This window comes from Dromaius novaehollandiae, chromosome 13 (genome assembly GCF_036370855.1).
Source record: "Dromaius novaehollandiae isolate bDroNov1 chromosome 13, bDroNov1.hap1, whole genome shotgun sequence".
Classification (NCBI taxonomy): Eukaryota; Metazoa; Chordata; class Aves; order Casuariiformes; family Dromaiidae; genus Dromaius; species Dromaius novaehollandiae.
In genome coordinates, this window is record NC_088110.1 from 8,154,123 (window position 1) to 8,226,211 (window position 72,089).

The window sequence follows — 72,089 nt, forward strand, 5'->3', positions numbered from 1 at the left end:
ATAAACCTACAGTGACTCATCAGGGTGATGTTGTGGCTTTTTCCTTTGCACTTACGGAGTAGGGTATTGATTAGGCTGTGAAATAATACAACTGAAGCTCAGGTAGCAAATAGGTGTTGAATTGGTCTCCCTTTACTAAGCCTGCTGTATCCCCACATTGTTTATAGCTGAAGGATTGACTTTGGAAAATAACTTTGATAAATACCACCTTGTAGCACCTGTTTAACTAATGGGGAAGAAAGAATTTCCTAGTTTGTTAACTTTAAGTATTGGGAGTAGAAGTGATGTGCACATAATAATATTATGATTCATACAAACCACTTTTCAGCCAATTCAATACATTTCATTACCTCCTTTCCAGCAGAAGTATTGATTTTTGTTTTGCGGTTTTATAACACAATTTCAGGGCTGTTGTAGTTTAATGAGGCATGTTCTTATGATGTTTAAAAAGATTTGAAGCAGTTGTTGAAATAAATATTATGGATTGCCCATCTCCTGTCACCTCTTTTCTCTTACCCATATAAACCCAGTATAAGAATGAGGAGGGCACCCAGCTATGCAGCTTTTTGTGTTTGAGATCAAAGTGCTACTGGAGAACAATAGCAGGCCACACTTCTGTGTTCATGACCACACACAGCAGCACCTGCAGAGCAGTAAAATGTCATTGTTGTTTCTGCAGTTTGAGCACAGAGGAAGCACTACTGAGGTGGCAGAGGTGGCAGATGATTCTAATAATACTTGATGTGAATTGATGGGGAAGGAGGACCATAACACAGAGGGCTTTTTATTATAAGCCCTGACTTACCAAGCTGTGAACAACAGAATACTGCACCTGTGGACTTTCTTCAAATCAACCATTATGGAAAGTGACAGATTTTATTAACTTAAGGAAGAACTTTTCAACATGGAGAGATTTGTAGTTTATTTTGAGTCATATGAAGAAAAAAGAAAAGATATATTTACATATTTCCTGCTGCTCATATTTTTCTATTTGAATCTTTTGGTTCTGCTTTTTGGACTGTGTTCAAATGATAGAATTGCAGGAGCATTATTAGAAAGACTTTTATCTTAAAAAAAAAGAACTAAAAACACTTTGGAATATTTTTCTGACTATTCTTATCCACTGTTTCATGTCTTACATTAGATGGTTGATGAAGCTTGGAAAGGGACTGAAATTAGAAAGGGAATAAACATATTGCTTGAAGAGAGACATCAGATATTTTTTAATAGATATTCAGGAATCTGAGGCTTGAAAAAAGCTGCTGGAGAAGATTCTTAAATGGCCCCAAATGAAACTCATTTATACTAGGCACTGTCTTCGTGCCGTCAGCTCCTCCCTTGTTTGTCCGTCTTTGGGATGGTTCTGGGAGGGTAGGGAATGGACGTAATGGATGTTGGACACTTATTACTGAAGGCACGTGCAGGTACAAAGGAGCTAAGATGCCTCTGATTTGGACAATACATAGTTTACTTTCTACTCCAAACAGCTTGGTTTATCCACTTTATTTACAACAGTAAAACATCACTGCTTGAAGACAACCTTTGATATTTCTGTTCTGGGATTGTCACAGCACTGGACTGGTTTCTGGAATGAATTAGAAGACACTCAGTACTTCTTTGTTCAGATGCCTATCCTGTGCCCCCTGTAGTGGCAGTAGCACAGAGCTATTGCAAAAATTGGGAAGATGCTCCAATATTAGAGCAATTCCTACCTAGAGCAGAAATGAACAGAGCACAGGATCTGATTTATCTTGAGTTTTTCAGTTGTCTCTATTTAACAAAATATTTGGCCGTATCCTGACTTTATTATGAATAAACCTAGAATGGTTTTGCTAGGTGCAGAGACAGGCCCCTGGAGCCCATACGAATCCAAGCACATCAAAACCTTTCTGCAAGTGCCATTGAAATACCCAGATGATAATACATTTGAGGTTGCCTTAAAAACACAATCATACATAAAAAGAGAACTCTGGATAAAAGCGCTTTCTTCTCTTACTATGTGTATATATATCTATGTACAGCTTTTACGGTCAGTTTTGAAGGAAACATGAAAGTTGTCATTCATGTAATATTAATAGCTAAGAATTGACAAATCAAGCATAAAGTCAACTGGGTCATGATTATTAGCTAAAAGCATACTGCTTTCTGGTGATTCTTTTTGTTCTGAAAATAAGCTCTGAATGAACTGGAAATCATTTTACAGGAAACCCTGAAGTAAAGAGGTCATGCAGAGTAGTTGGTGGAATATTACACTTTTCATTTGCACAAACAGATGGTAAGCTTGGCCTCAGGTTTAATCACGAGATGACAGACAGGTAGCACTTTTGTATATTTCAGATGGAGACTTTCTTTTTAGAGAGCTGGAAACTACTTAATATTCAATAGCCTCTATACCAGTAGAGAGAAATATTTGCCAGATATTTATGTTAGTGTTGCTTTAACTTAGAATTAATTCATACAAGAAAACTGCTGGTTCATTTAGTTAACTGAAAAACTTTGGTTTGATGTATTTTCTCCTCCTCCTCTTTTTCCATTTTGGCAATGTATGCAGCAATCCAGAACACACAGAAATGTGCCTGTGAATAAACTTGTGAGCAAATACCTGCCTTAACGATTCAGGATTCATGAATATCTGACCATATTCTTTTTAGCTAGTCTTTTAGATAAGATTTTGATATCAGTTGTTTCTCTTTCCCCTCCCAAAGCATAATACCTGGTAACCTAACCACATACAATCTGTTTCAGGAGAGAGATTCAGGCAAGTGCAGCCACTGGTTTGTTTTAATGTCACTGCAGAGATTATATTACCTTCCTAGAAACAAAATCTTTTTTCTCCCCTTCAAATGGAAGTCCCCTGATACCCCTCTCAGAGACCATTTGTTATGCAGAGTTTTGTGAAGCAATCAAAATTAATTCAGAGTGATCTTTTCACCCAGAACCCCCAGCTTCAAATAATGGGCTTTCTCAACAGGTGCTCATTGTGGCAGTTTGACTGCAACTTGCCAGACTAAAGATTTTATTCTTTAGCCATATTTAAGAAAAATAAAATCCTCAACTTGTAATTTACTAATCTTTAGCAGCTGCCCAGGAAGGCACACCTGCCTAAAAGAATGATGTCTTGTATCTTTGAAATATAAAACCTAAAAATGTTTCCATATTTGTTTATTTCTCTACTTAATAAAATCTCATTTACAACTCATTGGGAAACCTGTCCAAAAACAATGCCATGCAATGTTGCAGTCCTATGAAGAATCTAATTGTGCAGTTTCTTTTTAGAGGGGAGAAAACTACTTCTGAAGGCAAAAAAAAGTGTTTTGATTTTTCCTGGGTTAGGCTTTATAGCAGGTTTCATTGTGAAATGAAACAGAAGTACAATAAAATAACAAGTGTTTTAAGGGTAGAACGAGTAAGCTATGCTCATTTTGACTGTGGAGTATTTGACAAATGTTTGGTCATGTCTTGCATATCTTTCATATGAACTTCTTTCATTTTCTCTAAAATATCTTTCATATGACCTTTAAAAGTAAAATTGAAAACCAGACAAAACCATACAGGTTGTTACATTGAACATCATTGGTGGGACAATAGTGTTTAAAAAAAAAAAAAGATAATTTGGTTCAGTAAAAGTACTACAGGTTGCGGCATCTCAAATACTTACACTGCTGCTGATACCTGTATACCACAGTATTCTCAGTCGTTTAATTACCTGGCAATGTACAGTTAATGAAGTTTACTACCAGTAGAAAGGTATTCCTGTGGTGGGTAGAAGATGACATACCAGTCAAAGTGCCTTTACACTGCTGTAATTACAGTAGGAGATATTATTGTCATAGTTATTAAGGTAAAAAGTAGTTTAAAAAGCTATAACCGTGTTCAAAATATTGTACCTATACAAAACAACATGTAGAACTAGCCTCACCATTTTGGATTTATCTCAGGGTGAGAACTTCTGGGAACATCTGTAAAATATCAGAAACTAGGAAGTGTCTATGAAGGAGAAAAAAATGAAATTAAAACAATTGCTAAAAATGTATTTCTGGACTGTATGATTGCCACTTATATAGTATTTAAGGAAGGAAATCCTTGTCTGAATGTGTTTTGCTTTGTATGCCACCTTTTAGATTAGACTTACTTAAGAATAGCCAGGAGATGTTTGCTTTTGTGTAACTATTGTTAGTCATTGACTGTATTGATGATAATACTTCTGTGGGTTGAATCTGGGGCCCTTGACGTTGTTGTCCATTTTAGAAAGCTGGTAAGAAGTCGTTAACACCCTTTATTGAACCAGGTATCTGAAACAGTGGGGGCCTCCAACAACCACATACTGGTGACACTGCCCAAAACAAAGACACACGTGAGGCCTCTCAGACAGTTGCAGAGAGAGAGGCTTTACTGGGCATTGCTTTAGCATAACTCTTTGAGGGAGAGAAGAAAAAGTTTGTAAGGAGAAAGAAGAAGCAGTAAAAAAGCATCAGCCAGAACTACATGAACACTGGTAGCGTTTACTTGAGAAAACTAACGCCAGAGCTTTTTGAGTTAAGTACTGGGGGAAAAAAAGCTTAGAAATAAAAGTAAAGAAACTGTCTCCAGCTGTTTAATTCCTTTTATGTTCAGGGAAACGAGACTTTTTTTGTCTTAAAGAAGGAGCTGAAGTTATCCTCAATTTCTCCTAATAAAAACAGAGTACCCTACCTTTTGGCTTGCTGTTCAACTCAAAAGGGGGGTGACATTACTTTTTATTTCAATAGCACCATTTATTCAAGACTCTCAAAATATTCTATAAATGTAGATATTAGGCAACATCAGTTGTACAGTGGGCAGGTATCATTTTACCTCTCTAACAAAGTAGCTGAAGTAAGGAGTAGTCAAGCAGTTTGCCCAAATCAAGCAGTGACTTGGTCATAAAGCTAGGAAGAAAATCCAGGGACCTGATTCCCTTTTTATTTATGTTGGTGTAAACAAGATGTAAGAAGAACAACTGTGTCTCAGTAACTGTGACACCTGGTTCCTACTATAATTATGAATGTAATCGGATTCCCTGTGGAGCTGAGGGAAGTACAGAAGTCCTGATGCTAGGTCCCTTGCTCTCAATACAGTCTCACAGTGTTGATCCTTAGTACATACTTATTTGTATGAAAGCTAGAATATGCTGCCTTTTGTATGTTCTACTACAATATTTCTATAGCTCTACAGAAAACAAGGTAAAAATCTTGGCCCGTTATCATTAACGTTGTTAAGGGCCATAAGGAGTATGCTATTGGCATCTAGTTGCCACCTTGTTGCTTACTTACTTTCTAATGATAGTAATATATATCTCATTGTTGTACAAAAAACAGTGTTAATTAATAACATTATGAAAATGAGGTTTCAACCATTCCAGATTCACTGTTTGCACAGATTGAGGGGTGGGGGAGGCAGAGGGTCCTGGGTGATGATGCGACTTGTGTGGAGTCATCTGGCAGAAGGGAACTTGCACCTCCTGAGTCCTAGTGTAGTATATGTTTCAGAAGAGCATCCAATATAGAGAATTGAGAGAGCTGTAAGTTATAAAGACTTTCCTCTTTAATACTGGTTAATGTTCATAGATGGTTTGGTATACATTTTAAAGCTCTGCTTGAAATGTATCCAGAATATTTATAAAATGTCACACACTAGCATTTCTCTTTACAAAGAAAAAAATTATAGGCCAAAACTGAGATCTAAGAAGCTAGTTTACCCATGAAAACCTCTCACAATTACTGTATACTTAATTTTAAAATTTTGTTCTCTAGAGAGCAGTTCTATTTTTTCTTCTAAAAATCAAACAAATCAGCCCTAATGTTAACTGTTTTATTTTAGTGACTGTTTTAGTTTCATGCTGTATCAGAAGTAAAATTTTCTCAAAATTGAATATGACTATTAAATTATGTCTGAAACAGTCTTTTTAAAAGAACAACATCACATCAAAAATGCAGGGTACAGAGTTATTGCAAATGTGAACTCTGATCTACAATGGACCTTATGTGGTATCATCAAGACAAAGCTATTTGCTACTTCACTCTTTAGAATTCAGCACGCTTCAGCTTGCTGTGCTTTTGCAACATCAAACTCTTGTGCATTCTGTAAAGTATGTAACTGATTAGCCACCAGTGTTTCCTAGTACTTTATATATGGGTAATTTAATTCAGCTTGTTTAATGAGTTCTTGCAGAATTTTTCAAAGGAGGAAGGGATTGTTTAGCCTACCAAACTAAACGCCAAAACATTTTAGCGTTTATACTTTTGTCCACATGAGGAAAATATTACTAATCTGTAAACCGCATGAAACAATCCTACAGAATTTGATAAAGCATTTTCACCAATGGAGAATGATTAATTTATATTCAGATTCTCAACCAAATTAGGACTAGGATTTTTCATATGTTTAGCCTAAAAGCATACCAACTAAATTCTGGAAACATGAAGGTGGGTGAGCAAAATGAAATACTAGATAAATGCTTATAGATAGCTTACAGAAGCGCAGAAAACTATGCTATAGCAGCATATCCATGTGCAGATAGAATGGCATTTTGAAACTGGATAAGCTTTGTATAATCTCTTATCTTCACATTAAAAAAATCATATTGCTAAAGACTTAAAAAATAAGCTCAAAATCTAAACAAACAATGCAATGATTTCCTTCATAATCTGCTAGCAGTATGACTTACCAGCTGTTAGATGTATGTTATTTGCTCCAATGGAATATTTAACTTGAATATAGCTGAGTGGTTTACTGTTTGTTGTTGTTGATGGTGTAACTGATTACTTTGTTACTATTCATTTTGATAATGCACTTATCTATTATTCTTATCCATTTTGAGGCTGGGGTAATGAAGATGCTAACTGCTGTCAAGCACTGCTGAGCTACAAGTGAAAAATATAACTCTTCCTGCTTCCAGAATTAGTCACTTACTGTTCTTCCTCTTCCCTCTGCTCTTGCGCAAGACTATACTATCACCTGACTTCAAAACAAAATATATTTCCCACAAACTGTGCCACCTTAGGTGCCATCCTTCTCCATTCTTCTAAATTCCTACCTTTCTCCCTTTCTTTCTTGCTACAGCTTCTGTAGAGCAGCTTCTTTTACCACAGAGAAAACGTCAATTCATATAAGCAGCATAGGGGATATTGTGTTTTTTAGATGGTATGGGGAGAACTGAGGAAGAGATGGACAGCATCCATTGGGTCAGTCCCCCTGAGACTTATGGTTAATTTCTGGCTCCTGAAGTGTAGGGGGGTTTTGTTCATTGGCGTCAAGATTGCATCTGCAGGGGAAGTGAGCATACATTTGATTTCAACCGCAGTGTGGTATTTTCGTGATACTTGACGTAAGGAACGTTTTAGGAACTTTAATGGCTGTGTGGCTTTTTCTGAGACAGTAATTTGGATATCTCATGAACCTGCTGCTAGATACATCCTCATCTGAAGACAGAGATGACTCTAGCCACCACATCAAGTTGTGCGAGAAGTGTGTTACTTCTCTGGCGGCCCTGACTCCCCCTCCTTAGCCATGGCCTTGTGGCTGGACAAAGCCCAGCCTGACTGGAGCAGACAGTATGCAAGAAGACTCGTGGTGCAGTGTGGAGAGTGTAAGCAATCCCTTTGCAGGGGCAGCGGATAGGGGGTGAAGGCAGGAAGCTGGGCTGGTCTCAGCACATGTGCCTTCAGAGTCTGGGTGTGAGGATCTCTTCTTCCACATGCGTCTTTTCATGACCCTACACATAGAAAACCTGTCATGTCACTGGCTGCTAGCAACATAACCACTCACTGTAGAACATTATTCAACATCTGAGTTCACGTCTCCTGTTTTATGAATATATATATACACACACACACACACACACACACACACACACACAAAATGATAACTATAAAAATGTGATCTATCTCATGAAGACTACCCAGTAAGTCAATTATGGTGCATTAAATTAAACACAATTGTGTTGATATAGCTCTGTTTCATTTCTTGAACAAAATGTAGTGGGTAGGTTATTCTGTCAAACTGCTTGGATACTATGGGCTGAGTTGGCAAGTTTTAAGTATTTACCAGGTACCAAGTCATTCTGTTAAGATAACATTCCCATTAAGGTCTCTGGCATGCCTTCTCATAAATATGCTTAGTGTTTGTGATGTCAGGGTGTGTGAACTCTTTGCAAATAAGACAGCAGTTTAGATCTGAATTGCTTTTATGTAGCTTGTTTGTTATTTGAGGCTTATGTTTCTATTTTCTGTTATTTTTTAGTACCAGTTCTGATGATTGAAAATAGAAATACTGCTCTTTCTTTTGATAATAATTTAGATTATTTACTTTACAACTCTGAGTATTCCAGGACAAAGACATTACAATACAAATAAAATAACAAAAAAACCCTGAATTTATTGATTGGGAATATATGTATGATTCTGAAATTCCAAGATACTGAATTAAGTGAATTCACTTCCTCATCTACTACCACCCAGAATATATGAGGTAGAAATATGTTGTACTGGTTTATACTTTGGTGAGGTCACTCCACCCAGAACTTCAGATCTGCAGATCCCAGCCACATCAACGGAGATGCATTCAAATTCTCTGCTTCAATTTTCCATTTCTGTAAAATTCTGGCAGTACCTTCCTGCTGAGGGAATTGTACAATTACTTGTACAAAAGGCCAAAGGTGCAGTAAAATGTAAATTAGGACAGCTTCACTGAAGTCTAATGTAGTAGGGAGCCTGGACCAGTCTTATGTTATCAATAAATAAATATATATATGGGATCCTTTGCAGGCCTTCATTTGAGCAGGTGGTCTAACTGAAATTTCTCTATGATTTGAAGTATATGGATAGAAGCAATGCTAAACATATACAAGATAATTACAACATGAATGTTTCAGGAATTAGGCTATTTAAGGTCAGGAAAAAAGAAGTGTCTAGGCAAGCTGGTTTGTTTTGCTTTTGAATTTTGTGCAAAGTACAGCAACGCAGCCTGAAGTAATAGGTTATAAAGTGTCTTATAAAAATCTGACGGCAGTACAGGGCCCTTTGAGATGGCAGAGGAAGGAGGAAAAAGAACAACGGCCCTTGTCTGGGCACATTACAATAGGACAGTCAATAACATTGTAATTTCTAGGAATTTTTTCTTCAAATGATGCAAATAACTGTGATTGTCTAGTAAGAAAACAACTCTTCTGTTTCTTAACAGAGCAGCTATGTTCCTTTCCTTCCTTTCTGTTACGGCTATTTAATCCCTTCTTTCAGTGAGTATACGATGTACAAGCCTGATGGGGTGCAGGCAGAGGAGCTAGGCTTCTGCAAAGGCAGATGGGATGGTGCCGACACATCTGAGGGATGTGTCAGGATTACAGTGCAAAGGACGTAAATTTCATGGTGTGTATTTTTAAGACAGAAGTGTCATGTCCTAATGAGTGCAGAGATCGTGGCTGATCAACAGGAACCACTTTTATTCTCTAATTGTAGAGACTGGTTCATTAGCTCAAGCTCTTGAAAGTCACTTATTGAAAGTCAGCTGTAAAATGGCAGCTGAAATTGCTGGAGAAGACTCAGATTTTGTTATTTCTGCTACCTACTTTTACATCCCACTATCTGTAGGTTTCTGTTTTAGCTATTGTCCCTTCAGATGAGCCTTCCTGTCTGTCCAGTTTTCTGAAATAGTTTAACTACCTTTCCTGTGCATTGAAGGTAATATTGTAGATGGAGCGGCTGCTGTAATGTAGTAACTTCCATTTACCACTGGATGGTGTTTGAGCCAGTCTTCAGTTCTGGATTAAGTCTCTATGCCAAGACAATAAATAGCTTGTTGTGCAACTAAAAGCAAGAATCCCAAGGCCATTTTAGCGATCCAAGGTGAGACTTTCTGTTCTTCTTTATTAAAGATTGTCAAGAATTAGAAATGTTTAGAAATAATAAACTCAAAAAATGTTAAAACACAATCATTCAGGGATGGTAAATGGAAGGTTTCCCATACCTATGTTAGTTCAGCCTTACCATTATTGCCTAAGGCAAACTTCGATTCCATTCTTGGGGTTTTTTTCTTCTTTTTTTTTTTTCATTAAAATGGGTGGATTACTCTGGAATGGATTCTCCTAATTTTCTACTGAGCAATACTTCACGCTGTTGGTGGTCACTGAAACATAAGTAGGGCCAGATTTACTGAGTTATTGCTTGGTAACACAGGGCCAGATTCTGCTACTTTTTCCTGTGTATAATGGAGTTATACGCTTATTGTAAGTCAATGATGTTCCAGAACTGGAATATCATATTCAGATACTTATTCTGAAGTTAAGAAGATTCACATCCACACCAGGATCCAAATTTTGTACCCCAATTACCTCTCTACATAAAACAGATGCATTATTTAATTTGTCTAAATCAGCTCTTGGAATCTTGTCCTCTGGGTTTTTATGAGAGTGAGTTGTGTAATCTTCCAAGATTCGTAAACCGTCTTTTCCAATTAATTTTAATTGTGTAAAAGATATGCCCTGGGTGTTAGTGGTGGCTGTGTGTCATTATGTTGTTAAAGGATTGCAGAACAAGTCTGATATTATGTTCTATGTCTCTCTCTTAACTGCTAGTTGAAAACTTTGAATGATAAAGTTTAGTCTGACAGTCAAAAGTTAAAAAAAAAAAAAAAAAAAAAAGTGTTGCACCCTTTAATACCACCTAATTATTCCTTGAATAATCTTTGGCCTCATTCTCCTTTGTGTTATAATTTCTTTAGCATGTTTTGAAAAGTTACCCCCACAACTAAGGTGATGTAACTTACTGTGTAAGTACTGCTATCCCCATGGCAAAGAGGAATAAAATAAATAACTCATTTGATCTCTTTCTCCGTTATGAGTTATCCTTTTTACTCCATATAGCAAAGAACTGGAAAACATCTTAAAGTGTACTAACTTTGCTAAATAAAGCCATTTTAAAATGTCTTATATTCTTAGAGTTATTACACTTCATGAAAAGACTCACATACAATCTCAGATAACATGGAGAATTTGCAGTCATAGTTAAGTTCATATCTACAACTCTGGTTTCACCCACCTAGACTTCAGGGTTGATGTTTGTTTGTTTGTTTTACCAACATAACTGCAGTTAGATGACCATTCTTGTAGGTCCGCTGTTTGGTTGACCAATGTCTTTGGGGCAATGTACAGCTATCAAAAGAAAGCTTCCAGAATAATAGCATAAGGTCAGTTGCTGCCAACCTTAATAACACCAAGGGCCCATACTTGTTTCCTCTCTTGTCCTACTTCATTCACTATTGAATGAACTGGGAAAAAAGATCAGGAAATGGATTTGGCTAGGCGTGCTAAGAAATTTTTATAAGAGTACAAGATGAGGCAGGAATTTTTGCAATATCTTTTCCTCTCCAGCTCAAAGAAAAGTTCTTTCCTTTTTAGAGACAAAGAAAGGTAGAAATTTACACTCGGCAACCAAGGCTAAAGGAGTAAAGTCTGAAAGACTAATTGTGAGATCTGACTCTGTACGAGCTTTGCTGAGTAGGCTCTGACTTGGAATTGCTGTCTTACTAGGACTTGATAAAAAGGACATAGAAGTCAATGGAAACAAACCTGTTGACTCTCCTGGGCTTTGTATCTCACCCAGAAAGTGTATCACAGAATGATTTTAAGAGTAGTGAACAGCGCAAAGTCACCTTGGATCCTGAGCTGTTCCAAAAGCTTTCAGCCAACATGATTTTCCAGCTGTGTCACTCTCCCTAACTGTTGGTGTCACAAAGCATTACACCAAAGGTGTCAGCTGTAATTCATTTTCTTAAATATCTAACTGTAAAATGTGTGTCAGGCAATTTGTATTATCTGTCAAACAACTGTCAGAGAAGGCCAAGAGGGGAACACCTGAGAGCAGTGTGGTGCTGAAGGATCTGTGCGTGGGAGTGCTGTGTCCAGTATGAACAGCTACTTGAGGAGCCCTGGGAAACCCATTCGCACCACAGTTCTAGTCTGCGCAGATGCAGGAAGTTTTGACGATCTTGGATCAGATTCTCTGGCTGCTGGATGGTCTCTGGTGACCTTGGATAGTTGGCTACTGCTTACAACAGCTTTAGACTTGCCTTAAAGGGGCTCATAACACTTTACATCAGGAGCTGGAGTGTTAATCCTGACATTTTGGCCAAATTCTAATTATAGTTTATCTATCAGGAATTCTTTCAGAGTTTCAATTAATTATTCTTTGTAGAACAGTCCTCTGACTTTCTAAATAGAAGCTTTAAACCAGTATTCCTTTTGCTGTTAGTTCTCTACTACAGTGCATGAGGAGATACTCTCTCTAAAAAAAAACTGAGCTGCTTTGAAATCTGCCTTAATTGTATAGGAGTTTTTCTATAGGGTGTGATGAGAATTTTTCTTTGCCTCCTTTCCTAAATTTTTGTGTGGCTTTTCTCCACTCTTGAAGAGTAGCCACATTTCATTCAAGTATCAGATGTGTTTCATTAATGTCAGTATTAAGTCCCTGGAAATAATTGTGATTGTATAATGAATTCTGTAGTGGCACGGAGGGGTGGAGCCTTTCTAGGATTAGGATTTCAATTTGAAGATTATAGGAGTTTAAATCTAGTATATAAAATATTTAGGGATTTGTTTGTTAAAAGATAGTATATACTTCTTCTACAATGATTTTCTGGATTGCTTAATTGTGACTTGTAATAAACTCAGTCCTTATCAGTGCTGTTAGCTGTTGTTAAAATGAGTTAGGCCATATGCAGTAGTGTAGAAAATCATCTTTTAAGTATTTGTTCTAAAAATTATGGGCTTCTGTCATGGCATGAAAAGCTATGGAGGCATTAATTGTCTCTTCTGTTACTTTGCTAAACGAATCCATATAAAAAGAGCAGATTAAATTGACTGACCCTCATATATTTAATGATTGCTGCTATTCGACTAAGAAACATTTCTCAGGAAGCCGCTTGTCACAGGCTATCAATATTCTTTTAATCCCATGTTAGTTATTGGTGCACTTTGTTACTCTCCAAGATGGCCTGCCTCAAGTGGTTCTTCAGCTTCCACAGCAAGAAAATGGGATGCTAAATGGTTGCACAAAGAATTTGATTATAGTGTTTTAATTCCTGCCCCATGGATTTCCAAGATCGCTGATCCTTTTTCTTCTTTAGATATTATTATTGTCTTTCTCACTGATTTTTTTTTTTTGACAGAAATATTTTATTTCTTTTTGTCAAATTGTATTTTGGTCTGATTTACCTTCCTTCAGGAATATTGGGCTTCTACACAGTTTTGCTTTAATAACTATTCATGTCAGAATATTACTATCTGCGTTATTATTTACTTATTGTTCACAGTTAGCATTATGATCTTCAGACATCTGAGAATACACAGAGAAGGATATAAGATATTTCAGGCTTTTTTCACGGTTTGTATCAGCTGGAAAATGGAATTTCATATAGGGCATGAATGTGGAGAACGAGATGACGACTTTGTCAAGGTGCCTATCTTTAATATGGTGGTTATTGGCTGTTTCTAGGGTCTTGTTTTATTTTTAAGCAATGCAGATTCCTGTGTTATTAGTCTGATAAGTGTCCCCTTGAGTCTGTAAAAAGAGCATAGTAACCTTTGTTTACTTACTTAGACCGTGTATTTATTCCACTCTGGTCACCTTAGTAAACACAGTTAAGGACTGATCTTGCAAAATACTGAACACTCTGGCCCAGATCCAGAAAATAATTTAAGTGAATGCACAGTCATTTAGTAATCAAAAGAGTATGCACTTGCTAAAAATTAAGCAAATGCTTATTTGTTTTATTGGAGTTTGGGATTGAGTTTGCTGTGACATAAACTACTGTAGTGGCTTCAGATAGAATGGGATTAGTCCCTGCAACTGTCATTTGTTTCTTTTTGCTCCAAGAAGAACTATGTTTTGGTTGTTCAGTTTCATTTATTTTTACCCATATAATTTCTTCTATTATGTAGGGAATTGTTTTTCTTTTTATCAAGAATAGGAGAAAAGTCTTATGAACTTGTTGTAATTTAAATGCAGTTAGCCTTTAAAGATAATTAAGAATTGAGCATGATAGTGAATGACCATGTTTGAGCACGAAATACTCTGCAGAAAGCAGTTTTGAGTTTTAAATCCTGTCACAAAAATGCAAAAATATTACACAGAACTTCTGTTCCAAGATGTACCCATTCAAACATCAAAAATTTAAAATAGTGAGGCAAAATTATTTTCAAAAATACTTGCTTGAAACTGTTAAAGCTCTGGAGTGTTGTGTGTGTACACCCAAGGAGAGAAAAGGGAATCCCAAGTTACTTTTAGGAAAAAGTTAGATGGGAAATATTAAGCAAACAGTGTCTTTCATACCATTGCATGTTTAAGGAGCCAGGCAAGTTTTTAATTCAGTCAGCCCATAGTTTGTAAAAATGTAACTTTGGTGTTGATGTCTCTGATAGGATGAAGTTTACTTAGGTATTTTCTGTTTTTAAAGCTTCATTCCTGCTACATTACAATCCATCATTTCTTTGTTTCTCTCATGTACCTTCTTGTTGTAAGCGCTCGATCATTCTTTCTATAAGAAACGTATAGAAATGCCAAGTTTACTGGAAAAAAGATCTTAGATTTGGCTAGATGTCATCCAAAAGCAAGAAATGCATGCAGGCCTTGTGTTGTGACTCCAGTGTACAAAATGCTTAAGAAGAAGGCTCTCCTGAGACTAAATCTTAAATAAGCATGGTTTGGAACATTATGAATCAAGCTACTCTTTCAACTGTAGACATGTCATGGAAATTCTTTGGTTTCTCTTTTTATTTAGACTTCAAAATCTCAAACCTACAATTAACTTGTTTAGAAAGGAAAAAAACCCAACAGCTCTAATTTGATTTAAGCTCTTGAAAGCATGGGAGTTCACAGGCACAATCCTATTCTGGGTCAGCGAGGCCTTGCTGCAGTGTGCTGCTGCTGTCGGCGCATTCTGTCCACAGATGCTTGTCATTTTAAAACTAGTTTAAAACTATTGTTTAAAACTATTTTGTCAAAGAAACAGATTGGAGGGAGCTACTTGATGTAACAGTCTACAGTGCTGTGTAAATACGCTGTAGCCGAATGTTGAAAAATACTGTCAGCTTTGCAGAACAGCAGAGGCCCAGACTGTGGAGCAAGGCTCATTAATAATGCTGGAGTGCCTATATAGTGCTTTGAAAATGAGAATTTTGCCCTCTTTTTCTAGGAGTAAATTGGGTCAGAGTGTTCCCAGAATTTACATTTCAATTAAAAATCCCAATAATAACACATTGTGCTTATAGTGAATGATTCCTACTCAGCGAAAGATGATATCTCCTGTTACTTTGTTAAAGAAAAGCCCCTTCATTCCAAAAGCCCATACATCAGTGGCAAGAACTCTTCTTCCTTGTTTTTCGTCTTCAGATAACTTAAACCTGTGTAAAGGTAATGCACTGTAATCAGACCTCAGACTTTCATTGTCTATGTTAGATATGTTTAAGTCTGTATGTTTTGGTCTTTAGAAGTTTTTGGAAATAAAAAAGAAAACAAAACTTTTCTTGTTTTCTTTTAAACTTACCCACACCTGAAAAATTAGACAAATGATCCTTTTTCCTTTAAGGGAATTGCTCTTTTTGTGTGGGGAAGAATTGCTCTAAATTATGCTATACAGAACAGCTCATGCTTACAGTTTCCTTTTTTTTTCACAAAGGTTTGCAAATTCTTAATTAAAATGCTATTATCTCTGGACCACCAAAACCTCTTTTCCTGTCAACCCCAAAAGAAGAATAATGTCAATCACAGATTTTATTAGTTACACTTCTTTTCGTGTACACTGTTTTATTTGCAGAATGGTCACATTCACCATATGGGGTCATTTCTCTTAGTTAAAGTGCAGTAATTTTTTTAACAAACTTTTCAGAATAAGTATAGAGATTCAAACAGTAGCTCTCTACATGTTTAAGTAGCATCTGTGAGGCTGAACATTAATGTATAGAAATCAAATTAGATTAAGCTGACCATTGTCATCTCAAATTGTGGTGAAACACAGTGGTAGTTATTCTGTTGTTGAGATATCCAAGTGAAAGGTAAAATAGGTAAAGGAAGCAGAGGTAGGCTGCTATGACAAGTCGTAAGTCTGTTCATACCCATAATGGACAAGGAAATAAACATTCCTCTATTTATTGCAGCAAACAGGCTTGAGATTCTAGATTTATTCTGGTATTCTGATTTTTTTTTTTTTTAAGGCAATGCCATATTAATACTTGCAAATATTCCTTGGTGATCAGTAAAGGCAGACCTCAAGCAATATTATTTCTTGTTGGTATTTTTTGATTTGGTTGTGTATGAAGAGATGGCAAAAACTGGAGAGGGAATGGCTTTTAATAAGTCCTCAGAATCCCCTTTGTGCGAACAACCACCCCGTTCTCAACTTTCTGAAATGAAGCAAGAATTCCCCCCTTGGACTAATGCAAGGACTCTCCTAACAGTTAAGTTGTATGCTTTCCCTCCCTGGCAGGAACCATTCTGCCTTGCAGTATGTGTGAAAGCTCAGTGCAGATTTCAAGGAAAAACTTTTCTGTCCCTCTGGAGGTCTGCACTTTGGTAATTCCAGTTCTGTATGGCTGAGTTCTTCCACTGGTCAGAGTTAATCGACTAAGTGTTGTACTCTGTACTGCATAAAACTGTACCAGAAAATGTTCAGAAGTAGATGCTTGATTACAGCTTTCTCGTTTCCTCTCTTCCTCTGTTTTCCATCACACTGTGTCAGAACCCTGTGAAATTGCAGACCCAGGCACACCTCTCTGCCGCACTGCAAATGTGTGTGCATCCCTTCACTGATTGTAAAGGGATGCCAAATTCTGGTGGATCCTGCTGTCTCATCTCACCTACATATTAATATTAATGGATATTGTACATTGCAAATTTTAGCAACAAGATCTTGATATGCCAAAACGTTTGAGTGGTATGCCAGTTTATTTTTTTTTTAATTTGTCTCTGGCTTACTAATAGCCACCTTGATTTATAAAGTCAGAGCTTCAAACCAGCGACAGTTGCTAAGTGTGTGGTACTTCTGAAAGTAAAGCCAGGCATCTCAGCTCTAGCTATAGGCAACCAAATTTAGGATCTTGAGCAAAAATTTTTATTGCAGAAATAATTATTAATTTATCAGGAAATGACAAAAGGCATGTTTTTATAAGCAAAGAAACATAAATGTAACATAAATGTTGCCACATGGGTAATCAGCTTCATATTTCTTGCAAGTGTCTTTAGTCGTATTTATGATAGTATTCAGATTGATTTAAAAAATTTTATTGAACGATTTTGCAATATCCACTTATTAATCCAAAATAAAATTCAAAGTTAAGGCTTTTTGTAGAGTTTTAAAATATTTTAAAATACTAAATTTCCTAGCCTTTTTTTAGCTTCCTGCCATTTAGTGGGAATTGTTTATCATGCTACATTGTCAAAGATAAGTGACTTCATTAAAAACATCCATATGCTGTTTGCATTTCCACCACAGAGAGAAAAACCCATAGGCAGAGCTGGCTATTTGAATGCCGTTTGAAAAAGACATCAAAATATCATCTGGTGATCCATTCTACTTTTACCTTTGTGCAAAGGATCCTACATACTGTCATAAGGTATTACTCAGTATGACTGTCCTGGTTCCAGCAAGTAGTTGGATTAAATTCTGTGGGATCCATTCTATAAGAAGAATAAGAATATGGCTGCCAGTGAGTGTATTTTAGCCTAGTCTTGTTTAAATTCAGGCATGTAACATTATGCATGCTCATGATGATTTTGCTGTATTACATTGATTCTTTTTCATTTTTAGAATTACGTTGTTAAGTAGCCTGCTCATTATATATGAACTGGGAAACATAATTACTCTGGAAATTGAATTTATATTATTGTTCTTTTGGGTTTCTTTTAGTACATAAATGATTCAATGGGAATATATCTTCAATCTTTATATGAAGGGTTTCACTATTTGCTTAGCTTTCTCTCCTGGCTGGTGTTAGTCCTTGTTGTAGCTTCTGTCTGGGTAATTTCTTCTATCTGTCCTCATTAGGTTAAATCAATCAGACTTTGAGGTAATAGGAAGTTAGAGGAGAATTATGTTAGCATTTACGATCAGCGCTATAAATAATGCTAAAGTATGTTTATTACCTTGTGTTAAGAAAATTCAGCATTCCTGATAATGTTGCCTCAGAGTTCAGTACTTTGAGCAAGACAACATGTGAGGTAGTCTTCTTTTTAGTGCAAGTAGTAACACAAGAGTATACCTCATGAGTCTTCTGATTAAAACAATAAAATCAATTTTTTTCTCCCAGCATTCAGGGACAAAGAGTCTTTGACACATGCTTACATGCAGTACCATATGCACAGTCAATGCTGGAATATTTTCTATTCTTTGTGTAAAGTGATGAATACATCTAAAAAATCTGAGTTTGTATTTGGATAGAGTAATCATTTCATTTTCAGGTGCATGCATGAACCATTAGGTCAGGAAAAAAAAATCAAGCTATGTATGTGCTAGAATACAAAGAAAGAATATAAGAAAATGTATCTGAATTAGATATTATCAATGGAGTGTTTGGTTCAGGTCAAGTCCCTCAAAAAATTTGGTGTAGCATTCTTTCCCAACCTTCCTTTTTTTTCCTTCCTTTCAAAGTTGCCTCTGGCTGTGAATTTCTTAAGCTTCTGGCTGAAGAGATTCCACATTTCAGAAGAAAACCAACTGATACAACTTAATCCTGTCCATCTACCTGTCCTACTGCTTCTACCTCTGGAAGATTCTGGTTCAGACTTGTATAGTCTGATTGTTCATTTTGTTTCTTGGGCAGGTCGATGAAGTACAGAAATACGTAAAGATACTGATGTTTTAAAGGATCACTTTCAGCAGCAGCTCTTAAAGAATAAACATGTTCTTGGCAGGCTCAAACATCTCTGAGTCTGGAGAGCAGCTGGCACGTCTTTCTCCACTTCTCCCTACCCTTTCTCCCCTGGTTCTGCTGGGACTTCCAGTGCACTATCGTGGCTAAAATACCTGGAGGTCATCTTAATTTGTTTCCATCTGTGGTATAGTTTTTTGGGTAAAATCTTGGCTTCACTGAAGTTGAATGACTTCACTTAGGCCAAGACTTCAAGGAGGTTATTTGTTTAGCCATCACTGCATCTACCGATGTCCTTTTTTGTTTTGGGTTTTTTTTACCAGGTTTACTTTTCTTTTTTCTATGTTTTCAGTCCTTCCCACTGAATCACACTTCTGACTCGCTGTATTGTTTAGGGAATTTTCAATTTGGATGTTAGCATCTGAGATTTAAGGTATCTTCTAATAGCATTCATCTCTTATACACTAACTTGTAAGTTTCTTGAGCACCTTTAAAAATATTGCCATTTTTTTCATTCTTTGTAAGGATTAGGAGGAAAAATCTACTTTGAATAGCTTTTCATGTGACAACGCGTAATCATTTATGCATGTAAATGGGTCAACAGTTGGATAACATGTTCAATGTTGCAAAGCACTTAAGTCCAGTTCCTTGAGTCAGTTGTATATGCAACATGTAATATATGCGTGCAAGTGTGTGTGTGCGCATATGTGTGTATACGATTTATGATTAGATAGATAAAAGGGCTAAGAACCCATGAATGTCACCAGCACCCATAAATCCTCTTCATGGACAGGCTCATGTGAAACAAAACATAAGTGAAAAGTGTACAGAGACTGTGTGGATCGCAGTGGGAGCATGTCTGCCTTCTTCATTTAGAATAAGTAATAAATGTTTCTCTAAAATATTGCTCCCTTGTTGTTCATGTAATTCAGTCTGGCTCCAGGTTTCAGACTCTTCTCTGATGGTCTAATGTATGACAAGAAAGTTGTAGTGCCTCATCAGAAGGTCATAGCCATTGTGACTTATTGCACATCTAGGTCCTAAGCAGTAGATTATAAGAAGAGATGGCTCTGGGGACAGTTGTGGATGGATTCAGGAGCGAAAGTTATTTCATGGTTTCATGCAAGGTAGACTACATAGAAGGCCTAGAAGGCCTACAAAACCCAAGTTGTGTAGGAGGGGTGAGTGGAAGGAGGATGATCTTCTATGAAATTTTTTTTTTTTTTTTCTATTGGAGTTTTGAAATAATGGTACAGACTGCAAACTATTGGGAGAATTCAGGCAAATGTCTTTGCCTTCTGATTAAAACAAATCTAGAGCTGGTTAAAAAAAAATTCTGTTTTTAAAGTGTTCTATTAAAACTGCATTTGGTTCATATTCCAGATTCATGCTCAGCCCACTTTAATAAATGGGAGAAAAACAGATCTGGTTTTAAAAGAAAAATAAAATATTCCATTTTCTATTTTTTAAGATAAGATTCTTAATGAATGATATATCCAAGATTTCAACCCTCAAGAATATCTGTTATTTGGACAGAGTTTAGCTTTTCAACAAAATACATTTATTTCTCAGAATTAATCAGATTTGTGCATTGGTCTTTGAAAGAATTAGTAGGCAGTTTATTCTGAACTTAAGTTGGAACTATGATCTTTGTAACTCATTGTCAGTGTGTCTATTCCAGCTGCCTTACTGAGCTATGGAGTGCGGTATTTTACCACCAATATGGTATCATTCCTATACAGCAGTGGTTTATTTTATGTTCAACTTTACTGGAAATGACAGGACTGCAAACCTTAAGGAAGATATAGAGTGGCAATTTCCATAGCAGCAGTTTCCGAGCTATTGTTGCTGGGAGACCTGTAAGTCCATACCCGTAGGAGGCAGTACAATCAAGTGCACAAGTGTAGAAAACTACAGAGCTGGCCCCCGTATGGGTATACAACTCCCTGGCCTTTCTGGAAAGAGGCAGTTTCCTAAATATTCCATAATAAAAGATCTTTTTCATATCAATAGGGGAGAAGCAGAGGTAGAAAGGAATAGAGCAAAGTAAGTGCAGAGCTGAGTGACTGGGACTTTGGGGAAATTATCCAGTATGCAAAGTAAGGTCATATGCAACTCTTTGCCATCTTGTATGTAAACAATTCACCGGAATTGCCACATGCTCTTCATTCTCTCTGTAGGTCCACAGCATTACTCAAAGGAGAATGACAATTGTAATTATAAGGAGATAGTTATACTCTTACAGGTGTGTTGTCCTTCAGTCAGGGTGGATACAGAGTGGAAGTTTCAAAACAGTGAGTTCTGGGGAGTTTTGCGTGTGTCGCTTAGTTGGGAATTTTTTATCTTTGGTGAATTTTTCATGTTTGGAGCTGAAAAGAACCCCTTATCTCCTCATGAGTCTTTTATCTTTAAGAAGAGTTGTGTGCAAACCTGTGATCCTACAGTGTTCAAATTTTTCATGGCTAGTTAGTAGCCAAGAGCTGGAATTCTTAGACTACCACAAGAAAAATTATTGCAGTATTTCTAGTTGTGATCATCTACAGAATCTCCAAAAGCTCATGCTTATATCAGTTTTGTACATTTGAGGAATCTGAGAAGTTTGCATGAAAATATTGCAGTGCTCATCTTGACCTCTGAAATATATTAAATTTTTCTGCTGTATCTCAAAGTTGTCTGCATATAAAAATCAACTTAATTTTACCAATTTTTTTTACTGTGAGGCAATACACAAACTTATCAAAACCCTGTAAACTACACAGTATTTCCTAAAAGACATTTCTGATGTCTTATGTGCAATAGAATTGTAATCACCTGTATTTAAAACTAATAGATTTGAAATAACCTACAGGCTTCCAGTTTAATGAGAGCTAGATTAATGAAAAAAGACCTTTTACCTCAGATTGCATGACAACATTTTCAAATTACATTCCTGAAACAGAGAATTCACTTATTCCGAGTAATTGGATGCTGACTAGGGTTAATATGTACAATGTCCTTAAATGAAAATGTTCTATTGTAAGTGGGACTGTATGATACCTGAGGCATTCTCAATAGATTTGGTTGGGCTCTGAGTTAATTATACTGCTTGCTATTTTTTGAATGAATTCAAGCATGAATTCTACACAGTAAAGATTGGGATAATTATATTCAATTCTGCTTGGTGCCCCGCTGAATGAATTGACCTTTTAGATAAAACTAGTCTCTTGAGCAGGAAACCTGAAGAAAGCCTGCACAAAGCAGCCAGATGCAGCTGGGGGTTGGGGGGCTGGGGAGAAGCTTTAAATAAATTTTAAAAAATGCTGAAGGAGTAGGAGCATCAGAAAGATTGATTTTTAGTCATGGAAAAAGTATTCCTGTTTTGGCAGTGGTTTTGTATATGCAGTACATAACGTTATAATTTAAAGACATTGATTTTTCTAAGCCGTTTTCTCATCAGCAATATGACTAAAAAGAAGCAGTGGTAAAGCACTAGAAAAGTTCAGTGTACACAGGTGTCCCACACTTCAGCAAGGTACCGTAATCACAAGCTGTGACCACAGACATGGTGCCAATAATGCTGACAGCACGACTGGCTGTCTCATTGCACATGCAAGACTAAAAGAGGACTCTTAGGAAAGACAGTATTTTCAAAGGGATTGCTTCAAAAGAAAAAGAGGGGGAGGACTCCCAAGGACCAACAGAGCAGTTGTTGTGAATGCAAACCTGCAGAGTGCCCTTTGAGGGCAGAGTGCTGTATTAACTTGTCACCTGTTGCATTCCCATGCATTCTGGAGGGATCCAAAATTAACATGAAACACACTTCCCCCCCGCCCCCCCTTCTGCAAAACTGATTTTGCTTATTATAAAGCGACCATGACAAAAATAGCTAAAGCCCTCTTTTGTTTAGACAGCTTATTTTCTGTCATGGTGAGAAGTCCTACAGAAGTGCATAGAATGGCAGTCTTCTGTGTTTACAATGGGTGATGGGTAGGAGACAAATTTTTGAGAATTTTTGTAGTCTACGCATTTTCCTCTGAGGATGTCTACAGCCAGCATGAAGTACTTCTGTAACTGCAATGTGTACGTTTTTTAAAAAACTTTCACTGTGGAACTGAGGATGACAGTGAAGTTTATAGCATAGTGTAGGGTTTTTTATGCAAAACCAAAAATATATTTGTTTATTTATATTATTTAGGCAAAAATAACCCAGAAGGTTAGTCTCACAAAACTTCATGCATGTAAATAATTCTTCCTCTCATACATAGTTTCTTGTTGGTGAGATGTCAGTAAGGCAGCAGGATTTAGTCCATGATGTTAGCTGGATTTATGATAAGGGCAAGCATTTGTAACAATGTTTTTGATGGGGTTCCAGTCTCTTAACTGTGTACATTATCTGCTACTGATACATCATTTATGTAGAGAATACAGTTGTCACTCACTTCATTTAATTAGATTATGGATGCTAAATTATCTACGAACATAAAATGTGCTTTTATACTGCAGATTACAAAGGTTTAAAGAAGTTTAATATGCCACTTTTTAATTGGTGAACAGTACCCTAAAGGATTCATCTTTTTTTTTTTAACTGCAGTAGCATGCAAACACACCATAATATTACTAAAGATGGTTAGTTGAAAATGGGATTTGGGTCAGTGAAGCTGACTATGATTTATTTTGTATAAAAAAAGATCTAGGAGGTATAAAATGGTAAATATAGTAATCAAAGGCTTATATTTTGGCAGTGAGATCACTGAGTTGAAAACTGAATATCTTCTGGTCTTTACACTTCAGTTAGCTACAGTCATTTAGGTAGACGAACAGTGTATTTATTGCATATGGTTCCAAGTTTGTAATGACTATTAATGTGGAATAGCCTATTTTCTGCTCTGTCTTCCAACCCATTACATGTATAATCTTCTATGTGTAGGGTACTGCCACACCTTACTGCATAAATTCTTTGCCTTATTTATGTCTGCACTTAGTTGTACAGCTGGTAAGTCATTTGTTCAGAAGAAGTTAATGGTTGGTTTTGATCCTTAGACTGTGAAACAGGGATTCACAAAATGGTTATGGTCCCAATAAATTACTCTGAAATATTGGGAACAACTTCAAGGATCTGATTTGAGCATCTAAATTAATGCTAAATACTTGTTTTTTTCTAGTCTTGGTAGTATTTTATTGTTGAAAGCTAAAGAGCTTTAGAAAGGTTTAGCTATTTATAAGAATGCCTGGGAACACCTTTCTCCCCTCACATTGGCCTCTCCTCTTGTTACAAGGCTACACAAGCAAATTTGTTACTTAACTAAGACTCCTAAAAACACCATTTGAATATCCTGTATTCTCACAGTTCTTCTCCCAGATCCATTGAGAGTTCACCTAAGACACTTTAATTGCAAAATCTGCAGATGCTTATGCTGTTCATAGGATTACTCCTGTATAAATGAGCTATGTCGGCCCTTCTAATTATCTATCATGCATAAAATACCTGCTAGATGATTCCTAGCAGGTGTAAGGCCAGATCCTGAGATGTGATTCAGACAACTGCTTGCACTGAAATCAGCAACACTAGTTAATTACTACCCATTGGAGCAAGAGCTGCAGTTCTGGATGCAGTTTGCAGATGGGCTTCCAGCACTGCTAAATGTGTTTTCCAAAATAATGATTCCCTCATCATTCCTTAAATCAGTGGGAGATGAGTGGTTTGCTCTCACTGAATTGGGTTCCGTTTAAGCCAGGCCCTTGTGAACAATGTAGACCTATATTGATAGCTGATGGGGTGAATGGGATAGTTTTCAAACAGCAGCTAGCAGAAGAACATACGAGAAGGGGACTGGCAGTGAAGAAAAACAAAACCACTTAACGTCCTTCTAAGAGAAGTACTGAAGTTTCAGACTGATGAGAGCTCTTGTTCTCCTCTTCCTGTTTCCTTCCATTCCCTTGTAGCACTGACTTTGATTATAATTATTTGTATGTCTGCCTAAGCCTATGGCATCTTCTAGCATAAAGACTGAGTTTAATTCTGTTTAAAAGCTGTTGATAGACAAGAGATAAAATGAAATGCTTTCTGCTCCCATGAATGAAAGTATAATGCCAAAGATTAACAATGATTTCTGCCCTTGTCTAGTAGCTTTACTGTATGTACTGAGCTAGGTAACATAGGCTATATAGAAGAGAAGCATTAAGATCTGGGAAAGAAGCAATCAATCTTTTTACGCTTTAAGACATCAATAATGCCAATGGGTGCCATATTTTTGGCTTTTTACTTGGCAAGTTGTGACCAATGAGCTAAATGGCTGTTGACTGATCAGTCCTACCTATTCCTTCTTTCACCTTTTATGTCATAGCAATAGATATTGTAGTGCATATGCAGTAGTCCTTCATTATGTACATTTAGCTGATAAATTTCTATTGTAATCCTATGTTGTATGTCAGGTGTCAAATTAAGTGTTGGTGATCTGGACTGATCTTGCTTACTCAATATTGGATATTGATTCCACAGAATGATCTCAGGGAGAAATGCAGATCACCTATTCCAGCTTTTATTTGAAGCTCAACGCCCGTTTTCCTCAGGGGTGTACTAACCTCCAGAGGTAATCATTAGGTGGGTCGTGACAGAAAGGCAGGATTAGATGCAGTATAGGTATGCATGTAGCCTGGTCAATACGTCTGGTGTGCTAGAAAGCTGCAGTCTGTTGCTGTTGTGGAAGGAAATAGGACTTTTTTCTCCTACTTTTCACTGTCCAATTAGACTGCTTTACTCCTTCAGCAGCTTTCAGATATTTTTGGTAACAAATTACAGCTTTCTGTGCCCTATCCTGTTCTTCACACCATTGTACTGTGATTTCTAGTACTGCGATCTCTGTTCTCGCTACCTAAATAGTTTCTTCCAAAGCCTGTCTAAACAGTATTTGGCAGAGTATATCCATACGGATAATTCAGTCCATTCATCTTCTGTAAAATCATCCAAAGGAATCCTCCCCTAACCAAAGAGCTGCTATTCTATAGAAATCCACAGTGACCCTTGAGGAACACACATCACTTAAATTGCATGGGGAATGGTGTGACACAAATAGAGCAGCTACCTGCATGCTCCTGAAAACTGGGAAAATAACTTGTTTTGATCTATATTTTGCGTTGCCTGAAATTAGATTTGGGGGCAAATCCCTGGAGGGATTGGCAGTTCAACATCTTCCTGTTTGAAGGAAATACAGCTAATGCAGAGAGGAGTGCATGTGTTATTGCAGAACAGGATGGGGTAGGATTGTGAAGTTCATGGGAGAGGCTCTTACATGCCTATTGCTATGGGAATGCTGACTTTTGCCCCTCTTTTAGCCCACAACTGCTGTCAGCTGCCTGGCTTTCAGCAGATGAGGTAAATTTGACCCCACACATGCTGTTCTATTCAGCTGTCATTGACAGTATTCTGTTGTACATAGGATGAAAAATTACCAAGAAACATCACTAATTGGAAAGGGAAAAAAGTCAGAAGCATGTGCCATTCTGCTATTAGTACTTCTCCAAACAGATTCTAAGTAGATACCTGAAAAGGACCCTGGGAAAAAAACAGCAGGACATCTAAAAGGTACAGTCAGCATTCAATTTCTCACTAATCAAACCCAAATAAGCATCTCAACCGATCTAAGAAAGCTCTTTTAGGCAATGTTAGAAATACAATTTCCCTCATCTCCAAATCTATTAATTTGTTGCCTCCTGGTCATTTATTGCTTAAACTTATCATGAAAAGAAATGGACCTTTGTGTATCACCAAGAGGAGGCAATCACAATACTAAGACATGGTACAAGGCTACCAGCCCATAGGTTGAGCAAATATATACAACATAATGAAGAGGTTCTTTTGAAAGAGAAGAAATAGAAATATGACACAGTTTGGAACAGCATAAATGAAAACATTGGAAGAACAAAATGATATGATCTCAAAGAAAGCATTGATCCCTTTATTAAAACAGCAGTTTCATTAACAGTCTTGTATTTTATGCATATGTTATAGGTGATACTTTGATTTTAATGATGTATTGTACAATGTATAATGTTGGCCTAACAAACTCATCAGTCTAGAGATAAAATGCAGAATCTTTATGTCCTCTGTAGCCTCTAGGCCCAAGTCGGTGGTGAGTGATATGCCCATTTAGGATACTACTAGCTGCTCTCCATTAAGAAAGTTGTTCTTTCTTAAAATGTGGATAAAAATCTTCAGTGTGAACCACAGCTACATGGGATATTTGTTAGCTGGCAAAGAACTGAACAAATAGGGCAAGTTGAATAGATAGCAACAGTCAGCCAGGCTGGTGTGGGGAAACTTGCACTGTTAACTGTAATCATAGTTTGTACTCTTAACCGTGATCTATCTGATCTGCACATCTCTCAGGATATCAGTCTGGCACCAGTAATGAATGTTTAATTCTACTGTTAGTTACAGAATTGCATATAGAATGCAATGAAATGCAAAATTTTTCATTAGCCAGCAGAATACTGATGTGGCAAACTAAGGGTGTCCAGGCAATAAGATATTTCTAAAACAGTGTACTACCTCTCTTTTCCACTGTTATACCAAGGGAATACAACCTCACAGAGACTGTGAGGATAAGGGATAACAAGGATATTAACCTTCTATGACACAAAGCCTATTCTCATATTAGAGCAGGTTGCTGTGTGCTGGGATCTTTCAGAGTAAAGAAGGATCTTAACCGTCATGTTGGGGCTGAGAAAACTTCCAGCCTCTCTGGGTCTTGCAGAAAGGTGGAGTTGGAAGGCAGCAGTCTCTAACTGCTTCTTGGGTCCATTATCCCTGGAGGGGGAGATTAGTAGAAAACCCTATGAGATCCACCTTGAAGAGTTTCTTGGTTCTTGTACCCTCTTGAGGGTTTTCTGTGAGAAAGGCCTTTATTCTCTGAGAGCACAGACCTTTTGTGCCAAAAGAACTTTCAATTAAATTAAAATACAAAAAAAAAAAGAGATCCACTTACAAAAGAGTCAGGGAAGCATTGTGTTTATACTGAGAAAACGCATTCTGCCCTTTTTATTATTATTTTAAATCACAAAGAACACAAATGCATTCATGCAGAAATAGACAGAATAATTTTATATGGCTATTAAACATTCTGAAACAATGAAAAAGTTTAAGTAAGCACTGGAGAGTACTGTGCAACTAGCAGGGAATCAGTTTCATTACCAAATAAAATGCAGCCTGGAAATTGCACTTTATGCTATATATATCTCAATATGTGTGTGTGCGCGCCTATATGTATGAATACACACGTGTATATATACACACATAATATATTTGTATTGGCCCTTAATGTACTTTACCTTGTTGCTCTAACTTTGGAAGGATGCTTTTGCATTTGAACTAATTGTCAGCTGAACTGAATCCATAAGAAGTTTTTTAAACCAAAATCAGATGAAATCTGCACATTACAAAAGTGTTCTTGGGACTTTAAAAGGTTATAGACTGCTGACTGCAGGGATTGCAGCTGATGTTCAATAACATTTGAAGCTTGGAAGCTAGGTTTTTAATTTATTTTTTCTCTTTATCCCTTAGAAGCTGCTCACTGTTCAGCTGCTAATGCATTTCCAACTGAAATTTTGTAAATTATATTGGGCAACATTCTCAGTGAGACTAGATTGTGTAAGTAACAGTAATGGCTTCCTCCTGCTGCTTCTGGCAGTATGGATATTCCCCCTCCCCCCTTATTTAAATTTCTTGGGCCAAAGAACTCTTCAGGGTTCAAAACATTAGTTACTCAGCTACTCAGTTTCACAAATAGTAATCTGTGAAACAGAACTGATGAGAGGGTTTTTGAAATAATCGGCTATTGCATCTCACAGATTTTCATTTCTGACAAGAAAGGTCTTATGTAAAACCAACTCTTTCATATTGGATTTTTGGCACCGTGTTCTTTATCCTGAATCTTTATTAGAATTCCTTTTTCCCTCCACTAAAATCTGGAAAACATAAGTTTCTTACTTTTTGGGTAAAGAAACAACCTGCTGTGGCCAATATTATCATTCCTGATTTTAATGTTTCAGTGAGCGCACCTTTCTTCTTACCTTTTCGATGGCGCCTTGTGCCAGCTCTGAGCTGAGGACAGGAATCTGTAAGAAGGAAACATTGCATTCTCACCAGTCTCACTGAGAGCAGATTGGTGTAACAGAGTGTGGTTTGCACTTGACCACAAGAGAAAGTTTTTGCAGTATGCCACTCAGTTTGAATTTAACTAGTTAAAAAGCCTGAGACTTAAGCTCAGAAAAATCAAAGTGGTTTAACTATCAATATGGAAATAAAAAAGGGAAAATATAAGTTTTTCCTTCATGAGAACAGTATGGAGCTCTCTGAATCAACTCTGCTTTGTATTGATGTTAACTCTATTACTGAGGCATGAAAACGAATTTTTTTTTTTACCTCTTGATTCATTTAACATAAAGTTCAGATGTTTACTACCATGTATCTGTTTCTGTTTGTAGGCTTTGTTTAAGTGCGGTTCTATAAAATATATGCATTCAGAAGGCTATGACTTCAGTTTGGTTCACATTTTTTCTTTTAAAAAATGGAATCTAGAAACTTGTAAAAAATGTAACATCAGGTCCTACATTTAAAGGACATTTTTTTTGTCTTTGCATGTTGGCTTTTACAAATTTCAAGGTGATCTGAAGTCTGTTTTAAACTACCACTGGATACTTTGGGTTTTACTGAGGTTAAGTTGTGAGGAGAATACAGCAATAGACTATTGCTATGTTATTTGGGACTTTCAGCAAGAACACCACAAATCCCTACAGTTGTTTTCTGTTGTTCTTCAGTCAGTGTTATAACATGAGATCATCTTTGGTGGTACAGGGAAAAATAATAGTGGTAGGCATTATATTCCTTCTCAAGCTTAGAAACTTTGGTTTCCTTTTTTGTTTTTTTTCTATACATGTATATGAACATATACATGCATATACATATACAGTACATATATATGTACTGTTGAACTGACAGCTCTTGATAACTGAAATGATATTTAACACGTCTAGGTGTAGATCAGCCCTCGGTCTGGGTTTTGGAAAAGGAATCCCTATGGTAGAAGCTGGAGAAGTTGATTTAGACACAGAAAACAGCTTTCCCTGGATTCTGTGGTAAGTGCTCCACTGGGACACATGGGAACAGAGCTAAGAACTGGAACAAAAGTGATTCTTTGCCAAATGTTTAGTTTTTATAACTTCCTCTCACAAAATGGGGCCAAAATATATTTTTTTATATATTTCTGTACAGCAGTCTTATCAGTGTCTGCTTTTTAATATCATGTAAAGCTTTGCTTCGTATTTGTATGTGTGTTTAATTTCAGTGAATGTTACAGGGATTTACACACAATCATCAAGAGAAATGGAACTCATCTAAACTTTGACTGTTTTGATGGGGAATAAAATCATATAACTAGAGAGTCCAAAGCTTTAGTATCAGCATAGTTTATATATTTATACAAATAGATTCTCTGTTTTGCTTTTATGCTTCTTCATCTGTGCTAGTCTGACTGCTGCATGTGTGTCTTTTTGTAAAGTAAAACTGAGTTATTTCAAAATGATACTGCAATGTATTTACAGGTGTAGACCTGTAATAATAGTAAGCGCAAACTGTATTAAGCAAATGTCATTGTGAAAGCCATAAAGAAGGTGTGATAAATCGTTAATTTAAGAAAGTAACTCTCTTACAGTTTCCTGGAAAAAATGATACGTGAGTTATTGATACATGTAAATTAAACAATGGTTTTCAAATCTGGGGGGATTTAAAGTTGGTGCTTTTTTCCTACTATATGAACTAATATTTTACCATAGCTATTTTTTGAAGAAAAGAGGTCTTCTTTGTACATGCCTTGAAGTACAGTTGCTTTCATTGTAACAAAATCAATGTATGAAATTCCAAAAGGATAAGGGCTGTGGACAGCTGAGTTTTAAAATGTATCCACTATTCTTTATTTATGGCAGCTTAAGGTGCCAGATGTTTGCTTAGCACAGAGGAACAAACGGCCCCTGCTCCCAATATAAATTGGATCTTACATCTCAATCAGGAGATGCATATTTACCCATTAAAAAAAAGAAAAGTAATTTTCAAGAAAAAGACATAGTAATTTCCAAAAGCATTTTCATGTTAAAATTACAAGATGTATACAGTTGAATCCTGCCAGTTGCTGACTGTTCTGGCTCTCAGGCATTAGCACAGTATTTCTGGCTTTGGCTTGACTTTGTACGTGTGAGCAGTCCCTGTGACCAATTTTTCCCTTTTACAAACCTGATGGCTCATATGAGGCACTGGGTGCTCCCATGTAGTTAGCAAGTTGAAAGGTATTGCTTGGAACAGGGTAAGGTATTTTTCTCCCTAGGCACATAGTACTCATGTTGATAACAGTTTTGCTGACAGTATGGGGCTGTCAGGGTGTCTTTCTTTAGGCAGAGTATACCTCCTTATCTAAGATATTGAATAGTTGCTTCATACTGTTGTGGACTTGCTGAGTTACAACTTTTAAGGGAAGGCCGTAGGTTAAGATGAAGTCTGTACAATACTCGATCCTCAGAGCTATTTGGCCTGTGGTACTGTGCCTGAATCCTAGGATACGTAGCTGGGTGATGGAGGGCTACAGCAGCTGACAGTTGTTGGGAAGATGGAGAGGGTAGTTTTTATCATATATGCTTATTAATTAGTTATAATTCATTAAAGTTAATAAGTGCTGGCACTCACCTGAATTTTAAAAAAAAAGTCTGTATGTTCCAAGGAATATACGTTTTTTTAATTTGGCGGAACCTAGGGATTCCAGTCTTCAGAAGAAAACATGAAAACTATGTGAATGTTGTATCTTTGCATGAGCACGTGAGTGCAGTTTCTTTCAACTGCACATAAGTAAAGAATCTATGCTTCTAGCTGGCAGTGCCTTAAACATCTGTTGCATTACCTGAGAAGCAGTTTATGTAACACTACACAGTGTTTTAGAAGTTGTCTGCTAATCCTATTCCTTTTTCACACTTGAACCTAATGAGCTCATAGGCTTTGAGGCTTATGGGGATGGACAGGTTCTGTTTAAATTTGTATGAAATCAAAATAATTTGGCAGTGAATGGTAGTACAAAAGTAAACATCTTCAAAAGCAAAGATAGGAACTGAGAGGGTGAGTGTGGGGTGGGGGAGCAGGCTACAAAAGAAATGGATGTGGTGAAGATGCTGATGTGAATGAAAAAATGTTAGAAACAGGAAAGCTTTTATCAGGATTGGTAACTCAAAATGGTGCAAAATTCTAGTGCTGTTAAAAGGTCGTTCGGATTATTATAAAATGATAAATAAACGTTTTAGGTAGTTTTGAGGTTAATCTCAACCAGCTGCATTTAGAAATATCTGCTACTGCTACTTGCTGCCTAGCAAGATTTTTCAGAAGTATCTACATTTTTTTTAAAAAAGAAAAACAAAACAAGCCCCCCCCCCCATACCCCAACACATTGTTTCAGTCAACTCAAGGTGGTAATATAGGGGTATTTTTTTTAAGGATCCAAGTGCAGATATATTTAAAACTTTTATGATTCCCTGCCTCAGAATTAGTATTAAATTATGTTTAGTGGAAAAAAAAACCAAAACAAAACAAAGTATTTTGGAAGAACACGGATAGTATGACATCACAACTTAAAATACCTTCTCCCTTCCTTTTTCTCCCTTCTAAGTACTTTCATTTCACCTCTGAAGCAGTTAATGCATTAGAGAAGTGATTTTTGTTTACTGACCATATTCTTAGATTTTGAGGGTATGCTGCTTGGAGATACTATTTTCAGAAAATTGTGTGAATTGGAGTAAATATTTGAATGTGTCCCAGGAAGAAAAATGGAAGCATCCCATGCATTCTTGCTGAAAACTTGTTGTGCATCTAGCTATTACTCATGTTTTTAGCCTTTGTGGATTCCCAAGAGCTTTTTTAGACTCCATTAGGCAATTATGGAAAAGGAGTAATTTTTGCCGTAAGACCAAAAAATGAATGCATAGCTTCACGGACAAAGCAAAGCTCAAGGAAGTAAGCTATTATAGTTATAAGGCAGGGAGGATTAAGTGATGACATTCTTATTAAATGTTTGATAAATGAAATGAAATAATGAATTTTCTTTTATTCTTACCTATGCAACACAATCGTTAATATATAACTAGCTATATAGATTTATACACATTAATCATTTTAAGCAAAACTTTTCAACAACTAAAAATAATACCGTAATGAAATTAAATGCCAGTTCTTTACGTCTTTCTTTCCTCATATATCAAACAACTTAAAAATTATTACTGGCAATAGATGTCTTGACAGAGGTACTTGCAGAACAGAATCAGTGTGGGCTATTCTTAGGCTTTGTCTACATTAGTAAGTGGTGTAACCCAAAAGGAATGGATCTGTGGGGAGCAGAACAGTTGGTACTGAGGACACTATACATGTTCAAGGCTTAATTTCATCCTACCTCTGATTCCTTGGATGCCTATTAGTGGTTGGAGTCCACCAGGTGCATTCTTGGAGCAAATCTTCCAGTTTGGTTTTATCCAGTTTTGGATCTCTGAGCCTTCTCTATGATTGCTCGCTTAAAGTGGAAATGGGGGATGATTCACCTCAAAAGCACACTCTTGACCCAAACTTCATATGTCTTATATAGGAGGTCATTCAAGATGATCCGTATGATCACCTTGATTTTTATTATTTGATTTTTATTTACAATTTGTATTACAGTAATATAGAGAGGTTTTTGGAAAGAGGCTAGGTAAGTCACACTGTATATTCGGGGTGAGAAAGGAAAGGGAGGTAATATGGGGAAACACGATCCCAGCCTTTGCTTCTGATTGCTCTTAGCTCCTGCCTCATGCCTATGTGTGGGCAGAGAGAAGCTAGCCTCACCCAATCTGCCTGTTCGCCTCACTAGAGTGTAAGCGCACAGGGAGGAACAAGGAAATTTTATGAATTCATAAGCGGTAATTTACCTACACTGGCAGCTGCACAGGGCCTGGTATGTACCTGGATCAACCACCTACATATTCTGTGCTTTTTGATTGTACCCCTTGAGTGGATTTGGTTCACAAACGACACTTGAATAGCCTTGTTTCGACAACCAAGAATTTTAGTTTGAGAACACGACTCCATTGTGCTAGGTGCAATTCAGCGGTCTCAGAAATGGTGATGATAAATAGAAAAGCATATGACTTAAGACAGATGAAGATTAAAAAAAATAGTAATAGTATCTTGAAGTTTGGCTCCTAGGTCTCTATAGATGGGACTTTCAAGTGGCCTTGAGGATCAAATTCCACTTAATTTCAATAGGATTTGCTCAGTTAACTGTTTGGATTCTTGGAAATCCTAGCCAGTGTTCTTAAATTGTTCTAAATGTTATTTAATTTCTTTTTCCAATTGAAAAATCTAAGTAAAACTTATTTCAAAGCCTAAATATGTATGTGAACATATATGTTTTTAACTTTTTTTGGTTTGTTTTTTAAGATTTGGCACTCAGATCTGTGAGTAAAATCCAGTCTCCATAGAAACCAGTGGGATTTTGCCATGGACTTGAACAGAACCAATGTTTTTACCTGATACCTCTAGCACCTACAGTTTCCACCAACTCTTCTATGATCTTAGATGCTTGGCACCTCCCAGGATGATCCTGGAGTATTATGAGGCCTTATTTTCTCTAGAGTAGGGCTTTTTTCTGCTTGATTTTGAGCTATGAACGTCTGTTGTACCAAATCCCTACTAATTTTTTCAGAACTCCATAGAAAGCATCCTGCACTGAACTCCTAGAATACTTACTGGAAGAAGCAGGGAGGAAAGGACAGAGGAATGAAGCACAGAGGTTGGAATATTTGCCTCTGATCATGCTCTCGTGTTCTAGGCTGGTCATTTAAGCAAAACTAGGATGCAGCTTGCCCCTTACGAGAGTTGTGCTCTTACAGCTTCTGAAGGAGAGAGGCTACGTACATTTGGGGGAAAATGGAAATGCCGTAATAAAACACACTAAGGGAGTTTTGGTAATACAGATGCAAAATTACTTTTATGTGCAACTTAAAAGGGATAAATGTCTCCTCCATTTCAATATTAGAAACACTTTCAATCTGCTTCAAAGTGTGTGATTTACTTGTCCTTTTTACCTTCAAAGATTATAGTAAGAGATGCCGTTGTCTGCCATGTCGTCTGCCAGCTTGTTCCTTTTTTTGATGCATTTGGCCATCTTCTTGGTATTATACAGTAATAAGATACTGATTAGTCAATGCTTATTCTTTGGAACCTGAGCCTGTTATGAATTTTTTATCAAAGGTAGTGTCATAATACAGAGCAACTTTTTTGTTTGTTGTTCTTGTGCATTTTTTCAAATGTTTCTAGTTTTTGCATCTTTGCTAATTCCAATGACAAAGAGTCTTTAGTGTAAATTGTTCTATCAGCTCAACAGTTGACCTGCACTGGTCATGTGGAGCCTCTGTGTAAATGTCTCTAGTGCTGTGAATGCTGACCTGCCTTCCTGAATGCCATCAATTGGAGGGTGGGGGGAAGGGAGCGGGGAAGGAGTTTTCTGACGGTGACAGTGAGGAGAAATCCCATCTGGATAAGGTAAGGGTAGTAGCTGTTGTTCCTAATGCAATGCTAATTTTGCATAATATGTAATCTTTCATTTTTAACTTGAAGACTTCATCACTTTAAAGTTTTCTTATTTGTTTATTTATCTATGGAATTGGTTATTCTTTAAGATTGCAGTGCATGCAGCTGTTAATTGCTGAGATCTTTGCTAGTGAAGTTTGCAAATTTACAAACAATGGCAACTTCAAATTTTTACACTGCTTTTCTAGTAGTTAGACATCTTGAAGTGCTTTACAGAGCATATGATTATGTGCTAGCACCAGAGTGAGTTTATGTAGACTAACTGGCAGCCACTCTGCTTTCAGCCATATCCTACATACTGCTAGGAATGCTAGTTAGAGATCTGGAAGTGCGAAGAGAGACAAATGATTAAGGGTGTTTCTTGGGTAAAAGAGCTACCCAATAAATTGTATTTGAGTGTAGAACAAAGCTTTTCATTTCTGAATTGCAAACAAAATGATGTATTTATCTGAAAGTTTGCAACTTGAAGGCTAGGTTTCTCTACTTTCCAAGATGGTTTCTTCAGGATTTCTGCATGTAAATGGCTGGGGGTACACTTACTGCCTACTGGATATTTGACTGTCCTTGTAACACAAGAAAACAACTTGGAGTACTTAACAATGACTGCAGGCACCGAAAAGACACTCATGGAAACATAAGGTCTTACTTAGAAAGTAAGGTACTCATCCTTACTCTGACTCTAGCTGTATCGCAGTCCTCTGCTACTATGCTGGAAGAGCACCCCTTAGTGTAGGGGCAACTTATGCTGATGGAGGGAGTTTTCCCACCAGCATCATTATACTAAGAAAATGAACAATAAGAAAGAAGAAGCCAGTAAAAGCTGTCTTCTGTCAGAACATCTGCATCCACAAAAGGGATTATGTGGGCATAGGAATGTCAGCAAAGTGTGACTTTTTCACACCTGAGGTAACATAGCTGCACTGGTAAAACTCTGCGGTGTAGGCTTACCTTGGGACAACATTCCCATTGCACACTAAGGGTTCATTGTCCAGATATATTTTAGGATGAGGTACAAACGGTAGTTTGGGGTTATTCTTCTGTTCCACTTCGAGGCAGAATCAAGGGACGCTAAATCAGACATCTAAGTTTATTTAATATCTGTATGTGAGCTATACTGTGAAGCCAGTTGGGATCTGCCCCAGTGTCAGTCTAACGAGTCTGAGCAACTTAAAAACTTCAAAGTGGTGCATTCATGAACTTTCAAAGTGCAAAATCAGATGTATTATCATATAAGAGGTTTGTGACTTAGGATCTCTAGAATTGTTCTCTTTAGAACAAAAGTTAACCAATATGATAGCTGGAGGAGAGACATCATTAGCCAAGAGACTGAGAGATTATTTTTAATAGTTTCTAAACATCTGAATTATTACTGGAAAAGCTGTTTTGTAAATTTAAACTATATTTCCTCTGTTTCTATTAGAATAACAAAGTGAAATAGCCAAAAGAACTCCTGAATTAAGAACTCCTGAACAGCATTGGCATTTTCAAGATACAGGGGGCTTGAAAAAGTCAACTTTTTCTGAAAAGGCTGCATTCCTCTAAGTTTAGACTAATCTTGACAGCACACTTGACTTTTACCCAAAGAGAAATCTGAGCCAGTATTATGTGTACACAGTATTTCATATTACTGTAATTTTGTTAAAACGATAGTTGATGTGTTTTTTCATGATGACTGAGCTTTCCAAAATTATTTAAGCGATGCGGGAGTCCTAGTTCTTTGGAAAACCAGTGAGAGTTAGGCTCTTAATAAACGTGGGTGCTGCCTAGACTTCCAGAAGCATTTTCAAAAGCTAGGACAGTGGTATGATGACTAGTTCAGAATGTATTCTCTACCTTAGCCATCCTTCTCTTTCATTCTTTGGTGAATAAAGTTTCTTCATTTAACTGTAATCTGGGTGTTGCTTACACTATGTATGTGTGTGAAATAATGCTGATGTATGTTCCAGGCAATTTGGCATCTTTCCTTTATAGGGATGTACCTTCAACAGGAAATATGTGGAGTGTCCCACTCCAGTCTAGCCTCTCAGCTGGTGGTGAAAGTGCTCTCTAGAGAAGCAGAAGCCACAATTTTGAAATGCCTCAGGTTCGGAAGGACACAAAGTCTGTGTTTTGCACCACCACTGTGAGTGTTGGCAGCTAGTTGTGTAAATGGTGAGCAGCTGCTTGCTCTCTGATGTTCTCTAAAAGACAGCTCTGAACGAGTTTTCTGAACCTAAGGGAGTGACTTGAGACCTGGAAGAGCTTTTGAATGATGAATCCTGGGTTCATATCAATGCCTGATTCAGAGCTGTGGGGAGGCATCTTAATGTAGGGGAGACATGGGAACTGAGGCAAATCCAATCTTTAACATTTTATATCAACTCATTTAGATGTCTGTCTGTTCAGCAGGTTTGCTGTTGTAAGACCCATTCTTGGGCACTGCACTTTCTCAACCTATATCTCTCTGTGTCCCTACATCTGTTAATTAGTGCTGTAGCAGGTGACTGTTCACTTAGATCAGTCACTAAGTGGCAGAAAGACATGTTCTGCAATTTCTCTAAACATATATTGTTGATCAGCACAAGTATCTGCATGGAAACACATTTTCAAATTGCTCCTTTAGTAGAACAGGCTGATGTAATAAGAGAAGGATTTTGACGGTGGGAGGTTTCTCTTATAATTACATTTACTCTTTCAATTACTATATTCATTTCTCATTAATATAGGATTTCAAGGCCTTGTATTTTTGAAAGGGAAAAGGTTAGAATTATGGGCGAGCAGCTGGTTTTGATAGGGTGCAGTGAGCATGTTAATGCTTACCAAACATTCGAAATGGCTTTTCAATTTCTGAAATCACTTTGCAGCTCTTCAGCTATTTTTTGGCTGGCTGCTCTTTATCATATTAATATAATACTAGGCAGAAAAATATTGCATTTAAGTGTTATGATGAAATCAAGCTGTTATGCTGCATGTGTGTGGTACATAACGTTTTTAGCATTTTTTTAGCCTATAATTATATATGTCTCAGTGCCTCTCAGAAGCATATTTGTCAAAGGAAGAGGCTATGGTTATGTAATGCCAGTTATTTTTGATAGAGTGAAATGCATTTTACAGGCATACTGTCTCTTTTTGACTAAAGCAAGCCTCATTTTAGCTTCAGTTGAAGGTAAAGTTTAGTAAAAATAAGTAGTAAAATTCTTTCCTAAGTATTAATTTGGGCAGTCCTCTTTTTCCTCAGTTTATCTAAATGACTATTGAATTAAGGATCCATAAGTCTAAGTTTCCAGTATGCCACGTGTGCAGTCCTGCCAAGGCCAGACAGATAATTCCAGATGTTTTATCACCAGGAAAGGTCAATCAGATTTAGAACTGTCTGTAGCTGGCATTTATGAGAGCACCCCCAATAACATTCTGCCAAGAGTTCTCAAAGTTTTAACTGTTAACACAATTCAAAGAAAAAGAAAGAAATCATTTCCTTTGGAATCCCCAAACCAAACCTTAAAAGACAGGAACTGTCTTTATCATGTGGCTGGAATCTATATCCATTCACTCCGGTATCTACCGGTTCTTACTTCTTTGATTTCTTTATTCTTTTCATAAGGAAAACATCAGTTGAAAAAAACACCCATAAATGTTTGAAACTAATATTTTTATATATAATATATATATAAGCAATATATATAAATATATATGTGTGTGTTTATATAATTATTCCATTTTACCCATTTACATCTAGATACTCTTTCGGGCTGTTCACATGACAATTTTTGTTGTAAATTTCCTTCTAAAATAACTTTGTATGATACTGAGCTAGATCAGTTGTCTGGACCATGTACTTGTTGCATCTTGTCTGTGTTTGCATCTTGGATGTCCTCAAAAACTGAATATTTCAGATCTAATAATAAAACCTGTTTCTTTTTCAGTATTTCTAAATTATTATTACTATGAATGGCTCTTCAATTGTGTTCCCTGCAATCTGCAACCTGTTCAGTGTAACACCATTGATTATTTTACTTCTGAATCCAGCAGGTCTTTTATTTTGTGAAAGCCTAGCAAAAGCTCATTGATTTATACCAGGGCTGGTTTGCTGTTTTCTTCAGTCAATATTGTCACATAATGAAAACCTTGACTTAGCCAGTCAGTCTCAGTGATGTCGTGGTTAGTCTGAATACAACCCCACAGCTTTGATTTAAATAAAAATATCACTTTCTTCATATTTTAGAATTTGATCACTGCAGGTCTTCCTGGATGCATCAAAAACCCAACAAGTACATTAATAAATTGCTTCAGTCCTGGATAGCCTTGCTTCAATGATTCTATGACAGACAGAAGTGACTGGTGCTGTCTTCATTTTTATATTTTTAGATGTTTACTCAAGGGAAACAAATTAACTAAGAAGGTAAAAAACATTAATAAATATTAGTAGATGTTTTGAGATATATTCAGATGGCCTAAATCCAGGCCATAGTGGATCTAGTGTTTTTATTGGCTTGGTGCCTTTGAAGGCCTAGAGTCAAACGCTAGGAAGCACTTGACATGAGGAGGTGAAATTTTGTTTATCTCTATTCACCTAAGCTTCCAAAGTTTCACTGAATGTATTTGAATTTCAAGACTGCCATGAAAAGTTCTCTGCAAACATTACAGACTGAACACTGAGAAAGGAACAATATCTTCTTAAGGAATGAAAAAGAGGGGAGTTAGTCCAGCAGCATTGCTGTGCTCATTTAGCCCAGCTTCTGGAAGTGCAGAGAAAATCCATCTGCTTGTCACCTTCTCACAGGAAAAGTGCAATCAATCCCTGGCCATGTATTGAGCAAGCATGTTTAACTAGCTTGAAAAAGAGGCAGGGGCGATGGCCTTCCTTTATTTTGGTAAAGTAGCATTAGTTTTAGGCTAGGCAAGACCTATGGACTTAACTGACAGATGGAATGGTTTGGTAGTCCACTACAAAGTTCATGTTGAGATCATTAAGTACAGAAATGGAAATATTTCGTCCACAGTACAGGCTGACCTGAAGCTGCACTTAAATGAATTCCAATATTTTCAGTTTTGGATTACAAAAATGTGGTTTGGTTTAAAAAAATACGTTTTTTTCTCCTAGCTGAATTTTTCTGTTTCAGGATACCTCAATTTGAATAGCTGATGCAAGTCACATAGTTGGTGAATTTATGTATACGCAGCAATTTCTTGATAGATTGTATTCAAATACAAATTAATAATCTGTATTCTGTGAGCCCTGTTCTGTCAGTGAGATCCCTCTCAAATGTGTGTTGCCTTGTAGAGTATTTCCACTAATGTATAACAACGGAACTAAACAGTTGGAACCAGCTTTGCTCACATGATTTGATGATAAAAATTATTATGTTTAAGTAACATAGTAAACAGTAAAACCTACCTTTTCTAATAGTGAAATTCACCCTCTTCGTCTGATCGTTCTGACAACATAAGCAAAAAAGAAAATGGAGTTTCAGGTGTTCAGAGTACTACACAGGCTCATTTAAAAGCAACTCAAAGAAAACCTTGAGAAATGTCTGTAGCAATGATTAATCTACCACTCATGTAACATCATTACTGCAAATATTGCCTTTAGTCAAAGTTGCATCAATTTCAAAGGGTCTGTTATCAGAACAGCTGTGGCTTAGGTTCAGCAAGCCAATATGTGGGATTATGTAGCATTCAGGGTCCTAAAGTCTGTAGAGTTTTATATTCATTTTACATGAAGTAGAACAAAAACAGCTCTAAAAAGTGGTTCTTCCAATTTCCTCTATTTTATTTTATATTCATTCCCCTTGAAATAAGTTGAAATGATCACTGATTTCTGGTCCAAATTTTTCTGTGCAATAGTAGATGTGCAAAGAGATTAGAAAGCTGAAGCATTTAGGAGTGGCTCAGACTGTCGTATTTCATTTTTTTTCCTATAATTTTGTATTTTATGCATTCTTTGCTTTTCTGTTTTTGTGTATATAGTATAGAGATGTGCCTATGTAAGCATGCACAGATATAGATGGCTTAAAGACACAAAATTATAAACAGAAAGTTATGAAAGCTAGATGTTACTGAAGATTAGAAGAAATAGTTCTTGCATAGGAACAATGGAAAGATCATAAATGATATACTGACACTAGGACACGGATTATTCCTAGCTAGAACTAATAATCAGAATTTGGGACAGTCAGGGCTATGCACAGGTCTAAAGATTCAGACATAGGGTTTTATCATTCTTCTCTGCTGAGAACCTGTTGCAGATGGAATATGGATACGCATATGGAATATGGATATGCATATGGAATCTTGACATGGTTTATTATTTCCAAAATATTAAATGCTGATTTTTATTTTCATGACAACAATTTTATTTTCAGCAAAACTAATATGAAATGATAAAGAACAGAGGAACTTCAATATTAGCTTAACTTGTGGTAGATGAGAGGACTATTTGCATAAGGTATATGAAAACTGAACATGGGTTAGCGTCTCTAGGGCCAAAATGTGCAAATAAAATTAGCACGCACAAGAAGCTCTTTCTTTCCTTAACTTTTAACTTTACCTTGTCCCTGTGTTACTTGTGAATTTCTAAGTCCATCTTTCTTCCAATTTCTATTTTGTGTTTTGAAAGTGCAGATATTAAATTTGAGAAACAATCCTAGCTAGAATTTCTGTCAATACAGGATGGACAAGTGACCATAAACTGATCATGAAATGCAGTGCCTCATCCATGTGGTGACAATGTTTAAATAAAGACAATTAATAAAAGATTAAAGGACTGACCTTTCAAGGACTTTTAACATTTTTGGCTAGATGAATGAGTAATTGAGTGTCATCATATGGTTAAGCCTTTCAAACCATACAGTAATTGAGATATTATAATGTCGACTGAATTCTCAAAAATATGGAAACCAAATGTGAACCTCACTGCTATGATCTAATTACATCCTCTTTCTCAGATGGTTTCCTTAATAAATTAAAGGTTTTTGATGCATTCCTCATATGCTGCAATGCTTATGTATGTAGGTCAAGTGTCTTGGTGCATTATTTTGGTGGTGGCTTCATTTTAGCTGGTTCCTTTCAAAGTCTTCTCTCCCTCTGGAGAACTTGTTAAAGCAGGGAAGGGGAGAGAAATGGAGCATGCTTACATTATTCATGCATCACAGGGGCCAGGCTGCAAAGGTTTTCAATGTCCTGCCCAACGCAGCAGGCACCCTGGCTGAATAGTATAGAACAGTACCTCCTCTCAGACATGATAGAAAATAAAAGGCAATGTACATTAGTAGCCTTTAAGATGTGTAAACAAATTGCATATTTGCTTCAAAAATGTGAAAGCAGTTATTGATTCAATAACATTAGAGTGCCCTTGGCTTTAAAAGACATTCAAAATAGGAGACAGTGCTCAAGATCAATAATAGATTTTATATTTCTGACCTAAAAATTAGCAGCACCATGTAATTTAAAAGCAAATAGTTCCTGGTGATTCTTGCTCACATGTTAAGATTTCCTTTTGTATCCTTTACGCATCTCTTAAATCATCTGTGACCAGTTTCCCTTCTACCAGAAAATGAAAGAATTTTTTAAAGAATTTTTTGGAATATAGCTTCATTTATCTTATTGTGCATAGATTTGGTTGGTCCAACTTATTCCTTCTATTCCACAAGCAGAAAGTAAATGAAACAGTGAAGATTTTGGCACAAATCAATGCAGGATGCCATGTTCTGCTAAACTCCTGGTGTAGTCACCTAAATTCTGGTGTAAGTAAAGCAAGGCTGATGCATCTCTCTTTTTCAAAACATTATTTGAACACAGAGAGTCCCCACAATTTTTTTGCATAGCCTATAGCAGAGGAAGACCTGTTGGCTGCAGCTTACTTAATGAAGAATAGTATTTGACTGTTGTGTATTTTATATTGCCTAAAGCAAGGTACATTTTTTCACAGTCGAAGGTGTATGTGTTTGCTGGATTTCAGACTCAGGCCACTGAAACTATCCATTCTTATGATTGCTTTGTTTACAAGTATACGAAGTACAAAGGCTTTTCCTTTAATTTTATCTCAGGGTAAAACAGCTAATCTGTTTTGACATGCTATCTAAATGGCACTCAAACCAGTATACGGACTAACTCATCCATAAGTCATTTCTTTTATACACATGTACTGGTGTGTCCAAGAAAAAGAGTTATATTGGCTGCAAGAGTTTGAATAATAATGGTCATTAATATGGCGAATTGAGGGTCACCACATTCATCCCACATATCAAATCCCCTTTCAATGAGATCAGTTCCATCAGCTGTCAGATTCCATTAAATATATCCCCCAGACCTACTGACCAGCTGACAGTAGAGAAACTCAAAACCATACACCCACTATTAGCATTATAAAATGTGAAATCAGCTGGAAGGAACGATAGCAGAACTGAAAACAAAATAGATGAAAATCTGTAATGCCCCTGTGTCATCCTAAACAGAAACCCCAAAGAGTTAAAATGCCCCCATAAAATACGGAGGTAAAGACAAAGGTTGTCACATTGTTTTCTTCATAACCCATAATGATTCTTTTACCTTTTGTTAATGCAAGATTTGCATAAATGTTTCATGAGGTTAATACAATGCATAAACTGAACAGTTTATTAAGCAACATCTGTGCTGTTTTCTCAGATAATGCAGTGTTGTTTCCAAGTCACTGAAATATAACCTATCATAAGGTTTTGGTTGTTAAAATACTTGTTTTGCAAGGGCTGTGATCACATCTGACATTTTTAGCAGATGCCACAGTAATACAAAAGAATTCCTTAATACCCCAATATGTGTTAGCAAAGCACCCAGCAAGGAATGGATAGTATTCCACCGAACTGCTATAGTTTAATACAACACATAAGACATAAGAGCATCTTGTTGTGTGTCTTCTTTCAGATAAATACCTGTCTGTTTCAAAACTTCTGCAGCTGCTAGTGATACTTTGTTCAAGTGAGATCTTCCTGTCATTGCTGACTGGTTTTGACTTTGTTATAATGTCACTTTACAGTATATGTATATATTTTTAATGAAGTATTATTTGTGGAACAGAGGGGGAAAAGCTTTGGGCTGCCGCAATTTTATCTTGATATTGGTGCCATATGGGATTCTTTAAGGCAAAAAAAAAATGTTATGAGACCAATAATTTTTAATGAAACTTGGCTTAGCTCTTTAAGCAGGTCATGCAGATAAAAAGTAGGCGCATGGATTCTGTAGCCATACTTTTTCTTTTTTCCTGGCAGGGATTAAAGAAATGTAGTTTCAATTAAATTAGAGCGTGATGGAGATATGTTTCGTATTATTGATTCTGCAAGCAATAATTTGGGTGTTTTGTTTTTTTGCCATATGTTTGACTGACTCTTCACTAAGAACTATGGAAATTCTGGTCTTTAAAATTTTCATTTGTATCTGTCTTACTTCACAAGATCTTCACTTTCCTGCTTATTAATTTGAAATAACTTTATGTTTTAATTGCAAAATATCTTCAAAATCAAAGGAGAGTATGCAAGCTCCTGTGATGTCTGAATGTTTTATATTTCACTTACAGGTTTTAAGATTGCACTCGAAGTTAGGAAAATCATATTTTGGGGAATTTTTTGATATATTTGCAGCGATTCCTTTGCCTTTTATAAAACTGTACACTGAAGTTCATGCTTCTCTGTTGTCCACACTAAATGTCCATTGACCAGTTTCTGGTGGTAGAGAACCTTTTGTAATCTCTATGAGAGTAGTTATGTCGATCAAGTATCCCTCTTAAATTCCAGGTTACGTGCTATTAGTCCACCACCCAAATGGCACCTTGCATTTCCATTTGAGTAGATATGATTCTTTATTTCCTATTCTGTCTTGGATAATGTTAGTTTGTTTTTGAACAGTTGCCAGATACTGCAACATGTAAAGGAGAAAGGTTTTCTGCTGCTGAAGTGTACTTGCCTCAGCAGGGAAATGTACCAAGGTGCTTAAAATCTCAGCACACCACAAAAAAATCATGCAAAATCCTATGGCAAAACTCCCACTGAAGACTTTGGCTCAGTAGCAGAAGTTAAAATACTATATCCAAGTGAAATGGGAAATTTAGGTAGGCATAATGACACAATTACCCAATTAGAATTTGGCTACAATACTATTGTTAACACATAGTTAGTTTCAGTGTGAACTTGGGATGCACAAAGAATACAAGATCAGACCCTATATAATGAAGGGATCATTTACACACATTATCCCCACAAAGAAATGCTGTCACCCCTTGGCTGAAAACACAGCTGCTTTATAAAAGCTGCTCTACTATAATAAATGTGTAACTAGAGCTGGTTGAAAAACATGAAAATGATTTTGTTAAACATTTTGAATTTTCAAAGTTTCAATTTTTCAGGTTCAAAACAGACTATCCAGATTTTATAGACTGTTTTGCTCATTATTTTAAATTATTTTGAATTTTAAAATATTTTTCAAAAAGAGTGATTTTTCAAAACACATTACAGTAAAGTAAAATGATTGTGGTTTAAGTGACTTTAATAAAAATATCCTGCAAAGTTTAATTTAAAAATAAAATGTTGCTAGTATATACTTGTATATTTTGAAAAAAATACATTTTTTTAAATAAAAAAGTAACTTGCCCAAAACATAAGATAAAAATGTAGATTGAATTTTGTGTGATCTTCAGGAGTCATTAGGAATTTCTTATATCCCAGGACCAAGTGGCTCTTAGTATTGCTATAATATGTAGAAGTCAAAGGCATCAGCAGACCCTTGATGATGTGCTGTTTAAATACAGAAAGATCCCAAAGAGTTTCTAGTCTGGATGTATGACTCAGAATGAAGACTTGTAAAAGAATGTAAGAAAATAATATGATAATACTGGTCAGCAACAAAAATTAGTTCTTTCTCTCAAATGCAGAGATCGTTACTTTTCTTACTCCTGTAGAAAGCATACTTTTATTTTCCCATTCTAATGTGAGTAATAGCATATTAAGCACAGGCTAACAGACAATAAGTATGTGAAAGTTAAAGATTTCCTGTTTAGAATAGACACTGTTTGCCAAATGCCCCAAGAACAATTTTTCTGATTTTCTTTTTTCTTTTTTTTTAACTGTCTCTAGCAATAAACACTATGCTTCAGTTGTTGTTATACTCCCTACTCAGGCCTTTGTTGTAGCTGGCCTGTTCAGATGTTGATGTGGTTCTACCATTTGTAGCTGCACTTACACCTTTTGGTACATGTTGTTTGCCAGGAGTCTATTACTTCTATCAGGAAACAATATTTTAGTTGCCATCAAAAATGTGGACACAGCATCATCCTTGGCATGTTTGGAAATCCTCTGCTCTATCATAGTGACTCAGTTGGTTAGGCCACCTGGACAATATTATCGATAACTGTTTGGCCTCCTTACAGTGGACTTCTGTTATAGTTTCTTGGCATAAAGAAATCCTTCTCTGCCCAGGGATAAGTTACGCTAGGCCAGATCAGCAGGTCTACAAATACACCAGTACAGAAGAAAGGCAGTCCTGCTCTATCCCTTTGCCTGTATTCCTGCCACGTGTTCCTGCTAGTTGAGATACCCGTCAAAAAAGCAACTCCCCACCTAAAGAAGGTGGTAGTTTCCTGACACCTCATGAGTTGAACTGCCTCGCAGAGAAGTCAGATGAGTGACAGAGAGGGGAGGGGAGAAGTGTTGTCAGACAGGAGAGAAGAAAGACCTCTTCTCAGAAGTAGCAGACAGATCGGTTCAGCTGAATGTGAAGGTGTTGCATCAAATTCTTTGGGGTAACTTGGAATAGGTTTGATGATAGGCTGTAGGACCTTACTTTTTGCTCTTGCATTCTTTTCATCAGACCTTTTTTCTCCATTTATTTATATATATGGAGCAATATGTTTTTGCACAGTGAGTGCTTCTCTGACTCATCTAGCACTTGATGAACCTTTGAAAATAGTATCAAATTGAAAGATATTTGTTGCTTCTTGAGGGTTTGTTTTCTGTCAGTTGAACTGTATGATCAGACAAATGCCAGTGCTGGAAAAAGAAAAGGGTTGGCAATGTATGATCAAAGGAATGGATGAGTTAGAAGTGATTGGGACTTTGGCAATACCTGTTTAGATAAACAGCAAAGCAATCTATGTGAGTAAACTTTGTTCATGTGCATGACTTCCAGGATTAAATCTCGACATGGCAAATTTTTGGATCAGAAGCAGTTGAGTTTTTTTTTCAGTTGAAGGCTGAAAACAGTGACAGAAAAGGAACTCTCTAGCTTGTTGGGGGGGGTTGTTTGTTTGTTTGTTTGTTTGTTTTGCCAGTTCAGCTCTGGAGTTCTTGCATGCCGGGTCCAATTAGCAGGTGAATTGTAGAAGGAGATCCTCCGAAGAAGTCATAGCTTTCAGATGAAAGAAATGGGTCTTGGTATTAAATTTTATGAATAGGATAATAAGAAGTCCTGAGCACTATCCTAGCCCTGCCCTGACTAAAGTCAACATGAGTTTTGATTTTGATTTCACTCAAAGTATGCTTAACATGTCAACAGCCAACATTCTCTGGCTAATACTGGAGTCTGAAAATAATTTGGATTAATGATTAGAGGACTCTGCATTATATAAAGTTCTGTTTATAAAATAAACCAAAAGCTTTTTACAGAAGTGGAAGCCTTATGAGACTATTCCTTATTAACATGCCTAATTGCAGCTCTTTGATCTTTAATACTCCCTGGCCCTCTCTCCTCCTCTCCTAACTCCATTAATGGATACTCTGGCCCCCATTTTAAATGAGCGAATGAGCCTGGTTTAAATACTTAGAACCAGTTGTTGAACAGTCATCTGTTGCAAATGCGCACACACAGGGCTCTACTGAAGTCATTGCATTTTTAGATTGATTTCACTGGGCTTCAGGCCACACTTTTTGTAACAGGCTTTAAAACAACGCCTGGTGTGCTGTTACCTAGCACGTATATGTCCCAGCAGTAACTAACACACAAAAAGAAACATGCAGTCATATGTGTAAAAGTGTCTCCAGGCTTTTGTTTCATTAATTAATAACACCATTGTCAAAAAGAATATTTTAGATTTTTACATTTAATGTATTTCTGAAGCAGAAAACATGCATTCTGGTGGTTACATAAGAATAGAAACAAATACTATGGCATTTATGCATGACAGATAAAAAGTTAGTCCTGGCTCTTCTTTACAAGCTGTAGGGAACCACATGCAAGGACACAGAACTACATTTTTTCATAAACAAATCCTATGATAACGGATGATGCTATAAAAACACTGCTAGCTTCATACAAATTTTTTAGACTTACAAACATTGTATTACCTTTCCACCTTCAGAAACTGAGATTAGAAGAATGAAGGAGCTGTAAATACATCCTGTTTGTAAGCTTGGGCCAAAGTCTAGTAAAAATTAGTGGGAAGCTTTGGTCAAACTCTGTACCTCAGTTAAACCTCAGTTGGAGCACAATATGCCTTACTGAAACATGGGGATTGCCTGAAAGACCCCTCATAAAAGTCCATTTTCTTGTGTGGTTTCTTTCTAGTTGCATTTCATTTCCATTTGTGTTCATCCCAACTTAAACCCTTTCTGCATTCCATAGGAAACCTTCTAATTCTAATAGTTTCCTTCTAATACTTTGAGGAGAATATAGAATTTGTATCCAGTGTAACATATGAAGGTTAGAGGAAAGAATGTGACCTGCCTATTTATAATTTATGGACAGTTCAGCTAAACTATATTTCTGTATTTTAAAGTAAATTCTGCAGTATAATATTTGTATCTATTCATGCTCTTTGTAATTTCCAACTGGTAAATCATCATCTGTAAGAAATGCTCTCAATCAAGGAAGAAAAAGACATATAATTATGTCATTTATAATGAATTCGGAAGGAAACAAAGGCTTTTAGAAGGAAAACTCTGGAGAAAACTAAGAAAGAAAATCCATGCAATAATACCAGTTGCTCCTAAAAAGATGCATAGCTGATCAAACATTTGCATTTATTATATGAAACTCAGCCTCAAATAATTCAGCAAGGGAACTGTCAAAACTCTGGAGTCTAGGCAAACAAGACCTGACTTTTATTAGATAAATTACACACTCTTCTTCTTCTTTCACAAGCATCAATAATATCAACTTTTTGACAAATAGCTATCTCCTGGGTGTGAGTTCTGAGGATTTCTGCTAATCTTCATCTTTTGAAGTGTCCAAAGGATTAAAGGCATATGTCAATAACAGTGGCCTATGACCTGTGTGTGGAAGGTACCACTGTCTCTTCGTAATAGCGAAGGCTGTGATGTGAGATGATATGTATAAATGCTTAGGAATCATTCAAGACCCCTTGCTGTGCAGAAATCTGTAGACTCAGGAAGGATGCTTTCGTACTGTAGGGCTGTTGAGCTGCATATGTTGTCTGGGAGAATTAGACATAATCCATTTACATTTAATGACAGCTTTAACAAGTAGCATTGACTGAAAAATCGTATATCCTTAAAGTAAACAGGAAGAGAAAGACAAAATCCCAGGTTTTCTACTGACATATATGTCTATTGTCTAGTTTTACTGAGCAAAAAATTAATTTTAGTGCAAGCAACTTCAGTGCAAACACTAGTTGGTCTTTATTCTCGTCATGTAGATATTTATTAGGTCTGATTCTTCTCTTATGCTGGTATAGATCAGTATCTCAGTTGAAGACAGTGTGGTTAAGTCAGCATAAACCTGATAAGAGAATAGCTTACTGGATGGGTGAGTACATAATAATAGTGGTTAGTAATAATGGAGTGGAAGCTCAGTGGTTGGTTTTCTGTCTGTTGTGGATGTTAAATACCTCAGGTTCCCCACTCATAGTGTGCAGGGCATTATCAGTGCAGAAACTCAGAAATCCCTCTGAGATTTTCAGATACTGTGGTGGAAGGCCTGCATATTTGTACGTGATAGTGAAGCTAAGTCTTAACATCTATTTTCCACTTCTGCTGCTAATATTGGTTTCAAAGGCATGCAATGCTCAGATAAAGACTAAAGATGTAATTCTGCCTGCCCTGTAATCCCTGGGACAATAGGGAGAACCTACTGGAAGTAGTAAAAACAAATTTGCAATTTGCTCTCCCTGAAGATAAGAGATTGAGCCATTCCTGCAAAGGAATAGGGAGAAAGTGAAGAAAGGGGCATATCTGACACAACTAGCTGGGGGAGTCTGGTGGCAGCAGGTTTGACAGCTGCTGCTGAAAAAGACTCCCAAAGCCACCTGTACTACCCACCTGTAGCCTCCTGACAGATCCTGACCTTTCCCTTAGCAGTAACAGTTGCAAGCCTGGTTTTGCAGACCTTGAGCACAGGCAAACTGGGCCATTGCATTGTTGTTCCTTTATTGTCTCTTATCAATTTGCTCCTTTAGCAATGGCCCTGTTTGCCTATGCCTATGGCCAAATCCTCTCCATAGGGTAAGGGGTGGTCTTGATATTTGTGGTGGCAAAATGTTATAAAATCTCTCTGGAAACAATTTTAAATAGTATAAAGAAAACTTCAGGATCTTCAAACTAACACAACTCCAGTACACCTGTTATGCTGTTTTGGTTTCAGTGCAGTAAGTTCCTGTTAATTCAAAATCAGGTAAAATAGAAGGTCACAACAACAACAAAGGAAAAGCAACCTAGGCTGATGGTTATGCATGCCTTTTACCCTAGTGTCATTCTCACCAGTGAATGCAAGTTCTTCAGGGCCATCATGCAAATCAGAGAGGAAAATGCTATCGTTATAAATGCTGTTGCTGCTGTTTTCCTAATGTCATTGTAGTCCTGTCTATCAAAATAATTCATCCTGAAAAATAGCATATTGTCAGTGTTGGCTGGTGTCCTGAGAAAACAATTCAGACTGTCAAAGAAACTAACAGCCTGGTCCATCTTCATCTCCCACAGAACATAATTAAAAGCTGAAACAGAGCCATCGTGAAGAAAATGAGCACAAGCACAATGAATTGAAGAGGGCAACTGTTCAGGTGACTGTACTCTCAGTCCTATCATATCTCTGCTTCCCCCCAAATTCCTGAGATATGCTCTTCACAGTTCTTATATTTGTTACAGATCTGAGAACTGGTTGATTTTTTTTCCTCCCCTTCTTTTCCACTGCTAAATAGCATTAAAAGCAGTTAAAATGTATTAAACAGAAATGTATTGCTCTGTGTAAGCAGATAGAAGGGGAGAGAGCTTATGCAGCTGTGCGTAGGAGAGGACAATGTAAAAGAGACCTTGATGACTGGGGAGTGGGGAGGAAAGAGATTAAAAAAGTGTAGCCTGGATCAGGGACCAAGAAATGTATAGGCTATATGCTAAAAGCTAAGTGAGGTCTCTCCTGCTGGAACGTCGTAAGTGTCTTCTGAGTTCTATCTGAGAAACACCCTCAAACAATGATGTTACGCATTTTCTACCTGGTGGAATAGGTTGAGTGTGAAATTGCTTTAATCTCATTTTCACAGGTCTATGGTTGTCTCTCCTCTGATAGGAGATAGAATGGGATTTGTCACTCCAAAGCGTGATTGATGTCATTTTAAGATGCCCATACCTCTTCATGGAATAGCCAGTGGAGTCCAGTGGAGTAGAGCGCCAGTTCAAGGCTATGGCTTTACTACAGCCAAAGGCAGCAGAGGACTATCTAGATACCTGAGATATTTCTTTTCCTTAAAGAGAAAAATTTTCCATTAGAGCTAAGTGGAAATGTGGAATTAGAGAGGTGCAGAACTTCGCAGGCCCTCCCTGTCCTTAAGAAATGCAGGTGAATTGTGAATGTTTGCCATGGCTCTAATAACTTTTAGAACAAAATGAAAACAATATTTTTTGTGAATCAGATTCTCCTCAATTAATATCTTCGTCAGTCCACAGCATACTCACTGTATCTTGCAGAAACACAAATCTTTTAGCACAAAGAACAGTCAGCTTCAGGGGGAAAAAAATCAGAAATTTTTGAGAGACTGTTGGCAATCGTAGTGAAGGGGCAGTTCATGAGATAAATGGTGAATTATAATTCAGCATCAACTGTTCATAGACCACCTTTCATTCTAGTTCATCTGTCATTAGATACGTTCTAAAAGACTTTCTGTAAAGTTAAATGGGACCATAAAAACCTAAGCAGTTTGATTCTACCTGCCTGCATAGTACCTGCTAGTCAGACACAAAGATGTGGGAAGTTAGTAATCTGATAATAAGACAGTATGTCACAGACACAGTCAGTGTCTGATAGTAAGTGAGTGTCTCAATAAGAGGCGATTATTGAGCATATAAGATTTTTGCAATGGAGAACTGCCAGAAGACTACTACTTCCCTTTCTGTGGAGTAACAATAGTGGACTTCCCCATCTGGCTGCTGGCTGCCTGTCCTGAAAATACAGTCTGAAAAAGCTTTGGGTCAGATACATACAGCTGTGCATTGGTTTGTCGTTGTTGAATGATCTGTAGCATATGCCAAGTGCCAGGGTTTTTTAACTTACGGATTCTATTAGAGGCATAAACACCACTAAACAATACCAAAAGACTATCAGAGAATACTTGCCAACTTATTGTAGCATTTAAAGAATGGTTGTGTGATTTACAGTTTATAGGGTGTAGTTTACTTAGTGCTTCTCATTGGTCACCTTCAGTGATTGCTCACTGCAAGCCTGTGGGAAGGTATCTGTCCATATGGACTGCTAGAAGGAAGTTCTCCTAAACAAAGAGGAGAGGCCTTAAGGCCAAGGTAGCATTTCCTTTTCCCATTCTTCCCAGTAGCCCCCCTAAGTCTTGTAATGAAAAATAGTATTGAGAGAAAGTTTGATTCACCAAGAAATTTTTATTTCTTTTTTGTTTGTTGTTACCCTTCATATAAATGAAAACAATTGTACCTTCCTTGGCTGTTAACTTGCCAAGCATTTGGTATTGATGCTTTTAACAATCCTGCCAAAACCTTTTCTTTGCTGAATTCCCCTTGTTTTGGATTACACATTAGTATTCCAGCTTTCAAGAGTCACACAATCAGAATTTAGTTCAGGGCATAGCCTTAGCAATAAGGGGGGACCTCAGTTCTCAGTGCCACATGTTATCTATTCACTACTTGAAATTGCGGTAGAATTAAATCTCCCATTCTTCTGTGAAGGCTCATTAAGTTACTCCTTTAGATTACTAATTCTTTTGTCCCTCCCATTTCCTGAATATATATTTAATATTATTTTTCCACAAATTATGTTAGCTTTTATGTATTATGTTTATTTAATCCTTCTCTATTTTCTTAAATCCCTCTTCTATCTCAGAAGAAAAGTTATTGTGATAGATCATGCTGGAGGATCTATATGTTGCCAAGTAAATATATCAACAGCTTGGAGGTATTAGATTATTGAGTTCTTTGTGTGACATACCATTTGTATTTGCTGCGTTCTTTGTTAGAAACCTGCTTCTTGTCACCACTGGAGACAGTCACTGGGCTACATAGTCCTTTGGTCTAAACCAGTATGGACATTTGATATTCTTATGCCCTTAGTAGGTTCCTCAAGCTACAATGTCTAATGGATATGCTAGAAAAAAAAGATGTAAATAATACAGTCCACAACATCCTGCTTGAAAGGTCTTGACATAAAGGACCAGAATCAGCACTCGCCAGCCTAAACGCTAAAGATAACCAGGCTCAGATCCACAACTAACTCATTTATCCTCAGGTCCCCTTTGTCTGTTTCTCTGCCATAAACTTCTTGGTAGTAACAGTTGGTGTCTCACCAGCTCTCCAGCTGCCAGCTGTCCACCTCTGGGTGCTGACTGTTACTTTTTATCTGGACTGTGTCCATGATCTTTCCTGTATTCTGTCCTGAACCTTCTGGGGAATAGGTCCCTGTAATGCTATCTTTAGAATGTTAACTAAGATCAGGCCTTAAATGTATGTGCAGCCCCTCCTACTTCATCCACGTGGTTCTTTTTGTTTGCTTGTTCTTTAAGGTCAAACAGCCAATTTTAAAACAAATAAAATTTGTGCAGCCTGTCTCAGAATTTTCAAGCTATATTCTATTTTCATGTTTCAACACTTGTTTCCTTTTGCAGTTCCCAGTAAGCGTGGTCCACTGAAATTTCCTTTATTTCAAATGATACTCCTGTTCTTTCCTGTTCTAGGTATTGAGAAGAAAATGAATTTGTTTTGTATAATATTACAAAGATGTCTACCTAGCAAAAAGAGGTATCAGTGCAGCATGTGTCCAACCACAGTCTAAGAAGCTCGATTACTGTTAGCTAGCAGGAAAGATGTAGCACTCATTAATGGCTACTGCAGGTGGGTCCAGAGATTCAGTGGCTTTATGCAGCCACCCTTAGGTCAGTGTTACTATGCTTTCATCGCTACCAACATCCAAAGTAAGGCTAACAGACATTTTTTTGTTGTTGTTGTTGCTGCTGCAGTTACAACAATGAGCAAAGCCAGCTCTTTACAGCGAATTATACCACTCGGTTGCTTGCATTGCATTTCCTTGTTACTACAAGGACCCTAATTCCTTTGCGATTTACATGGTGGAACCTATGTCGTTTTGTTTCTGATCACAGGTTTGCTTATTTCCTAGGAATTATTCAGATTATATTAGATTTTTTGATATTGAGAACATTTTTGATAATTTAAATACTTATAGAGTACAACAGGGATTTTTCTTTTTTTTATTTCTTTCCCTCTCTTCTTGGCCTGTCTTATGTTTGCTTTAGCTTCTTGCATCCTGTTCCTAAACCGTATCTCACTGGGTTTTGTAAATACTTTACTGATGGTCAGAAATGATCTGGCCTATATACCTATGGCATTATATGGCAAGATTCTTTTTACTCATAGCTATGATCACTAGGCTGTGGAAGCTTGAAGTCTGTCAATTCAAAAATGGGCCTGCAAAGCACTGTGGAAAAGCTGAAACCTAGTGTAAGTCAGCCAGCATTGACTGACTTGTGATGAAATTGTTTGCTCAGGCCATACCTGAATTTAGCTGTCATTCCCTTTCTAAAAACACACTGTTTATAGCTTTTGTAGTTGTCAATTGGGAAGGTTTAGCAGCTTTGGAAAGACCTCTGCTGGTTTTGATTTTACTGTATTTCTTTCTATTTCTTCCAAAGGAGCTGGCAGCCTGGTATTACTAGACTCTACAAGGCTTTGCCAAATTATTGGGGTTTTTTTATATAAGAGTCCTTTGAGAATAAGATTCATTTTTATTTTTCCCCAAACCTTTACACTCTTTGAGATGATTCATTTCATAGGCTCTCCTTTTTCTTAAACAGAGGTATGTCTTTATAATACAGTCTTTCCTAAGGTCTGCTGTTACCTTTTTCATACAAAAGGCAATTGTGCTGTAATTAATGAATACTCACCTTCTTGAAGGCCCAGTGACTGAGACTGTTTTGGAAAGAAAAGTAAGGAATCTAATAACCAGTTTAAGTTGTGTGGCTTTTTCTTGTAGATGCTAAACTATTTTTCTAAGACTAGGATATGTTCTGTATATGAGGACCTGTTTCAACATTTATCACAAGCAAACCAATGTGCTATTCCAAACATGATATATTTCACTTCAGTTCTGCTGACTTCAGCTTACTAATTGCCTGACAGCATTTTCTTTGTTAAGCTTTAACTGTGATCATCACACTTTTGTTGTACTGACAGTAGAAATATTCAGTAACAGACGACCTAAATACATCATAAGCACAACTGTACTAATCTTTCATAGTGGGTGTGCTCTCGGAATTATATGGGACACGTGCATATAATCATTGTCAGGAGCTACGTGCATTCAAGTCTCCAAAAGCATCAACTGAAAGCATTGTCTGACAAAGCATTCTGATTCTGAAAGTGCATGACTTACAAAAAAAGAAAAAAAGAAAAGAAAAGCCAAACCCATAAAGATGCAGTTTTTTATTTTATAGCCAGTTGAAGCTGCTTATTAAATCAGAATCAGCAGGATGGACATATCATCACCTGCATATGGTCTGGATCAGACTAGTCAATTCCTTTTGTGATGAGCCCACAGAAATCCACACACACTCTACTTGCTGAATTGACTAATGTTTCTGGTTTTTAGAAAAAAGGTAAACTGTGTATATGTACAATAGATGCTTGAAGAGATAATGTCCAGTAAAATCTAATTTTGCACAGAAGAGTCCTATAGCGTTATTAAAAAAAAAAAAAAAGAAAGAAAGAAAGAAAAAAAAAAAAAGAAAAAGGCTCCTACCAGCTCTTTGGGTGAACTCACTTGACAAGTCTTTGTTTCTTCCTGTTTTAACCTCATGTAATAATACTTCATTTGTGAAGGCTGCCATAAACTTTTACTCATCAGTAAGAAAGTCTTATCTTGTGTAACAGCACAGAGCAGCAAAGAGGCAGGTCTCACCTGCTTCTCAGCAGAGTAGGTTAGCTCACTTAGCGCTGTGCATGGTGATGCCTACACAGCTGCTAAGCAAAAATCTTTGAAGCTTGGAAGGGTATCTCCATGCTTCTGTTTGACAGCATGAGCCCTTTGTTAAAGGACCTGAGAGCGGCACAATGTGATACAAAAACTTCAGATGTTTTTAATGTACATTAATTTCTCACTGTGGGAATATGTCTGTTCCAGCAGTCTTTCAAGCAGCATCTCAATTTGGATTACATAAGCAGCAGTGATTACAAGTCAGAGCCTTTAAATGTTCTGGCATTTGTTGTGTTCAGTCATACGCACAGGGATTTTCAAAAGCAGCTCCATGATTTAGGATTTGCCATTAAAGTTAAATTAGTCAATTTGGAAAATCTCATTCAGTTAGCATACAGTGTCATCCTTGTATTACCTAATGATCTCTCAGAAATAGATATGCACAATACAAGATGTCAACTCTTCCTGCTTATTAGCAACATTTCCATAGGGAGCACCTTTGCGCTTGCATGCATACTGTCTATACCAAGAATAAAGGGGCTTGAAGGATGTTTTCCTTTCTGAGGTGGTTGAGGAACTGTTTTTTTTTACTATAGTTTGGTGCCAACAGGATGGATAAGAATAGTAATTTTCAAATCTGTGGTGTCACTTTGTCAAGAATATTTATTTTTATAAGGCTGCAAGAGTATTTTACATATGATATTCAATGTGTTGTGTGATAAAGATGTTTAACAGATCAGGCAGTGAGTTTAATCCAGATGAATACTAAAGGAATAAAGATAAAACAAGATGGTTCTTTAAATGCAACTCATAGTCAAAATGAGGCAGAATGAAGTTCAAGAGATTAAGGTGAATATGTGATAAGGTAAATAGTTTTGCATATATGGCATTGCAATATTTAAATGTACAAATTAAAACTACTTTTAAAGTAAATATTTTAGAATTATTGTATTAAAAAGCTAATTTTGCATTTTAATATTGACATGGACACAAAATAAGCAATGATACTGAATGAAAGTTACTTATTTTCAGAAAAACATTAGATACACAGCTATACTGTTGTTCAGAGATACCTTATTTGCTATGAATTTGTTAGCAGAACTGATGAATGACTTATTTCTCTTTCTGGACATTTACACACATAACTGCTCTAATTAGTTGTGGATTTGTGCACATTTCATACTGCTGCGTTCTTTGAGAATAAATCCATGCATGTCCATCTGTGAATCAGTTGTATTCTGAAATAAAGTAGCAGTAGATTTGAATTGTCATTGTATTCCAGGCTCGTTTGACAGGCAAATCAAAGGCAGCTCTGGTTCAAAATTTTTTAAATTTCTGCTTGTATTTTTAGTCAATTCTTAACATCTTGTTGTATTTCATATACAATAATTTAATTAATTGAATTATAACTACAATTCTGCAAAGAAGTGGCATAATTACGTTTAGGTTTGTACATAATACCATTTACTTTAATTCTGCTTTCATGGGCAGAAAACACATAGGTATAAATGCTTGCAGAATTCATTTCAATTTTGGAAAAAAAAGAGTATCCACATTTATGTTGGTGCAGGGAAAAATAGCAGTAATTTACCTTGATTTTTTTTAAAAAGATAGATTATCAAATGATATTTTTTAGTCTCTCAGTTCAGTTTGTTTATTTATTTATTTTACTCATGATTTACAATGACCTTTTTTCTTACTTTATATCCAAAGGTAAGCATTCTTGTGATTTTCCTGTGCACTGATCTTTTCATACAAAAATGAGTAATAAATTAATTTTAAAAATAATATCAGTAGGATATTTTTAAAGTTTACAGCTAGGTAACATTACACTGAAATGGAGGTTTGTGGTGATTGTTGTTGTGTAATGCATCATTATGGCATTGCTCCTCTTGCCAAGTGTACAGGGCATATTTCAGTCTGTATGACTTTGAAGTATGTGTTCTCTTAAGGCTTAACAATGTCAAGCTTCATAACACAAGAGCTAGTTTGCTTACTTCCTACTTTAAATTGCTCGTAATTTGAAACATGCAAACATTTCCACTTTATCAAGCAAGGCTACTAAACATATTATTGCTGCAACCTGCATGTTTTATAGCCTCTGTATATTTAGAAAGATGTGCTTTATGAAAATAAACTGTAAAGAGGCTTAACTCATTATGGAATCTACTACTCTCTAAAATGAAATATCTTCAATTTATTATAGGGGTTTAGGAACCTTTGGATGAAGAAAGGATATGCTACTGTTGCTGCAGAAATAGCATCCTATTTTTTAGGTCTCTGATGTTTGTAGTTGGATGTGCAACTTATCATGGGATGGCTATGTCTACAGCTGGCCTGAAAAAAACACAGTTTCATTTTGTGCTATCTTCAGAGCTTCAAAATGTGTTTTCATTCTCCACTGGAACAGGCAAAAAAGTCCTTTAAAATACTTCCATAAAATAGGTTTATATAACATCAGCTAACGTTAGGTTTATTGTTCAGTGTTCTTTCATCACTTTATCTCCCTGGTCATGAGTCCATCCTGGAGATAAATAAAATGTGGAACATCTGATGCAACAAGACTTTGTAGCTTTTGTAAAGATACATTTTGTTGAAAATGCATACAGATTTTAGTCCTGTGTTTAAACAGCAAAATTATACTATAGCTGTCAACTTGTTTTTATTATATTGTTGAAATTCCTATTTGGTTCAAAAAGTTCATTCACTTTAAGGCCCAAGAGAGCTATTAATCAGAGAAGGTGAATCCAAAAGGGAAAAATGCTCATCTTTTTCACTTGGCTAATTCATGGTCTTCATGTTGTCTCCTTGGAAGTTACTAAGCTTGAACACATTTGCAAAGATATTCATTATTTAAGCTTTCACAGGACTGAATCCCGATCTTGCAAGACAAAAATGCACGCAGGTGAAATATTTCTAGCCACACTACAACTTAAAGATATAAGGGCAAGGATAATAAGCTCCCTGTGACAGGGATTATCCTTCATTTTTCCTGCAAGGTGCTTCTTGAGTGTCATGTAAACTATAATAATAAAAGATCTGAAATAATAAAATCTAAAATAATTCTGAATGCTACAATACAACTGTGAGGCAACATACCATAATTTGTATCAGATAAGTGTCTTTGCAAAAGATAAAGTTAACTGCTACTTATGTGTATCTGTGACAATCTGGAGGTTCAGTCTATGTACAATTTGTGCATTCTGGTTGAGAACCCATAATTCACAGAGATGAGGAGATTGTCACAGTGGTGAATTTGCTGTGTGTCAAAGATGCTTTTCAGAGCTGTTCTGAGACCAAGTACAAAATATTGTTGCTGATTTTTGATAGCTCCTACTCATAGAGGAGCACCTCAGAGCAATGGGGTGGTCACATCCCAGGGAAAAAAAAAAGTTTTCTTCAACTTCACAGTGGGAAACTTGGCTTTACAAAGCAGAAAACCTCTAATAGAAAAGCAAAGAGCTCAGGTGTTAATGCTTTGCTGAATCAAAACTACTCAGTCTAAGTACTACTCAGGTGTTACTACTAAGTGCTACTCAAAACTTCTGAGTAGGAGCAGGATTGAAAGGACTCTTAAAAGATGCATGCAGTAAATTAGAAAAGGGAAAGGAACAGAGTTAGCACATTTTTGTAGCAGGGAAGTCTTCCCTCTTTCTTATCTAGCCTTCTGTTGCAGCTGATGGCACAGAACCAGGACAGGTTATGAGGCTCTGAGGCTGGGAGGGGGCTTTTATGTATGTGTTATTTTGCTTAGATCCACATACTTTTTGTGCTAGCCAGAGTAAAAAGTGACTGGCTTTTAGAATCATTGCATAATGTCTCCTTGCTTCAGATACTGTCTGTCCTAGCAGATAGAGAGTGTAAATCCAGAGTGCTGACAAAATTGAAGCTCTGGAAGAGGGGTGAGGATAAAAGAGGGATCTGTTTTGTTCTCATGTGTCTATGGCAGCTAGACTACCACACCCCATCTGTGAAGAGATGGAAGGCCTGTTGCAAGAAAAGCTTTGGCCAGAGCCAAAGCTGGTGCATGCTCATACAAAAGAAGGTTTTGTCTTGTGTGAAGGAACCTAAGCAGCAGCCTAGCAATATGACAAGACTTAAATGAGGAGGAAACTTTCCAAATCTTTGTTTTAAATGAAGTCATAGAATCATGACAATTTTAGAGAGACTGAAAGAAAATGGAAAGTACATGAAATATGTAGCTGATAGGAATTTTTGCTGCACTTTTGCTGCTGTTAACCTTTTACTCACATGCTTGATTTCAGGTAAATTGAACAGAAAGGCTACTCATATGCTATGGAAGACAGATAAAATGCACTCCCAATCACAAAAATATTTCAGAAGCAGTGTTTACCAATGAAATAGAAATATTTCCATGGAGATTCTTAGCTCTCTATTTTCAAGTAGGTATTTCCCATTTCCTTCTCCACCGCACGGGTGAGAATCATTCTCATTCCCTTATGAATACTGAACAAATCTCAGTAAGTGAAGCATACTGAAGATAGGGAACTTGCAGGTCTCAGTCCAGTTTCCAGTGGTCATATCAAAAAACCCACCTGCACAACTATCAGTGATTGACTCATGACACGATATGCACAGTCATGTTTTAAACCACTCTTAACAGGATTTTTTAGGGCTATTTTAGAACTAATGTATTTCTACAGCTTTGCTGTCAATAGCTTTTTCATGGATAAGCAATACTCTTACTTAAAGCAGATAACAAAGTTGCAGTTGAGTACACACATTACACGCTGTTCAATTTTAGATTTGCTGTTCCTGTCCCTTAAACTGATGGAGGAATCAACAAATCATCATGTATGACATTAAAGCAAAGTAGAAACTGTTGCAAGACCATTTAGTTATGCTTTTGCTTCCAGTTTAATAGTGAGCTACAGATCGCTCTGCCATGCATACAGGAGCGAGACATGGACATAAGCTTTATTTTATTCAATGGGCTTAAATGACTTGGGGCAAAACTCCAGTGGAACTGCTGAATACCACCGTGTTTGAAATTTAGGTGCCTCACTCTGCAAGTGAAATTCACAGCCATGAGAACTGAGAGAATCAAGTGCCTCAAAACTGTCTCTGCAATGGTGACCACACTGAGTTGTTGAATTACTGGGCTGGAGAATCCTGTTCATCAGTATCCTCTCTCTCTCTGTGAACTTCTTCCTGCCCACTGGTTCAGACTCTCTTAGGTCTTCACAGCCAGTGAATAGATGTTTAGGGAATTGTCCTAGAAGACAAGAGAAACTCTTTTGGACTCTGTTAGGTTAAATAAGCCTTTGAGCAAGTGTTCTTTAACCTATTCAATAAAAATTGAGATGTCTCCCTCTCCTTTGATCACTTTGTTGATTAAGAGCACTTGACCGCTGTGATTTCTGTGGACCTTTTTCCTATAGGTATCCACTGGACATACTCTGATGACATCTACTGGACTGGTATGCTTCAGGAACACTGGCTTCTTAGGGAACATAAGATGGCTACCTCTTTGAGGATCTTGTCAGTTTTAACTACTAGATAATCTCAAGCTGCTTCCCTTTGCTGGGAAGAAGGCAGTTTTTGGCAAGCATAAAACAGACCGTTAAGTGCTTAGTAAAATTTCTTAAGTAACATGTAAGCAATTATAGTCTTTAGGCATCTGTGGGGTCAGGCAGGAGTTTGGAGGATTGCTCTTGTGGATGTAGAAGTCTATAGAAGTCCTCTTAATCTCATTTTAAATACTTAAATCCTTTGTGTAGATCTGAACATTAGCATCCCAAATATATGCAACACAGGTGCTTAAAAAATAGTTCATAGATTATATTTTGTATTGTAGTTTATCCTGGAACACATCCTTGTTCAGTTATCAATGAGAATTTTTTTAAAGCTACAATTTTCTTATGCTTTGAAGTGGTGAAAATGCCTTTTTTGACACTGCAGCTAAGAGGCATAATTGAAAAAAGGTTATTCCAACCAAAATGTTTAAGTAATGTTTCTTTGTTTTGTACTTGTAGCTCTCCAATAGCAGTTTTAATGAATGTCATATGTTAAGTGGTTAATTCTCTAGTAATTTACACCTTTTTGTCATAAATCAACCAAAGCTCCGTACTCTTCCCCCCCACTCCATTCTCAAACATCAAAGCCCACTTATTACAATTTTCCTACTATTCTATTTATACAACATAATGGGGCACATAACCTGAATTATGGGCTTAGTTTTGAAAAAATAATTAAATCTGTTGCTTTTATTTGAAAGAGGAACTTGTACTTTCAGTGAATACCTGCCATCTAATCTGGAGCCCAACAGCGTCCATTTGATGACGGGTTCTCAAACATGGCTGGGTTCAGCCCAGTGTCACACAGTACATCTCTGTAGTTGGGAGGGGGTTGATTCTGGTGCTGTGGGGGTTGTAGTCCCTCCTTCTGTCTGGACAAGAGGCTCCAACTTGGAGCCATACTCATGTAGCAAGAGGAACTGTTGGTAACAGTTTTCTCCAAGATGTGGAGTGATTGAGAGGGCAGATAGCTTGTCCAGTGATGTGAGTAAATCCAGAAAGTTATGAACCTTCTGTAGAGTAAAAAGACCTTGGTTCTTGCTGCTAAGGTAGTTTGGGGCTAGTAGAAAACAGAGTAATGACCATTGCTACTTGTGTTGGAAAGAACTAGCCTTTTCTGTTCCCCCAGCCCAGGTATCCTCACCTCCAACTCCTCCAGATCCTTATCTATAGTTGTCCAAATTCCCTTTGCTTTCCCTTTCTCTCCAGTATTCAACACTGCAAGCAATATCAGAACAATTCTTCCTCTACTAGTCATCTTGCCAAATTAGAGATGACTTGATATGCGTTTTGATGTGCCCGGTATTATGCGTTACTGATATTTTCTAGTATACCTGAACGTGGTCATTCATACTTCAGTAGTGTGGTTCTGTTTGTTCAGCTCCTCTTGTTTAACTATTAGTTTTCTGTTCGTATGTATTCTTTTATCAGTTTTCGTGTATGCTTCAATTTTTGATAATATGGTCATGAAGGGGTCAGAGAGGTGATTACAAGTTGTAAAATGACCTTACCAGTAACTGTTTAAGTATAAGTAATGTTCTGAAATTGCCTAAAGCAAAAACTGCCAATTCAGAGCTGATTGTAATGAATCAGGTTCTTCTATACGAAATAATGTGATCAATTTCTCATTTCACTGAATAAATAGGCTGGAAGATAGGGAACTGTCTATGACCTGCTGTTAACCTTTTCCCTCATTATTCATATCAAACCTATGACATGCATGTAAGAAATCTCTGGTTCAATTTTAGCTAATTATTTGTTAGAACTGAAGGCTCTGTGAAGTGTTACTGATTGTACAAGTACCCAGGGACCTTATGAATTCCAATGAAAATAATCCCTAAGAAGCTACTCAGGCCTGTATGCTTTTTGTCTGGCTATCATTGTAACTAGAAATACTCTTCTTAGGCTGCACAACCTCTGTGTCTGTCTGTGCTGCTTCTCTCAGATGAAAGATGCTGTTATAATTTATTTAATCTCAGTTATTGTTAATTTGGCATCTTGTTATTGGCTGGTACCATTGGGAAAAAAGTCTGGGGTGTGCATTTGAATGGATTCTGCATACCTGTGCATATACTTTATTAATACTTATTAATTTAGCATCTTAAGTACTTTTTACATAAAAAATAATTTTAATTAATTAGCTGCTTTTATTTTTGTGGACAATTAGAAAAAGACACAAAAATATAATAACATCTTTTGAATACAGTTAATTCCACATGAGATTTTTGACATATTGTATTTTAAAGTCAACGTGATTTGCCATGCCGTTCAGATCAGAACTGCAAATGAAGTGATGTGGAATATTAAGGGTAACTTTTTCAAAAACACAGAGCAGATTTAGAAATATAGGTCTTTTTTAAGGTGTCATGGGAACATAGAATCCAGGTGAAATGCGACACAGAGTTTGCCTCCCATTACCTCCAGGATGGCTGTGTATATATGCAGCTTTTAGTGAATTAATTTATTACTGCTGAGAAGTAGAAATTAATAGCTCAGGTACTGTGCTGCACATGGATGTCAGGCTTTCAGGATTGGGACTAACATCACCAATCTTGGTACGGGATCTCTGTGCCATACTCCACACACAAGCACAAATTTTCATCACAGTATCCCTAAAAATATTTCTAATACCCATCTTACAAGTGGGAAAGGGAAACCTGAGGTTAAATGTCTGGCTGTAGCTAACATCACAGATATGTGAATGCCAGGAAGCCTCTAACTTTGCATTTAAATATAAGATCTCATCCCCCTAGTTCAATGAGTGAAAATACAACTCAGGAATCTAACAACATTCATATCTGTAAAATAATTTTCAAGTTGAATTACTTCTGTTTAAAAAAATCCCCTGGAGACTGCATCTGCACAAGAAACTTGTGATGCAAAGAAGGAAATCTTGAAGGAAGTGTAGACTTAGAATGGAAAGTCTGAGTAAAAATACATAAACATGATATTTTTAATGTTTAAAACTGCAGAGCTGTTATATAATCAAGATAGATATTGTTTTAAAAGATAGGAAAAAAAATTGAAACTGAAGCAATATATTAGGATCTCTCAGAAAAAAAGTAGTAGACTAACCCTGACAGATAAAGTACCTCTACTTAGTAACCGAGTAACTACCAGAAAAACACAATTTAAAAAAGAGTTGCTAAAATATGAAGCATTTCATTAATAATTCCTGAATTTGTCTTCCTAGAAATCCATATGTTGTAAAATGTGGTGCTGATGTGATACGACCTCATCATTTTCAATAGCTATAGTTACTACTAGAACTACCACTGCTTTTAGACTAAACTGCTTTTAGAATTCTAATGAATGTCAATATCTTTCAATTAAAGTGAATTTAAAATAGGTGCAACTATAATGGAACATAAATTTTCTGTATAATATGTGTACATAATAATCTTGTCCATAGCTAGACTGGTCAATTTATTTATAAAAATGTATCTTTTAATTTATAAATCAAGAAATTAAAAGCATAAAAATGGCATAAAAATTAAAAAGCAAAGTAATAACATTGAAATACAAAATAATTGGATGAATAAAGGAAATGATATATGACAATTACTGGCCAATAGTCTCCCCCAAATCTATAAATTTCCAATATCAACTAAAGGGCAAGAAGACATTACGCTTCATGAAAATCATTGGCACAATCTGAGTGGAAATTGAATACATGTATTTTAATCTGAGTGGAAATTGAATACATGTATTTTAATCTTTGTTGAATTTATTTTTGCGTAAATAAGCAAATTCATGGTAAATAGGGCAAAGGAAAGGGTTTAAGGTTGTAATTTCTTCCTCTTTAATGTCCCATTCAAGTGAGAATGTCAGTTTTGCTGTAGCAGACTTCAGGGATTGATAATTCAAACTCTCATGGCAAGGAGACTCTCAATTGAGATAAGACGCCTGTTGCTATCTCATGGGTGGCTACTGGCCTTCCAAACTTTGGAATAATAGTCTTAATCTAGTAGGAAAGTAGCCTCGTTACTGGAGTTAACTGTGCTAATACCTCCTCCCTTCCCCTCCCTTCCCCCAGCAATAACTGAAAATTGTGAACCTGACTGAATAAAGAGAAGATTTCAGTTAGTTTCACTGTTGTCTCTCCAACCTTTCTGTGTGTTACTTACCTACATGTGCTAGCAAGTCTGCCATCACAACAGCTTTTCCCTTCTTTCCTGACTCTGCTAGAAATGAAATAGAAAACTTTCTGGAGAGAAAGGTTGAACAGTGTCCACGGAAAGCTCTTTGGATTCTTATATATTTATGAAGTGCTTAAATATGACTAATTACATTAGCTGTCAGCAGTAAGAAGTAGAAGTTTAGCGTGCTTCTAGGAGGATAGGCAGTGTTTGATTCCAAATTTCTATTGTCTTGCACAGCTGTAAATAACTTTACAAATCTTGAGGCAGTGGGGATTCAAGCCTACTAAATTATAGCCTTGAAGGAATTTCCATAGCTTAGTTAAGAGGCCCGCAGAATGTGGGGTTTATCAAAAAAACTGGTGGCAGACTCCTGGCTGCACCAATGCCAGCAGACAGGGCTAAAATGAAGTTAGTGAGAAGACAAATGAAGGCTGCTCTCTTTTCAGCTACCTCGGTCCATGGTCTTCCTTGACCCTGAGGCTACTGATTGCTGACCAGAATCTCAATGGCTATTTTCAAGTGACAGTTTCTGTGTCTGAGCTCATTAATCAATTTCTATTCAGCAGAATCAGTTTGTGGAAAACTTGCAAAGGTTACTCAATCCAGAGGGAAAATGTAGTGTTAGGCAGAAGACTTTCTGGCCATAGTATTAAAACAAAATTTCCCAAATCTCTTTGTCTCATATTTTCTATGACTTTAGCAATTACTGATAGCAGAGAACAAATTGGGCCTTTCACTACAACCAGATCATTCATGTAATACTAGGAAAACATAATCTCTGCCTGCTTTCCTTAAGAAAAGGAGCCTTTCTGTATCATTACATTATAAAAATTGTCACATCCCTTAACCTCTTGGCTCCAGCAAGAAACAGGAAATGACGGTGCTGAAATGGTCAAATATGAATATGTGAGAGGCTTTTCTTTAACTCTATCCAGCAATATCAGTTACCATCCAGTCTAAGTACTGGATCTGACAGCACTTTGTAGAAACCCCCAATCTGTTTAAGTCCTTGCAAGGTTAATCTTTACAAGCATCTGGCACAGGACTTGAGTGACTTAGAGGAATTCCCCAGACTTAGCAGCCTGGCATACATGTACACGTGTGCTATGGCAGGACACCCGGGAAGGAAAGCACTTATAGTGCTAGCTTGTGGAAATGAGGAATGTTTTAATGTTGATGAAATTGGCTTAATGATTTCAATATGAAAGAATAAAATACTACTTTATTTTTTAAATATGGTAAAAAATATTTTTAAAGCAAACCTTCAAATATTTGGTTTTAATCTCTGTTGCCCATTGTGTGTGGGCAATTATTAACTGCCCATGGCAACTTCCTGGCAAACTGCCTCACTGTAGGAGGCACATTGCCAATGCTTAGTATGATTCAAAAGCACAGTGTAGTTAGTGCAGTCATTTTGTGCTCAATGTATTTTTTTTTAGGATTTTTAAAATATTTTTCATTCTATTGTTTTGGTGTTTTCTCCTGTGCTTAAAATGAAATTGGCGTATGGAACGTCTCCTGCTAGGGATGATGAACTACCATGTGATCCCTCTCACGGGCTGGTCCTGGCAAGGTTACTGTGGAAACTGTAGGAAACTGTACAGCACCTTTGTGCCCATAGGATCAGCCCTCAGCATGAGATAGAGTAAATGGCACAGCCAAGGTCTCTTTCATGTGGGTATGATGGATTATATACTAAGAACAGCCTGGCTTTTAAATTCTTTCTTTCTTCTTCCTGAAGAAACAATTTTTTCTTCCTATTACCTGAGCTTTTCCTGGATTCAGATTTTCTTGGCGCCTGATCCACTTTACTATCATTTTGCTGTTCTGCAGATACTGACCATTTGGATGATGGTATAGCTGATAAAAGAACTACTGCTAGAAATGAAAAAGAAAATGGTTAAAGTTAGTCCTCAGTTCTGCTCTCCCCACAAGGTGGTCAATTTATGCATATAGTGTTGACCTGAATGATCCCGGGCTCTGCATTGAGGCCACCTCCATGTAAGATTTTACACTGAAGAAGTTAAAACCTGCCAAAGAAATAAACTATCAGGGTCCTTCAAAATTCTCTAGTGCTGTATGAAAGTGTGAGGAGAGGCTTCTTGTTCCTATACCATGAATGAGGGTGATGTTTATAAGGTCCTTAAACACTGGGATGAATAGCGATGAATTTACAAAGTAGTCCAGGCACAAAAATGGAAGTCAGGTTGTGACTACCCAAGTGAAGAATCCTACCTGGAGTAATTAAAAACTTTTAATGCTTCCCCTTTTGATTTTCATGAGCCTCTTCTTTTTCAGTCTGCTGTTTTTTTAAATAACTGCCTAGGCAGCTGTACAGTCATGAATGTTTTTCATGAAGAAAATCATTTGTATTGTGAAGTTTTGAAAGATGATAATGAGCTGTAGTGCTAAGCTCATCAAGTCAGGGATGCCTTTCTGTTTTTGCAGTTTCCATGTATACTTTCTGTTTCTATAATGACCTGATCAAGTACCTAAACAGTAATAACAATTAACCAATATAGAAGTTGGCATGCTGTAGTCTAGAAAGATATATTTTATATGACAAAATTATAAAAGGAAGAATATTCTATAGCTCTTTGCACAGATATGCATGGCTGAGTGGATTGTAAGTGTTACTTCTACAATTGGTTCTGGAGGCATTAGCTAAGAGGGTGATTGTGACCCTTTCCCACACATGTTAGCAATGATCTTGTTGCATCAGCATTGCTGGAGATATTGAAATGAGCTGACTTTGTGAGAGTTTCCTGAGTTTAAATTCCTTAAGTGTAAAGCAATATCCTAACAGTTACATGCTATTCAATGACCGAGGGGAAGAAGGGAAAAGTGATTGAGAGATGCATAATAATTTTGATTTTTTTGCCACTATTTTGATAAGTAGCAAGTACGTTCCTTGGCTGTATCTGTGCCATCTCTTCAGAAAGATCCTGTTTGTGATGCATATTACTGTTGCATTTTCTTGCACCCAGTTGTTGCCCTATTTGCAACAAAATGGTGCTTACATAGTGAACAGAAGTGGCATGAGTATGAAGTACTGGAACCTTGCATGTCTGTCTTTCAACAAGATTTTGCTGTAAGCATGCAGAGTGATAGAGAATTCCACCCAGGTCCTTGAGTCCCTGCATCTTTAAAGCAGCCCAGTACCCTGCAAATTACCCTAGACCAGCTTTGCTGATGGCTGCTAAGGGAATCAAGGCCACAGGTTCCCTCTGGCTCTCCATGTGCTGGCATCTGGCTAATGTTGTGGGCATGACAAGAAATTGAATGGGGAAAAAAGCAACCTGCAGCACTCTTCCCCATATTACGTGTAAGACATACCAGAAGCATCCTGGAAATTAGCTTTGAATGATTGATATAGTCTGTGTGAAATGAGGGTAATTATTCAGCACAACACCTTTATCATATATGGAAATGCTGTGAGAGTGTCACTAGCAATGTCAAGCTATTACAGATGAATGTCATTGCTGCCAGTACTTTCTCCTTACTGAGAGCACAAGTTCTGGCATTCCATTCTCTTAAACATAGGTGCCACCATTGTTAGTGGCAATTTATAACAAATAACAGAAAAAGAAACAAATCAGATAAAAAGTCTCTTTCTATCAACTTATATTGACTTATATAGGTTGGAGCTATAGTGTTCATTATTTTACCCTAAAAATGCTATTAGCAGAGGCGAAGCCAAGTTGGTGCTTTTCTGACAAGACTCACATGCTTTGACATACTAAATAGCATATGGAGTTTGATAGCAGTATTAAAGATGTTTGCTCCGTCAGTCATTAGAACTCTTTCCAAACACAACTATATTAACAAATGTCAGCCTTCAGATATCTGCTGATTTCTCTTTGCAAAGAGATTCTTTGTATGAAAGGGTGGCTTTGCTGTAGAAAGTGAGATGCACTGCAGAGCCCTTTAGCACTAGTGTGGTGTGCCTCCTGAAAACAGAGTATTTCTTTTTAGGCTGCTCACCCCTCTATAAATGGAACTAATTCTTTGCAAACAGGATTGTACCACAGAATTTAGAGCCAGACTGGTGATTTTGGAGGGGTAGTTAAATGCTGTCTTTGCAATATATGTCTAGAATAATTGTCTCTATTGCATAAATATTATACATAAATGTGGAGAGTTTCTTAAATTCCCATCCTAAACATTGTACTGCAGAGGGGCAGCCAAATGCTCCATTCCTTTATCACAGGCTGACTTAAGATGTAAAGTTTTTTGAAGTTTTCCTATTAAAATCTAAGAACTGAGATTTTCCTGATTGCTTTTAGGTCCTGTGTCTCAGTGCAATCTGGAATGAATAAAAAACAAGAGACAAAAATTTGACACACAATATCAAGATGCCATGCAAAGCTCTAGAGGGCAGAACAAAAGAGGAGGAAAAGCAAGCATTCCAGCCATGGGAACATCTGTACAAAGCCAGTTCTGCAGAGAATTGCCAGGTGGTGGTGTGGTCCACAAAGGGTGCTGGTCATGGACTCAGGGGCCAGGAGTGTACTCATATGTCTGTAGTGACTTGCTGGATTACCTTGAACAAAGCTGCTCTGTTATGCCTCTGCTGTGGCTGTGTACTGACGTGCAGTGGAACTGTAGGTTCTAACAAAGTATAAATTTTACCTGTGATTCTGTAAATGTACATGCAGATCAACTTTCGCTTTACTTATATAGTGTTATTTGTAGATTCACAGTCACATCTGTGTTTGGACACTAGTTCTCTGACACTGCAGGTCTTGCATATCTGTTCTTTGCCCTGCAGGGCAGGTTTAATCTGGGATTATGAACCTCTTTATTTCTACTTTCCTCAGTTCTTTTGGAGAAAACTACCTCATCTCTGTAACGTATTGTCATTTTAGAACATAATAGTTATTCTAATTCTGAAAGTATGGTTTGCTACTGGCATTCCTGTATATAGTAAATTAGTGTCATAGCCCAAACAAGATCCTGACTGTAATCCTATTTTATAGGATTTCCAGGTAATTGCTACTGTCAGGAACTACAAGTTTCATAAAAAGTATGTAATTGGCCTCTTGGTCATTCTATTTACTCCAGCATTTTCCTGGCCTCTCCCTTGCCTGCTGCTGGAAGAGATGGTGCTTTTATTAAGTATTTCCTAGCCTTGCGTATAACGCAGTCATGAGCCCTAGAAGACGTGAATTAAAATAGCAAGTGCTATTCTCATTGAGAGAAAAAAAACTTGTCTAGACTGACAAAATGGCATATATAGCCTGGTTTCCTAAACAATACCTTGGGCAAGTGAGAGCGGTAATTTGCAAAATTGGAATTGATCTCTGAAATATAGTCTAACAGTGGAAAATCTGAACATAGAAGCTCTGGGTACTGTATGCCATGGACAGAGCTAGGTGAAGTAGCTCAGAGGAAACTATGTTCAGCACAGCTGGTTTCAGCTGACTAAAATTATTTGTAAATTCATCTTGATTTCAATATTGAGATGCCATGCAAAGCTTTAGAAGGCGGAACAAGAAGGAAGAAAAAGCTGAGAAAGTTTGGCTGAAACTGTTTGCAGGTTCTCAAAGAATGTGATGTTTTCATTTGAAAACTCTGTT